Raw genomic sequence first — 63,028 nt, forward strand, 5'->3', positions numbered from 1 at the left:
CACTGCTCTGCGGCATTGACAACGCTCGTCGCATGGTCATTCGTGTTCTAGCTAGCGCAATGTCTCATATTTTCAGCTTATCGACCACGAACAATGCCTATCTCCTAATCATCTATCTCACCGACCAACGAGAAACGTTTAATTCCAATGGATTTTTGAATCAGTGAACCACGAGTAACGCTCGTCTTACAAGTTTTCTTTCTCATGAATAACTAACAGCACTCTTATTATAACCATCCAAACGTCTGGCCAACTAGGAACGCTTGTCCCATGATCCTGACCAACGAAGAGAATCCGTCTTAAAACATTCACAACATTTGTTGACAACAAGCAACACATGGTCAAAACATAGCATGTCCAACGCAATCTTTCACTTGTGGCCAACGAGAACAGATTCTCGTCTCACTTCTCATCATCACAGCTCGTCTCATGCTTCTATGTGTCTTTGTCGCACCAACACAGCATGTCCAACGTAATCTTTCACTTGTGGCCAACAAGAACAAATTCTCGTCTCACTTCTCATCATCACAGCTCGTCTCATGCTTCTATGTGTCTTTGTCACACCAACACAGCATGTCCAACGTAATCTTTCACTTGTGGCCAACGAGAACAAATTCTCGTCTCACTTCTCATCATCACAGCTCGTCTCATGCTTCTATGTGTCTTTGTCACACCAACACAGCATGTCCAACGTAATCTTTCACTTGTGGCCAACGAGAACAAATTCTCGTCTCACTTCACAGCTCGTCTCATGCTTTTATGTGTCTTTGTCGCACCAACACATAGCATGTCCAACGTAATCTGTTACTTGTGGCCAACGAGAAAAAAAAATCTCTCACGACTCATCACAACAAATTTCTAAATTTCTCCTCAGTCACACCAGAAATATTTAATTTCTTAGACCACCAGTATTAAACTCACCACTTAGTTCGTATTCCTCCTTCTGCGCCATTGTCGTAGCTGACGTGGAAAGACGCCATTTTCTCAGGCTTTCCAAAACATTCCAAACGCAGCGCGTACTTAGTTCTTCAAAGTTCGCGAATAGACTGATCGTTCTCCAGAACTAAATTCTCACCGAAGCTTCGCAGACCGACGTCTTTGGAAATCACATTCTCGTTTGTAGAGATTCTTTTTCTCTCATTTCGTTACGCTCATTGGTGTTAAGCCGAACCGGCAACGTTCGACTTTGGCTACGCTCACCATCTTCACCACACCATTGGTGGTGTAGTGTGTGTGTGAACGATATTTCTCTCTCGCATTATTAGAACTTTTCACAGATAAACAGACAAGCGCTTAATTAATTCATTTATTTAATCGATCGTAGTAACTATTTACGATACGAAACACAGTCAATCATGAAATATTATTATATTTTCTACCAGGCTTATCTCCGACAAATAGTTTAACAAACAATAATCAAAACAGTAACACAAATCTTGATAGTAATTGGAGAAATGTTAGCAAGGAAAATATTTTAAAATACTACAGAATTCCTGATCAAAAGTTTGTTTAAATTGCAGAAAATTTGGTCATCACTTTACGACATGCTTTTTCAAACGTCAAGTATTTTGCTACGTTTGTGGTTTACCAGATTTTCACTATGAAGAATGTCCTTTCTGCGAAGCGAAAAACTCGAGGAGGGAAAATTAATGGGGGAAATTTTCCCAGATTCTATTGAAACCCCAGTTTTAAATGATAGACAAACTATTGATATTTTTTTACAAATCATTGACAGTGAAATACATTGTGACGATGTCCAAAACTGTTGTAATATTTCTACAAATTCAAATTCGAACACAAAATTCAAAGGTTATTTTCATGATGTAAACTCCGTGTTGCTCAATGTAGAAGGAGATGAAAGATTTTTTATCAAATTCAAAATTCTTGGCTTGGAATTGATGGGTTTGCTAGATAGTGGCAGTCAGGTGTCAATTGTTGGCACAGAATTTGGAAATGTTACACAGTTTTTCAATGTTCAACCACTTGACAAACCAATTAAACTTTCTTCCGCTAGCGGTGATTCATTGAGCATTCAAGGATATGTGGACATACCATTCACGTGGAACAATGTGACCAAAATCCTTCCTTGCTTACTAGTCCCACAACTACAGGAGAAATATTTATTTGGAGTTGACTTTTTCAAACTTTTTGACGTCAAGTTAACAGTAGACAACAATTGTGATAATTTACAAGTATTGACAGTAGACAGTGCAAATGATATTTTTCAATCGCAAAACAATAATTATTCTTTTGATATTAACATTAATCATGAACTTAGTTCTTCACAATCAGCTGAGATAGAGGATGTAAAATCTACGTTGTGCATGTTCTGTACCAGAAACCTTAGACATTTGTAATGTAATGGAACATGAAATTATTTTAGATGATACCAAACCAATTCACTTAAATCCACATCCTTGGGCTCCAAGTATTCAGCGTAAAATTAATACAGAAATTGATAGACTTTTAAAATTAGATATTATAGAACCTTCGAATTCTGATTGGTCACTTCATGTGGTCCCTGTCACGAAAGCGAATGGAGATATGAGATTTTGCTTAGATGCACGAAAATTAAATGCTAAAACTATCAAGGATGCTTATCCCCTTGCAAACACGATGAGAATTTTAAGCAATTTAGGCAAAAATCTTTATTTTACAGTTATTGATCTTAAGGATTCCTTCCTACAAGTCAAACTTAAAGTAAATTCAAAAATATACAGCAATTCCCCACGAAAACAGCATGATTCGAAAAAAAGTTTTCCGATCGGGCTCAAAATTTTTCTGGGGGATCCTTGGCCGAAATAATTCGACCCGTATTTTTTGTTTGGCCATTAGGGTGACCTACGCCGTGTTAAGGTGGTTCGAAAAATTGCAATTTTCGTCGATTTTCGCAAAAAACCACTTTTTTCAAAAAATCATATCTCCGCGCCATTTCATCCGATTTTAGCTGTCCTAGACGCAAAAGAAAGGTGATTAGTTTGGCTATTTTGGAAAAATAGTAAGAAGTTTCAAAACTCTAGCATAACATTTGAAAAGGTTGAATGAAAACATAAAATGCTGTTTTGAAGGTCTCGGGATATGTCTGAAAATATTTTTATCGGATTCCTCAGAAAATTTCACACAACATATCAAAAAATGGTGCAGTTATGTTATCGATATTCTGAGATACGATTTTTGAAAATAAAAACTGGGGTTTCGACGCCACGCGCAAAATGGAAAAATGACGAAAACGGAAAAACTAAAACTGCGATACCTTAAAATTTCAGCGAAGACCTACACATGTTAAAATACCAAAATTTTCGTTATTAAAAGACGCAACTTTTGGTACCATAACATCTATAGGTCATCGCTGTAATTTTAAAATTATCGCAGTTTTAGTGAAAAAAGTCGATTTTTTCCCGTTTTCGTCATTTTCCCAATTTTGCGCGTGGCTCGTCGAAAAATCCAGTTTTTATTTTCAAAAAATCGTATCTCAGAGTATCGATAACATAACTTCACCATTTTTTGATATGCTATGTGAAATTTTCCGAGGAATCCGATAAAAATATTTTCAGACATAGGCTCTTTGGTCCCGAGACCTTCAAAACAGCATTTTAACAGCTTGAAGATGGAAAATACGAGCTGTTAATTTTCGCATACCTTGATGATATTATTGTTGCGACAACAACTTTCGAGGATCATATTAAATATTTGCGAATAGTATTGTGGATTTAGCTCGTAGATGGATTTTCTGGCATCTTCTCACGGTCGGTCGGAAAAATATTATTTTTCTTGAAAAAACTTTCATTTTTTTCACATGATCACCCCCAATTCTGGCTCGATGCCGCCATCATGCGACCGCGTGCTCCGTTTGTTTGTCAACAAAGCTGCAGCTGGATGGTGAGACGAAGTGAGGGGGGAAGAGATTTTGACATTTTTATGCCCGCATCTGGCCCGCCGCCTATTTCGTCGGTCACTGAGTCGCCGGTCGTTTCCAGTGACCGAGTCCAGCTAGGAACTGATCGCACAATACCGATAGTAACTCGTTATTTTGTGGTTTCTATTATTTTGAAAAGACATTACAGAAATGTAATCTTTTACATTAAAATAACGTAATTAATTTTTTTTAACAACCTTTTTTTTGTAAATTTGGCCCGCAAGCTCATTCGAGCTTCAAATTTGGCCCGGCCTTCAAAAACTTTGAGGACCTCTGATGTATACATATCGACTCAGAATCAAAAACTGAACAAATGTCTGTGTGTGTGTATGTGTGTGTGTGTTTGTGTGTGTATGTGTGTGTGTGAATGTGTGTGTATGTGTGTGTGTATGTGTGTGTGTATGTATGTATGTGACCAAAATTCTCACTGAGTTTTCTCAGCACTGGCTGAACCGATTTTGATCGAACCAGTTGCATTCGACTTGGTTTAGGGTCTCATACATCGCTATTGAATTGTTTGAAGTTTCGATAAGTAGTTCAAAAGTTATGTATAAAAACGTGTTTTTGCAAATATCCGGATCTCAATTATATGCACGTAAACGATGTCCAGATCCATCATCCGACCTATCGTTGGTTAGGTAATTGAGAGGCCTTTCCAATGAGTCCAAAACATTGAAGATCTGGCAACCCTGTCTCGAGTTATGACCACTTAAGTGATATTTATGTACTTTTTTGAAGCCGGATCTCACTTAAATGTACGTAAACTATGTCCGGATCCATCATCCGATCCATCGTTGGTTAGGCAATTGAAAGGCCTTTCCAACGAGTCCAAAACATTGAAGATATGGCTACCCTGTCTCGAGTTATGACCACTTAAGTGATATTTATGTCCTTTTTAAAGCCGGATCTCACCTAAATGTATGTAAACTATGTCCGGATCCATCATCCGTCCCATCGTTGGTTAGGCAATTGAGAGGCCTTTCCAACGAGTCCAAAACATTGAAGATCTGGCAACCCTGTCTCGAGTTATGACCTCTTAAGTGATATTTATGTACTTTTTTAAAGCCGGATCTCACCTAAATGTATGTAAACTATGTCCGGATCCATCATCCGACCCATCGTTGGTTATTCAATTGAAAGGCCTTTCCAATGAGTCCAAAACATTGAAGATCTGGCAACCCTGTCTCGAGTTATGACCACCTAAGTGATATTTATGTACTTTTTTGAAGCCGGATCTCACCTAAATGTATGTAAACTATGTCCGGATCCATCATCCGACCCATCGTTGGTTAGGCAATTGAGAGGCATTTCCAACGAGTTCAAAACATTGAAGATCTGGCAACCCTGTCTCGAGTTATGACCTCTTAAGTGATATTTATGTACTTTTTTAAAGCCGGATCTCACCTAAATGTATGTAAACTATGTCCGGATCCATCATCCGACCCATCGTTGATTAGGTAATTATAAGGCCTTTCCAATGAGTCCAAAACATAGAAGATCTGGCAACCCTGTCTCGAGTTATGACCACATAAGTTATATCTGTTTTTTCTGGAACATAAAAAGCATATTACCCATTTTTGGTAAAAAGTGAGGAAGGCATCAACCACATAGGTGGATTAGGTTAGTTTTTCTTATTTCTTTTTCTCCTTGAGCTCCTTCTTGGCCTCGTCGTATAATCTGCCGCCGCCGCCACCTTCGGAGTCTTCCTTCGAGCGGGACAACGATTCCACCTGGTTCGGGCTGAAAACCTCGTCCGTAGATTCTTTCGAGTCGTCGTCATCGCACTTCTTGGCTTCGGCCTTGACCCGGACCAGGTACGCGTCCGGTTCGTTCTCGTTGTCCGAGTTGGCAAAGTCCTGCTTGAATGCGTTCTTGTCGGTGTTCTTGACGTTCAGCTTCTTGGACGAGATAAAGTCAAACAGCTTCTCGATGCTACTGAACGTGCCGGTCTTGAGCTCGATCTACAAGTCGAAGCTGCGCGTCTATCCACAGCTGCGGGCAAAGTTGACTGAGGCGATCTCCTCGAACCGGATGTGTGCCGGCTGGCTGTGCGCGTAGATGAAGCTGAAGTTCGAGGGGGTAGATGTAACTGGCGGCGGCCTTGTACGAGCATCCGACAGCCGGAGTTCTTGAGTGGCAAATGAACGCCGGTCAACTTGCGGATGTTGAACCTGTTCATGATCTTGTCGAGCACCTCGTAAACCGGCACCGACAGCTCCATCGTCAGCTTGTCCTCGTATTTATCCTTCAGCTCCTTATCGGTGAACTAGCTCGATATTCGTTCCCTCGTCTATCTAGAACAGCGTCGCCAAGAAGTGGTATCGCGTCTGGCCCTGCTTGATCGGCGGATCCAACGAAATGACAATAACGTGTGCCGGTTGTCCTTTTGGGGCAGCAGGAACAGCTGCAGTATTGACGAGGTCGGGATCTTAAAGTCGTACGTCTTTCCGTGCAGTTGGAAGATGCCCTGGAACATCTAGATGTCGTACCGCGAGGCGTCAGGCAATGAATCTTGCGGAAGATTGCGATGGCGTCCCCAGACGCAAAAATAACCGAGGTCTGCTTCATGACCTGCTCCTGGAACGCCTCGACCGGGTCGGTATCGGCGGACTCGGAGATTGGCATGTGGAACCGCATCTCCATCAGGTTAACCGGGGCGTCATCGTTGCGGTGGAACTCTCCGTGACCTCGTTCTTGCCGGTGTTGCACTAAAGACCATGAATCTAGAAGTTAACAATAGTTAAACACCAAAATCAAGCCTGTCATGACCATTCACGTTATTACCTGTGCAGCGTTTCGTTTGTCAGGAAAACGCAGCCCACAACTGCCCACACAGCGCTGGTAGTTTCCAATCACGAGATCAACCGAAAGCGATCCAAGGTGACCACAAAACTTCCGGAACCGCTCGTTTTGCCCTTTTCCGCCGTGTTGTACTTCAGCAACTGTGGGCATGTAGCAGATAGGACCTTTTGAAAATTTAATCTAGAAATATCTGCAGACACGTATCCGGTCCAACGTAGATTCGCCAGCCGGCATTCCGGGGCGACAGGCACTCTTGTTCACCCGTGAGGGGGAAGATTTGGTGAGGTTCCGTCGATTGGCTGTACCCAGACTCACAAAACTTAAAACTTTCACATCTGAGCCGAACGATGGTATGCTCGGTTGAGCCAGGCCACGATTTCAATTAAATTCCGTGTAGATTCTCCTGGCCGACGCGCGAATGAGCAGCTGCCGCGAACAGGACCTTGAGGAGCAGTAGAAGTTGCTGTTACAGCTTGTAGTTTGCAAGGCAGGAACCTGGTTCTCTTGAAGGCACCGGCGCACCGGTTTGGATGAAAAGCACCGATATTAAAATGTGTTTTCGGGACGCGGATTTGAAACTCGAATGTAAATATAAACAATCAGTTTTGACAGCATGACAGGCAACAGTCAGGTAGCCATTTTTGGATGCATTTTTATATTGGCATCGAAAAAAAACTGCATTTTCTTTAGTCAAAGTACATTAAACTAGTGACGATTACTTAACAACATGCGAACAACAAAAATAAACAATATAAGAACAGAAATAAATAAATAAATAAACAACATTTTTAAAAATTCAAGTGTAGCCGGTATTAGGTTTAGTACGGTAAGCATTTTTAAGCACAGTGTCGCCATCTATTGTTTCATCCAAGTTTCACAGATTCGCCACTAGAGGGCAATCACCCTCTAACATTGCGAACCTGGTGGCTAAAATGAGAAACATGCCTGTCTTCACTCCATTGTTCAGAAGTGTCTTTTCGATCTGGAATTATTGTTTTGAAAATTTGTTAGGTACCTAAATTAGTTAAATTCGTCTGCATTTGACTACAAACAATTGCACTTATGTTGCGTACTGGGAATAATCGTACAAATTTGGAAAATATATCAAGAACTACTAATAAATCAGTGTTCCCTTTTTTACTTCTAATAAATCCACTAATAAAATCTATAGCTATCATTTGAAAAGGCCTATAAACATTCTTCTGTTGGCCCATTAAAGGCAATGTTGCAACTGTTGGGTATTTACATTGTTTACAATTTGAACATTTGGATAATATATTTTTAATATCAATCTTCATTTTCGGCCAATAATATCTAAACCTAATTCTATCAAAAGTTTTATCAAACCCTAAATGCATGAGTTGTTCGTGTTCTTGTGTTACTAATAGATTAATTTTATCTGGAGGAACTAAAATTTTACACTCAAATCGTCCATCATGGATTTGTGAACGCATAGAAATTAATTTGTAAATTGAATCATTTTCTATTTTGAAATTTGGGTATTTATCAGGTTCTTGCTCAATTTTAGCTTTTAAATTATTGTACGATCAGTACCTACCCAATCAAACCGTTCTCCGCTTGACTGGTTCATTCCGCTTCGAATTCCGCTTCGAAAATTGTTTCGAAATTTTCTAAACGGAATCTCCGGTTGACTCCGTTTCAATTCCGTTTGATCATTTTGGCACAAGGGCGACACCTGCTGGTGTAAGACGGAACCTCGGTGACATTTCGCCGCGATTCGCCGAAGCGGTTTTTCTTTGAGTGTATTTGTGAGGCGGCTTTCTAAGAAACGTCAAACATGTTTGATCTTGAACTTTCCGCAAAAGTCGTTGTGGGAGCTAATTTCAAAGTTTTCGCGACGTGATGGAAAATGGCGTATCCTCCTCCTCCCAAGGTGAGTTGAACATTTCCTTCACTTAATTCGAAACGGAGTGGACTTGGTGCAATAATCAACATTACCCATTGTATTCCCTCCTCCTTTCAGATCCAGTTCCCCGGCCAAACTTAGCAGCAGCAGCAGTTCCGGCCAACGAGGGCGCAAGATGGCAACAGCCAATCAGAGGCGGCTTCCTGGATGCCGGAAAGTTGATTGAGATGTACCTCGAAAAAACCTGGTTCAGAACAAGGAGTTCTTGGAGAAGCAGGAAGCGTCCTGCATCGAAGTTGCAATTGCCGAGCTCAAGAACGACGATAAGGTACAGGAACGTCCGTGCCAGCTGCCATCAACGAGACGAGCTGCCGATTTCACTCTACAAGGGACAAGATACTTGCGAGCCGGTTCAAAATATGTCTTCGTGATCAGCGACAAGGGCACGCTCCCGATCGTGGACACTCCGCCCACGCGAGGCTTGCCAGGAAGTGTACCCACCGCACATTAAGGTCGAGGTCCTGAAGACTTCCCGCTTTGATCTGGCCAACCTACTGGAGCTGCTCGGCGATGGTGATGGCAAGAGATCACAAGTGTCAACCGGTGCGCCAAGAATGACGTCGTTGTGAACCGCCTCGAGAGGAACAAAAATCTGTGCAATATGTTAACTCTGCTAAACAAAAAAAATAAAGCGGGCTCGGGGTTGGGATGCGTTTTAATGAACGATTAGTTAAAGGGACAATAAAAAATGTAAAATCATAAAAAAGTTTAATCTATTTCTATGGTCGAATCCCAATTTAAAGTGGATTCAACAAAAACAAAAAAGAAAACCAGCAATAAAAAACAAGAAAAAGAAGAAGAAGCAACTGTCAAAGGCAACACGGCCATTCCGTTTGGATTCCGTTTGAATTCCGCTTGAACCGATTTGCGGCGAAAACTCAAACGGAACCGGTTGTTGCGTTTGAAACGGAATGCGTTTTAGAATCTAAAACGAACACTGTTTAGAATTCGAATCGAACTTTTTTCGCTCAAGCGGAATTCTAAACGGAATTCAAACGGAACGCGCTGAGTGGGTAGCTGGACTCGGTCACTGGAAACGACCGGCGGCTCAGTGACCGACGAAATAGGCGGCGGGCCAGACGCGGGCATAAAAATGTCAAAATCTCTTCCCCCCTCACTTCGTCTCACCATCCAGCTGCAGCTTTGTTGACAAACAAACGGAGTACGCGGTCGCATGATGGCGGCATCGAGCCAGAATTAGGGGTGATCATGTGATTAAAAATGAAAGTTTTTTCAAGAAAAATAATATTTTTCCGACCGAATAAAAAAATTTCGAGCATGTTCAAACAATTATTCCTGATGTCGGAGAAGTGATAAAAAAGCAAAATGTTAATCCATATTTTTTCTATAAATTGAATTTTTTCACTCCAAATGGGAACCAAACGGTCATTGGAAACGGTCGTGGATAGACCTAGATCCACGACCGTTTCCAATGACCGAGAAGATGCCAGAAAATCCAGCTACGAGCTAAATATTGTTGTTTCTGGTATTTGAAAAAAAAAGTTCTTAGCTGAATGTACTTGTGTTTTCAAAAAAAAATAATTTTGTTTTTATATTTCGAAAATTGTTGTGACATTACATGTTGAACAATTCTTCTATAAGTTAAGTGTGGCTAATGAACAATCGTTGAGATCCAGAATTTGAACATTTCAATGAAAAACAACTTTTAGAAAATGTTTTAAGCTTTCGTATAGTTAACCTGCAATATTTTTTTTCAAAAAAAAGCGAATCAACATTTATTTATTTAATCGAAAATTCACTAAAATTCAAATTATTTTTAATAAACCCAAACATGCTCAAATGATTTTAAATGCAAAGGAATGCATATTTCATTAATTTCAGCTAAATGCACTTAAATTTCATTTTTTTAAGTTTTTTGAAAATACATTTATGCTCCCGGTTTTTGAGTCAATTTTTAATAATGGTGGAGGGTGGGTTGATCGACGAAAGCTTTGTAAAATATTTGCTGCAAACTTGTCTGTCTGCTTGTCTGCCTGAATCAGTTGATAGTCAATCAGATTCGTTATCTAACTGTAATGAGCTCGAATCCCTAAGGAAGTGCAATGTATGTTTGAGGGTGACTTGTAAATTAATAAAGAAAACTTTTATTTTTGCAACTATTACAGAATTCTACCTAAGTCAAACTTAAACGTTTTTTTTTTATATTTCTAAAAATGTTTGATGAAAGTTTTGACGATATTTACTAGCTTCACTCATATTGAAACGTGTGAAATTGTTTTAATTATAAAATATTTTGAACAAATTATTTGTATCCTTAAGTGGGGATCAAAATATTGATAAACCATTAGTTTCTTTTTATTAACAAAAAAATAAAAAAGATTAGCATATAAAAACTTAAAATAAACCATAATTTTGAAAAAGTATAAAATCACTTTACAAGTGGTCAACGGGCCATTTTACATGATCATTGAAAATGGGTCCGCGGGCCACAAAATATCACATCGCGGGCCACGTTTGGCCCGCGGGCCATACTTTGGGCACCCCTGGTATACATGAAGGTGGGTCTAGGAGCTTTTAATAAAAAGTTCATTTTCAGAGCAGGATTATAGCCTTACCTCAGTGAGGAAGGCAAAATGAGCGCAGGAACAGTGTCGAATGTGTTTTGCTCCTGATTTTGAAGAATTAATCGTTGGTCGTTGAGATAGATCGTTGGTCGTTGAGATAGATCGTTGGTCGTTGGAATGTCACAGGTCGACATCTAGTCATAATAAAAAATAAATTTGCCTAGGGTGGCTGAGGGGTGCAGTGTACAGCTGAAGGTCGAGTGAAAGACTAGAAAATACGCTCAGTCAGGGGGGGTTTTTATGGGCAACTTGGGTTCTGGTACCGAAACAGATCTCATGAGATGTCTGAACCGTTAATCAACTTCAACAAACTGAACACATTTCGGCCAAACGATTTTCAGAGAGCGGCCAGGGTTTACTTTAACGAAAGGGGTAGTCCCATTTGGGGATTAGAGAGCGACGTTTTAAAATCTCGTGAGGATTGATGGTTAAGGAACTAGTACTTGGGCCTTGGCCAGAAAGGTTGCTGTCCTTTAAATCCTCTTAGCAAGGCCGTCTTCGGGAGAAATGTTCACAGCAAGTTTTCCAAGTTTTTGCTGTAAGGAATCGTGTAAAAACTAACTGGTCCCTATTCGAGCATTTCTGACCCCACCCTCACCCCACTTTGATTATCAAATTGTTTTTAATGCAATAATAAATGCGAATAGTTCTCCTCCACGATCTGGCCGTACGACAGGCCCGTATACTTGATCTCTTCGGCTCGTAGAAACTGGGATCGTCCTCGGTCATCACGTTCGTCTGTCCCAACTATCACTCAGCCAGACGCCTTCTTGTCGTCCGGTCACACCAGGGTGTGCTTCTTGACCACGGCCTTGAAGTGCTGTTTGTTGGCGCGTAGATGAATCAGAAACACCAGCGTGTTGTTGTCTTCGAAGAAGAATCGTGGCTTCCGTCAACTGCGGGCGCTTGATGATGTTGTACGCGTTCATGCTGCTACGGGTCGGCATCGTCTTGTGCGGGAACTTGGAGTTGTGAGACAGACTCAGTGTACGCGGTCGACAGAACTTGACCGTGGTGCGGATCTTGCGCAGCAAAGTTTCAAACGCTCCTGGACTTGGTACGCTTGGCCTTCAGCAGAGCGGCGGCACCCTTCTGCACCTTGGCCTTAATGGCTTTGTCATCCTTGGTGGCAGCCTTCTTCTTGCCGGCAGCTGCTCCAGTGGCACCGGGGCTGGCTTCTTGGCCTTGGTGGCGGGCGGCCTCAGAAGCCTTTTTGGTAGCAACGGTACCACTTCCGGCAACAGCAGCAGCCGTTCCCTTCTTAGCAGTGACAAAGGTATTGTCCGATTCGGTCTTGGGGCAGCGGTCGGGCCTTCGTGCCTCCCTCAGTGGCTTTCTTTGCAGACGGAACAGCAGCACGCAGAAAAATGTTTTGTAGAATCAGCCTGTACGAGGTTTGAATCAACAAAATTTTTGTTGAATATAATCAACGCCGATTTTGCGTTGAAACAAACCTTGATTTTCTCAATTCCACAAAAGTCTTTTGTTGTTTCGAAAAAGCTGCCTAGACGTTTAGCGTTGATTCAGCAAAAATAATGATTTTCAAATGAACAAAACGTTTTGTTGATTCAAATATGCCTTATTTTTCTGCGTGAGGCTTCTTCTGGGCGGCGGCCGGTTTTTCCTTTGTAGCTGGCTCCTTCTCCGAAGCGGCCTTCTTCTAACCCGGGCCGGAAGCAACTGCGGCAGCGGCAAGCTTTTCCTCTATCTTTTGGGACGGTTGGCCCGCGGACTTCCGACTCGTGATTAAAAAAAAAAGACAGACAGAAACGTGGTTTGACCGGTTTGACACTTTGTTTTGACAGAAGTTGTCAAAAAGTTGGGAAGAGCGGGAGAGAAACGGGAGAGAAATGAGCATGGCGACGGCTGTCACGTGAGTGCTAAACTGATTTAAAAATGTATGGGGGAAATCCTTTAAAATTCAATATTTTGAAATTTAAGCAAAACTTAGTACCAAAAAGTAGACGTAGTGATAGGTAATTTTATTTTCTATAACCAGGAGAAATTTGATACTCCTCAGTTACATAGTTTCTGAGAATTTTACCAAAAACTGATTTTCCCCATATAAAATTTAATTCTTTACCACTACTCGTACAGCGCCATCTCCGAGAAATTTTGCCGCGGCGGGTACCCCATTGCGACGGCGATTGTGGCATGTCAAAGATCAGTTCGAACCAGCACGAACAAATTCTTACACTTTTCGCGATTTTCTAACATGATCATTTTTCTCTTAGAAACTGCCCAACAAATTCACCAGCATTACTACACATTTTGAAATTTTGATAACTAAAGTTGCACGACGATAAACAGTGTCAATAAATAATCAAAAACCACGGTTTAAGATTATTTATTGCCATTGGGTCTGGGGTGTTGTAACCTGACCACGATCTTCATCTGATGAGGTTTGCCAATCGTCGACCGCTTATCCCCACACAGAACCACAAGGGCAAATACTTGTAATCCGTAGGTATTTGTACTACATTACACTCATACAACAGAACAACACCACAATTATCGTACGCATCCGTACATTGGCCAACACACTACTTCGTGCACGCAACGTCCGCGAGAGTGGACAATCTCGTCGCGGGTCAACCAGGGGATTTGCACCCATATTGGTCCCAAGCAACATTTGTTCTGCGTAACACCAAAAAAACGCCATTTCCCGATGGAGCATTAACATGACACGTGTTCAACATGTCGCACGCGTCAAGGAGCACTTTCCCTAACCCACGCAACTCCAAAGAACACCCACATTTACCGCGAAATCTCAATCAATTCCGCAACGTGGGATGGATCATCAACGAACCGGTTGACTGGTATCAGGAACCCTGAGGGCCGATCCAAATTACACCTTTTCTCTCGTCTACGATCACCCGCATTCCAGCTCCGACCGAAGACATTCACCCGCTCGCGCTGCCGCGCTACTTCACTCGGGACGCCTGATACAAAGTCCTGTGGAAGCCCCCGAACGACCCGTCGCAGTCCTGCCGCATGTCAACGCTCAGCAAAGCCGTCCCGAACCTGCGTACGGCCATCGTGAGGGTCTTCCAACGGAAACTCTCAGGCGAGTACCCCGTTCTTGAACATATGTCCCGCGCTGATGATCTGTTGGTTTCCAGTACCTCCCTGAGGACTACATCAGCGGCCGAAGCTCCTAATCGGTTGGACACGCAGCGCGCTCTGAGCTTCTACTATCAAAACGTAAGGGGACTTCGTACAAAAATCGACGATCTGTTCCTGGCTGTGATCGATTGCGATTATGATGTCATCGTTCTTACGGAGACCTGGCTAGACGATGAAATCTTCTCGCCCCAGTTGTTCGGGACTGGCTTTGTAGTCTACCGCAACGATCGAGACACTGTTCGCACTGGAAAGAAAACTGGCGGTGGAATCTGCATCGCTGTCTCGAAAAAGTTTGATTCAACGGAATTTCCTGTTCCGACGGATGCCAGCAGCCTCGAACAGCTTTGGGTTGTCATCAATGGCGTTGCAGATCAGAAGCTGTACGTTGGCTCCGTCTATATCAGCCCGGATCTTGCCAGAAATTCAGCAGTTATTGAGTCGCACTTTAACTCGGCCTCCGCTGTGGCCGAAGCGATGCGTCCGAACGATTTGCACCTGCTTCTCGGCGATTACAACCAACCTAAAATAACTTGGGCAAAATTCAACTCGAGACACGCGCACCCCAGTTCTTCGTCTGCATCTTATCCGCTTTCCAGTTCTACACTACTCGACGGCATGGCACTGCTTGGAATGAAACAGTTGAATGATGTTAGCAATAACTTAAATCGCACACTTGATTTGGTGCTCATAGATGACGATTCTGTAAACTACTGCTCTGTCGCTGAGGCCCCGGAAGCGCTGCTTAGAATCGACCCGCCACATCCCCACTGGAGGTAACTGTTTCGCTGAGGGTGCCAGTGCCGTTCATCGACGAACCTGATACCCGATCATACAACTTCTATAAGGCGGATTTTCCCGCCCTCAATCGCGCACTTCTTGGAGTAAACTGGAATGCCCTCAATGAAACGCAGAATGTGGATGAAGCTGTGGCATTCTTCAACTCTACACTGAAAACCGCCTTCAGAGATCACGTTCCAACTCGTGCACCTCCTCGGAAACCTCCCTGGTCCAATGATCGCATGAAAAAACTGAAACGACGGCGTGCCGCTGCTTTGAGGAAGTATTCAGCTAGACGGAATCCTGTAACCCATCGCGCCTTCCGTCTCGCCAGCAAACGTTACACGCACTACAAAAGACACCGTTATGGAATCCATGTTCGCCGTACTCAAGAGAATCTGAAACGTAATCCAAAACTTTTCTGGTCTTTTGTGAACGAGAAACGCAAAGAAACCGGGCTCCCAGCTAAAATGTTCCTCGGCGAAGCTAACTCCACTTCCACGGAGGAGACGTGCAACTTGTTCGCTCAGCACTTTTGAGTGTATTTCGTCCCTCGCCTGCAACTCCGGATCAAGTGCGCAGCGCACTCCGCGCTGTCCCCGCAGACGCACTTCACCTGAGCGCTGTACCAATCACGGAGGAGGACGTACGAATGGCGATCGCAAAGCTGAAGTCCTCATCGTCTGCCGGACCTGACGGAATCCCATCAATTGTGCTGAAATCCTGTGCTGTCGCCGTCACTAAACCGTTGCAGCGAATTTTCAACCTGTTCATACAATCCGAAACCTTCCCGATTTGCTGGAAATCATCGTACATGTTCCCAATCTTCAAGAAAGGGGATATGCGGGACGTTTCCAATTACCGGGGAATAACATCTCTTTGTGCCGGTTCCAAACTGATGGAAATCATCGTAAACACGCTCCTGATAAACGCAACGAAGGGTTACATCTCAACAGCACAGCACGGGTTCTTTTCGGGACGCTCGACAAGTACAAACTTAGTCGACTTCATCTCATTTTGCAAACGAAACATGGAAGGCGGAGGACAAGTGGATGTTGTTTACACCGACCTTAAGGCTGCGTTCGACAGGATCGACCACCGCATCTTACTCGCCAAGCTCGACCACCTCGGCGTTTCATGCAAAGTCGTCAACTGGGTTGCATCGTACCTGACTGGCAGAACACTCTCGGTCAAAATCGGTGCTTCCGAATCAGTGCCGTTCTGTATGACGTCTGGCGTTCCTCAAGGGAGTAATATAGGACCAAGCTTCTTCTCTGTCTACTACAACGACGTTACCTTTGTGCTCCCACCCGGAAGCAGAATTCTCTACGCCGACGACCTAAAGATTTACCAGCCAATTCACAACGTAGACGACTGCCGGGTGCTCCAACAGCTGATTGAGTCTTTTACTCAGTGGTGTGATTCAAATTTGTTGTCAGTAAGTTTCTCTAAATGTTCTATTACACTACTCGACAAAACAAAACTTGTGTCAAGGGATTGACGATATCTCATCCGTTCCTGAGAGAAAAGGCATCCCCGAATCCGATGCATTCGACAGAATTTGATTTTATGTCCACGCGGACTGATGCAAATCTGGTAAATTTTTAACATAAAAATCGAACAATTTAAAAAAACCATGCGTCTCCTCCCAATTATATGAGCCATCTACAAGAATATGGAAGCGCCTGGTGCATAGCCATTTCCTTTAAGCACAACGGAAACAACCAATACAAATGTATAAAAAGTTGTCAAGTTCTCGGGGGTCCACAGCTAGCATTTTTGTACGATTATAAAAATAAATATTAAAAGTTTAAAATTAATTTATTTAAAAACATATTTTTGATTTATTTGTTTACTAAAATTTTATGTATCTTAAAGGTCTTAAAGGTCATCCAAGGACTCCCTGGAGTTAAGATCTACGAGTCTACCGCCGTAACAAGCAAAAGGTCGTGAGATTTTGACCCCGGATCATGTGCGTATAGCATCAATGGATATGGTAGACTACTATATGAATGTGTTGGGATGTTCATGGTCATCCAAGGACTCCCTGGAGTTAAGATCTACGAGTCTACCGCCGTAACAAGCAAGAGGTTGTCGGATTTTGACCCCGGATCATGTGCGTATAGCATCAGTGGATATGGTAGACTACTGTATGAATGTGTTGGGATGTTCATGGTCATCCAAGGACTCCCTGGAGTTAAGATCTACGAGTCTACCGCCGTAACAAGCAAGAGGTCGTCGGATTTTGACCCCGGATCATGTGCGTATATCATCAGTGGATATGGTAGACTACTATATGAATGTGTTGGGATGTTCATGGTCATCCAAGGACTCCCTGGAGTTAAGATCTACGAGTCTACCGCCGTAACAAGCAAGAGGTCGTCGGATTTTGACCCCGGATCTTGTGCGTATAGCATCAGTGGATATGGTAGACTACTATATGAATGTGTTGGGATGTCCATGGTCATCCAAGGACTCCCTGGAGTTAAGATCTACGAGTCTACCGCCGTAACAAGCAATAGGTCGTCTTATTTTGACCCCGGATCTTGTGCGTATAGCATCAGTGGATATGGTAGACTACTGTATGAATGTGTTGGGATGTCCATGGTCATCCGAGGACTCCCTGGTGTTAAGATCTACGAGTCTACCGCCGTAGCAAGCAAGTGGTCGTCTTATTTTGACCCCGGATCTTGTGTGTATAGCATCAGTGCATATGGTAGACTACTGTATGAATGTGTTGGGATGTTCATGGTCATCCAAGGACTCCCTGGAGTTAAGATCTACGAGTCTACCGCCGTAACAAGCAAGAGGTCGTCGGATTTTGACCCCGGATCATGTGCGTATAGCATCAGTGGATATGGTAGACTACTGTATGAATGTGTTGGGATGTCCATGGTCATCCGAGGACTCCCTGGTGTTAAGATCTACGAGTCTACCGCCGTAGCAAGCAAGAGGTCGTCTTATTTTGACCCCGGATCTTGTGTGTATAGCATCAGTGCATATGGTAGACTACTGTATGAATGTGTTGGGATGTTCATGGTCATCCAAGGACTCCCTGGAGTTAAGATCTACGAGTCTACCGCCGTAACAAGCAAGAGGTCGTCAGATTTTGACCCCGGATCATGTGCGTATAGCATCAGTGGATATGGTAGACTACTATATGAATGTGTTGGGATGTTCATGGTCATCCAAGGACTCCCTGGAGTTAAGATCTACGAGTCTACCGCCGTAACAAGCAAAAGGTCGTGAGATTTTGACCCCGGATCATGTGCGTATAGCATCAATGGATATGGTAGACTACTATATGAATGTGTTGGGATGTTCATGGTCATCCAAGGACTCCCTGGAGTTAAGATCTACGAGTCTACCGCCGTAACAAGCAAAAGGTCGTGAGATTTTGACCCCGGATCATGTGCGTATAGCATCAATGGATATGGTAGACTACTATATGAATGTGTTTGGATGTTCATGGTCATCCAAGGACTCCCTGGAGTTAAGATCTACGAGTCTACCGCCGTAACAAGCAAGAGGTCGTCAGATTTTGACCCCGGATCATGTGCGTATAGCATCAGTGGATATGGTAGACTACTATATGAATGTGTTGGGATGTTCATGGTCATCCAAGGACTCCCTGGAGTTAAGATCTACGAGTCTACCGCCGTAACAAGCAAAAGGTCGTGAGATTTTGACCCCGGATCATGTGCGTATAGCATCAATGGATATGGTAGACTACTATATGAATGTGTTGGGATGTTCATGGTCATCCAAGGACTCCCTGGAGTTAAGATCTACGAGTCTACCGCCGTAACAAGCAAAAGGTCGTGAGATTTTGACCCCGGATCATGTGCGTATAGCATCAATGGATATGGTAGACTACTATATGAATGTGTTGGGATGTTCATGGTCATCCAAGGACTCCCTGGAGTTAAGATCTACGAGTCTACCGCCGTAACAAGCAAGAGGTCGTCGGATTTTGACCCCGGATCATGTGCGTATAGCATCAGTGGATATGGTAGACTACTGTATGAATGTGTTGGGTTGTTCATGGTCATCCAAGGACTCCTGGAGTTAAGATCTACGAGTCTACCGCCGTAACAAGCAAGAGGTCGTCGGATTTTGACCCCGGAGTAAACAAATAAATCAAAAAATATGTTTTTTAAATAAATTAATTTTAAACTTTTAATATTTATTTTTTATAATCGTTCAAAAAATGCTAGCTGTGGACCCCCCGAGAACTTGACAACTTTTTTATACATTTGTATTGGTTGTTTCCGTTGTGCTTAAAGGAAATGGTTATGCACCAGGCGCTTCCATATTCTTGTAGATGGCTCATATAATTGGGAGGAGACGCATGGTTTTTTTTAAATTGTTCGATTTTTATGTTAAAAATTTACCAGATTTGCATCAGTCCGCGTGGACATAAAATCAAATTCTGTCGAATGCATCGGATTCGGGGATGCCTTTTCTCCAGGAACGGATGAGATATCGTCAATCCCTTGACACAAGTTTTGTTTTGTCGAGTAGTGTTATCTCTTTCACACGCAAAAAACACCCCATCTGCTGGCCTTACACCATCGGAGACCAACCGCTGGAGAGGGCGACCGTCGTTAAGGATCTTGGCATACTCCTCGATGAAATGCTCAGCCTCTCCGCCCACTACAACGCCGTTATCTCCAAAGCAAACCGCAATCTCGGGTTCATTTTTCGGATTGCAAACGAGTTTCGTGATCCTGCCTGCCTACGAGCTCTTTACTACGCACTCGTTCGTTCTCACCTTGAGACTGCTGTGGTGGCTTGGAGCCCGCACACTGATGAATGGGTGACTAGAATCGAGTCGGTACAGAGGAAGTTCACAAGATTCGCATTGCGCTTCCACTCATGGCCTGATCAAGTTGTAGCGCCATCCTACGAACAACGCTGCACTATGGGGTATTTCCATATAAGCGAGCGGCCAAAAATATTTTTTTGCTTTTTTGTGACTTTTTTGTGTTGTTTGTACTTAGGAATCTATGACATTTCCCCGAAACCCATATTACCGAAGGGACATTTCCCCGAATGCCACTTCCCCGAAAAGACACTTCCCCTAATAGTCATTTCCCCGAATTCCATTTACCCGAATTTTCCATTTCCCCTAATCGTCCACATCCCCGAATGCCATTTTCCCGAATGGGCCACAATCCCGAATGCCACTTACCCGATTAGTCGTATCCCTGAATAGTCATTTCTGAATGCCATTTTCGAACGCGGTCAGGCGGAAATGCCCGGTGCCCCGGGCGCGCTCCTGGGCACCGGGCATTTCCGCTTGACCGCGTTCGGGGAAATAGCATTTTTAAGAAAAAAAATTGATGGCAATTTTTAACACATCAAACTACTTATAATATTTCTTGAAAGGTTCGTATTGGCCTTGAATGATCAACTTTCTTTTTGGCTTCATTCAGAACAGACGTAGCATTTTAGGGGGAAGGGGTGTTGAAAGGTTTGATAATATTCATTCAAATACAATGAATATTGTTACAGACTTTTTTTTATATATTCTCAAAACAAATACTTTTTTCTTATAGACATGATAATAACAATGCAATAGAAGTTTTGTTTTCTTTTATGATTCAAAAAACATACCGTGCGATTTTCGTAGTACAGAACCCCGTTCACACTGATCATTTTATTCACATTGCTGGTTTGGGATTTGGCGAAGAGTATAATCATCATAAACTCTAAATAAAATTTGTACCAGCCTTTTGTACCTATTTGTTCGATTTTTGAGTTCTTGAACAAAATTCGAAAAAAGACAAATTTCTCAAAAACAACATCTAGGTAATTATGCGGTTGAACAAAAAAAAATCTAGTACAGTCCAGACTCGATTATCCGAAGGCCTCGGAAAAAAATTCACTTAGGATAATCGAAACTTCGGATTAAAACTTTTAAATCCAAGATGGCGGCCAATATGGCGGTGTTGAAATATTGAAAAAATGCATTTTATTATTTAATAGGCAATCAACTATTCAAATTTGACTAAAATGGGGTTGCAGAACTCAAATTTGATGTTTAAAACAAGAAAAAGAAAAAACAAAAATGTTGTTCGTAATTCGATTATCCGAAGTCCCATACAAACCTTCGGATAATCGAACTTCGGATATTCGAAACTTCGGATAATCGAATCTGGACTGTAATTGGGTCCTAAAATGAAAATTAAATTTGTGATATTATTGTTCACAACGATAAAGCTTTTTTTCCAAGTACAATGACCCTTTGAACGACCGCAAAGGATTTAAAATGGATTTTTAATTCAATTTAAAAAAAAATCACTTCACGGCCCTTCTTGGTAGAAAAGCTCCTACTTGACAGCTCGTTCCAAGGGGACCATAGTTGATCCATCGAAAAAATGTTGTCTTGTCAATAACTTTTTTTTTCATAAAAATAAAAAAAAAGTTATCAGAAATGGTTTTTAGTCGTGTTTACCGTTGTTCATAAAAAAATTACAAAGGGCTTTACTACCCAATTTACAACATTTAATCAACAGCATACCCGAAAAAGCTGTTTGTTCGGTAAAATCGAGAAAGAAAATAACTGTTAGTCATGGAAAAAGGCTTGAGCGAAAATGATGATTAGGATTAGGATGATATGAAAAATCGGCAAAATTTAAATTTAAATAAACAGCAACTGGCGTAAGTGTCACTTCGGGGAAACGGCATTCGGGGAAATGGCCGATTAGGGGAAATGGCATTCGGGGATATAGCCGATTAGGGGAAATGATATTCGGGGAAATTGCATTCGGGGATGTGGCTGATTAGGGGAAGTAGTATTCGGGAATGTGGTCAATTAGGGGATATGATTTTCGGGGAAATGGCATTCGGGGGAATGTCATTCGGGGAAATGAGCTAGACCCATTTGAGGCCACATGCATTAAAGTGGTGAATTTTGATATTCTTGCTCTGTCTATTTGATGCACGGAATGGCGGTTTATGCTATGTTAAAGTTTCTGATTTACGTTCAATCTCCTCCTCTTTTCTTGAGTTTAAATCCACCTCTCTTTGAAACCCCCCTTCCCCTCCAATTAAAATTTGATTTTTGCGGTGTTTTAGAATTTTAGACGGTTTATTTTATGGAACATTGTATGGATTCTCGTCCACGTTTTTGGTTGATCCACTTGCAAAATTCACGTTTTCCACGATAAATTCTTCTAAATCAAAATCACTATGTAACCGATTGTCTTTAGATTACTTAAAATATGAACTTCTTCTATGGGCTTTTGTATACCTCGTTTTGAAGCTACAGAACAGCATGCGTAGTTTTTCCTCTGTGGGTTTTTCCTGAGTTGATCATGTGATGGTTCTGCAATGTTGTAATTCTTACAAATATACTGAAAGCAGTTCTCACGTTTTCAGAATAGTGCTTCGTTATATCGTACAGGGACACTACGGTATTATTATCCATACTTTCAAAAGAACACAACAACGAACTGAAATGAATATTCGACGAATCGTTTCTGTAAAATACTTAGAATAGGAATTTCTAATTTTATTAAACGTACCTAAGTACCGTAAACTGGGGTGACTTTGATAGCCCGGGGTGACATTGATAGAAATTTGATTTGGCCACTATTTTTGATGCATCCATGTAACAGTCACATTTTTGCATATATGTTCGATAATAAGCTTTCCTTAATGCTTACATACTCAAAATTCTCAAAAATGTTTAAATATTAATTTGACGGGCATTTGAAAACCTATCAAAGTCACCCGGGCTATCAAAGTCACCCCAGTTTACGGTACCAACAAAGTCATGAATATCAAATCAATTTCAAAACATACATAGCAGGTACGTCATTTCTGCCTCCGCAGGTAAATAATGTGATTTTAACCAAGCGTATACGCGAAATCATTAATTTTCTTGCATGAATCAAAATGTTCAAAATGGCATAACTCAAAAGTGCACATAAGTGCACTTTGAAATTTGGAGACAAGTTAGGACATGGTTCAAATTTTAAGCTGCAAAATTTTCAGATCGCACAAATGCACACAAAAAGTACTCCATTAACAAAGTTGAAAAACTAAATTTTGAATAAAAATCCATCTTTTTGATTTTTATTATTTTTTTAGCCTATAAAAGTGTGTTTTGTAAAATGTTATTGAAAAGTTGAATCAATTACCTTTCTGAATATTTATAATGATGCAGGAAAAAATACATAAACAGCTACACAGTACAACTATGAAAAATAATCATTTTTTTGTCAAAAACATGTTTTTTCTTACCATTTTCGCCTTTGAAGGTCTGCAATTCAGTGAATATTGAACCTACAACTTTCAAACTCCGGATTTTTCTTAGTTAGAATGTTTATTTTCGAAAAAAATACCAAAAAAATAATTAGAGTATGTCGGTTTTTCGATTTATGGCCGCCTGAAACCCCATAGTGCGCTGCGAGGCTCTAGGGATAGAAACACTTCTAAGAGAAGGCAGTTCTTACGGGCGGCTTTCGGGAAACTGTTATTAGGTGCCATCGACGCTCCTAATATCCTCGCCAGGATCAACTTCAACGTCATCCCGCGGCCGCTCAGAACGTGGAACGCACTCCGCCTAGACTTTCATCGTACTCAATATGGACAGCAGGAACCTATCCGGGCGATGTGTGACGTTTTCAATGATTTTGACGATTTATTTGATTACTCGATGTCTGTAGATTCCTTTATTTCTAACTTACGCCGTACTATTTTTGTTTAGATCTAAGTTTATATTGTATCTCGTGAAATGTATTGACCATGTTTAAAAGACGGTGGGTTTTATGCCTATTCGAGAGTGGCGAATTTAGCGATCCAACTCGAACGGGCTTTTACCACCCAGTCCGTTAAGACAGATAAATGTCGGATGGACAATAAAATAAAAATAACAAAATAACAAAATAAGAAAATACACTCACGGTCCTCTCTCACAACACAACGATCAGTATGTACGCACATACGCACGCCACACACATGACCCATGACCCAATATAGACTGATGACCGGCTCTGCAGCAGTATCAGTCGGTGGTTTACCGCAAAGCAGGACAAGTCGCGTACTTACAGTTATTCACAACGCGCAGTGAGATAGTGCAAAGCTTAATAAAAGGAGTTTTACATCGTAACTAGTGCCTGACCAGCGTAAGAGACGGTACTGAAAAATAAGTGAAAATCCTAAATCTAAATCCTTTTCGCTCGACAGGAAGCAGCTTGTAGGCTGATTAAAGTGAACAAGTCGCAGAAGACAGCTTGAAACTGCGTCCGGTGCAGGTGTGTGAAACGTTGTGAAGTTAGTGATAACTACTAACGGAAGAATTTCTTTTGAGTTAGAGAGAGAGTGGTCACCGAGGCTAGGCTGCGGCCAGTGCCCTACAAAAGTGGCATCGATGCTGTGAGCGTCGGAATGATGTGAGATCGGTAAGGATCGTGTGGTTAGCGTTGGGGTTGATTTTTGGGACAATTGTTTGACGATTCGATTTCTAAGGCCCTTTTGGACTATGTCCAGGCCCTATTTTCTTTTCCACATTACTTCAAGATATTCAACAAAATGGCGGCTGGAGGAGTACAATTTCTGCAGCAGTGGATCAAGCAGCGCTGGACGAGCGATGCAGCAGGAGAATCGGCTGGAAGCCGGTGCGGTCCGTTCATTTCGGTGGGATGCTGGAATGACGACGGGTCACGAAGACCGGGCCATTTGAAGGAGTCTACGGATGCAGTTTGGCCAACAGCAGGGGGGATAACACACTATAACACTGACACATTTACATTAGTTTAATAATTAACTTCAGAATTAAAAATGCATTTTGACTGCTAATCATTGCAGCAAAATTAAGTCGCCCAAGAAGGAGCGCCATTAACACTTAAACTACCATCCTCAATATTATCCCGCGAACTACCAAGCTAGCGAAAAAAGGCGAAGTCCAACTTCAAACAGCTGTATCTCGGCTCCCTGTTGACGGATTTTCAAAAATCAAGAAGCAAAAGATGCGGACAGATCTCTAGATTATTTTGCTTTTTGAAAAGTCAAAAACAGAGGCACTTACCCTAAGTTATTCCCAAAACCATGAAAGTACTGGCTTCGCACAGCGTAGAGCATGACTCGGACCGGGTAGTCCCAGGGTCGGCAAACTACTAGGTGATTCAAGGGAGGATCGGTTACAACAGAAAAACACGGAAGGATTTCCACTTTTCATCAACACTTTATTTGGGGTTTTGTTCGTGTGGGTGTGGTGTGTAAAGTGTGGGTTTTCAGGGCTAACATACCGTGATCCGCTCAGCTGATGGTTCGCCTCCGGCGATTGCGGGCCGGCAGAGGAGTTCGTCCAACCTCCACTCTGCGGCGGGAACTGCCCCAAGGGGGGGGGGGGTTGTTGCTGACGGATGCGGCGGCCCTTTGTTCTTGGCTGCGAGTCTGGTCTTCGGCGCCAGATGCAGCGTGGTTCGCCGGCCTACTTGGGCGGCGTCGGTTCTTCCGGCTTCCGTGCCGGGATGATGGACAACCAGCGGGCGTTGCTGGTTCCGGTGGGCAGGCGTCTTCCCTCATTGGCTGATCGGCAGCCTCAGTGGTCCTATTACGGATTAGACGTGGGAAGCTACCAGCACGGGGTTTACGCAACCCAGGCCGACCAATCCGAGATGGACGAGCTGCTCGCGGAAACCTCCTGGTTCCGCCGATGGGAAGGGCGATTGACGACCCTTCGCGGGAGCACGACTTGTCCACTCGGACGCCTGTTTGGAAGAGAGCGATTTTCCCAAATCGACTTCCCTCAATTGTTTTCCCAAGTCCATTTTCCCTACCATTTCCTTTGTGACGTATTCAAATGCGCCCGCAGGAAACTGGTGGACATCAGCCTCGCTTACACTGATACGCTTCGCCCCATCAAAACTGTTGTAGTGTGGTGTAAGTGGTTTTTTTTTTTTTTTTAATTTATATTTATTCAAATTTCTTTTCCATGTACATTCATTCAGTTAAAATATTATTGAGTGTCCAAACACAAACGATGACTTTTCACCTCAATTTTAAATACTAGCAACTTTCATTTATTCATGAAATATTGTAGCTTTCGCTATTCAGTGATTTCAAATGTAGGAGGTCCTACATGTACAAAAGGGAAAAGGGATACCTTAAAACTAACTTATAAACTATATAAAGAGCGGATCAATGCAGCTGAAGACTGCAATGATTTTTGTCGAAATGCATCAATTATCTTATTGGACATAACATCCAAAGTGTCAACTTCGGCTAATTGATGAAGTTCACTGGTGCTGAACCAGGGAGGAAGTTTCAGAATCATTTTCAGAATTTTGTTCTGAATCCTCTGAAGTTTTTCTTCCTGGTTAAGCAACAGCTTGTCCAGATCGGCACAGCATAAAGCATGGCAGGTCTGAAAATTTGTTTATAAATTAACAGTTTATTCTTGAGACAAAGTCTAGAATTCCTGTTTATAAGTGGATACAAACATTTAATATATTTGTTACATTTAACCTGGATACTTTCAATGTGATCCTTGTAAGTAAGGTTTTTGTCAAAACCAAGTCCAAGATATTTCACTTGATCCTGCCACTTTAAATTTACCTCATTCATCTTTATAATGTGATGACTTTTGGTTTAAGAAAATCAGCCCTTGGTTTGTGAGGGAAAATAATAAGTTGAGTTTTGCAGCATTTGGAGTAATTTTCCATTCTTTCAAATAAGAATTGAAAATATCCAAGCTTTTTTGTAATCTTCTTGTGATGACACGAAGGCTTCTGCCTTTGGCGGAGATGCTTGTGTCATCAGCAAAAAGTGATTTCTGACATCCTGGGGGCAAATCAGGCAAGTCAGAAGTAAAAATATTGTATAAAATTGGACCCAAAATGCTTCCTTGAGGGACGCCAGCACGTACAGGTAGTTGATCAGATTTGCTATTCTGATAACATACCTGCAGAGTACGATCCGTCAAATAATTTTGAATAATTTTCACGATATAAATCGGAAAATTAAACCTTTTCAATTTCGCAATCAAACCTTTATGCCAAACACTGTCAAATGCTTTTTCTATGTCTAGAAGAGCAGCGCCAGTAGAATAGCCCTCAGATTTGTTGCTTCGAATTAAATTTGAAACTCTCAACAACTGATGAGTAGTTGAATGCCCAAGGCGAAATTCAAACTGCTCATCAGCGAAAATTGAATTTTCATTAATGTGCGTCATCATTCTATTAAGAATTATTCTTTCGAATAATTTACTAATAGATGAAAGCAAACTAATGGGCCGATAGCTTGAGGCTTCAGCAGGATTTTATCCGGTTTCAAAATCGGAATTACTTTGGCATTTTTCCAACTACTGGGAAAATATGCCAAATCAAAACATTTGTTGAAAATTTTGACCAAGCAACTTAAAGTTGCTTCTGGTAATTTTTTAATTAAAATGTAAAAAATGCCATCCTCACCAGGGGCTTTCATATTTTTAAATTTTTTGATAATAGATTTTATTTCATTCAGATCCGTATTAAAAACTTCATCTGATGAAAATTCTTGTTCAACAATATTCTGAAATTCTATTGAAATTTGATTTTCAATAGGACTCAAAACATTCAAGTTGAAATTATGAGCACTCTCAAACTGCTGAGCAAGTTTTTGAGCTTTTTCCCCATTAGTTAATAGAATATTATCACCATCTTTTAAAGAAGGGATGGGTTTTTGAGGTTTCTTAAGAACCTTTGAAAGTTTCCAAAAAGGTTTGGAATAAGGTTTAATTTGTTCGACATCTCTTGCGAACTTTTCATTTCGCAGGAGAGTGAATCTGTGGTCAATAACCTTTTGCAAATCTTTTTGAATTCGCTTCAGTGCAGGATCACGAGAACGTTGATACTGTCTTCGGCGAACATTTTTCAGACGAATCAGAAGCTGAAGATCGTCAGCAATAATGGGAGAATCAAATTTGACTTGGACTTTAGGAATAGCAATATTCCTAGCATCCAAAATTGCATTAGTTAAAGATTCCAAGGCTGAATCAATATCAGCTTTGGTTTCTAAAACAAAATCATGATTTAAATTATTCTCAATATGATGCTGATACCTGTCCCAATTAGCTTTGTGGTAATTAAACACAGAACTATTGGGTCTGGTAACTGCTTCATGAGAAAATGAAAAAGTTACTAAAGATGATCAGAATCAAAATCAGCATGAGTCACTAAAGGACCACAATACTGACTTTGATTTGTCAACACCAAATCAATTGTTGATGGATTTCTAACAGAAGAAAAGCAAGTTGGCCCATTCGGGTATAAAACCGAATAAAGACCAGAAGTGCAATCTCTGAACAGAATTTTACCATTGGAATTTACTTTTGAATTATTCCAAGATTGGTGTTTGGCATTAAAATCACCGATGATCAAAAATCGAGATCTATGCCGAGTAAGTTTATTCAAATCCCCTTTGAAATAATTTTTATTTTCCCCAGTGCATTGGAAAGGCAAATATGCAGCTGCAATCATAATTTTCCCAAAAGAAGTTTCAAGTTCAATGCCCAAACTTTCAATAACTTTTAACTTAAAGTCACGTAACGTGCTATAAGTCATACTACGGTGGATAACTATTGCAACTCCACCGCCATTTCGATTCATTCGGTTATTAGTTATAACTTTATAATCTGGATCACTTTTCAAATAAGTGCCAGTTTTTAAAAAATGTTTCGGTTATAACAGCAACATGCACGTTATGAACTCGTAAAAAGTTAAATTCATTTTCTTTCGCTTTTAAAGAGCGAGCATTAAAATTCATAATATTGATGGAATTACTTAGATCCATGATTAAACTTCAGGGTAAGAACAACATCATTCGCAAATTTTAATCCAATCTGGATTGCTTCCATCATGGATGTAGCATTACTCATTGTTTGAATCAAACCAAACAGTGAGTTTCGCAAAAAAAGTCATTTTTTCAAACGTAACATCGCCGAGATCAGAAGATCCCAAAGCGTTGCCAGCAGAAAAATTTTCAAATGAGATTTGAGGTACCTGCCCAATTTCAGAAAGATTGGTAGAGGATTTAAAATTCGTGGATGAACCCGAAACGACGTTAGCATAAGAAATGCCATTGTTGTTACCTAACTTTTCCACGGTAGGGGTATTTCTAGAATTGTTCGAGTGAGACAGCACGAACGTTTGATTTAAAGATGCAGATACAACCTGACTTTGAGAAAATTTCGGTTTGGATTTCGGCTGATGCTTAGCACGAGAATCCAAAACCTTTTTTTTTGATGGGGCAATCCCAGAAATTTGATTTGTGATTTCCACCACAATTTGCACATTTAAATTGGGTGACTTCTTTCACGGGACAATTGTCCTTGTCGTGAGAAGAATCCCCGCAAACCATGCATTTTGGAACCATGGCGCAATGATCAGTACTGTGACCGAATGCCTGGCAACGCCGGCACTGGGTCAGATTCTGGCCATTACCGCCATGTTTCTTAAAATGCTCCCACTTTACCCGTACATGGAACAAAAACTGAACTTTGTCCAAAAGTTTCAAATTGTTGATTTCATTTCTGTTGAAATGAATCAGATAAAATTGTGAAGTCAAACCAAAGCGAGAAATATTCCCGTTTGATTTTTTCTTCATCGGTATTACTTGGGATGGGGCAAAGCCAAGCAACACCTTAAGTTCGTTTTTGATCTCATCCACCGACAAGTCGTTGGAGAGACCTTTCAAGACCGCCTTGAATGGCCGAGCATTCTTGGTCTCATACGTGTAGAAATTGTGTTTGTGGTTTTTCAAATAACCAACAAAAGTTTGGTGATCTTGTAAAGATTCCGTCAACAAGCGACATTCTCCTCTTCGACCAAGCTGGAACGAAACTTTCAAATTGCAAGTTTCCTTGCAATTCTTCAGTTGCGTTCGAAAGCTGGCCAAATCGGAGACGGAAGTCACTACAATTGGCGGAGCCTTTACTCGTTTCTCGACGGCAGAAGGCTCAGTACGAGGAGAAGGTTCTTGTCATCAGTTTCGGATAAAACACCGAAACTGTTTGTCAATGGAATTGGAGGATTGACCTCACATTCAGAATCAGAATCAGACCTCAGAAGAGGCTGTTTTTCTGTTTCCGTTAGCCGGTTTAGCGTTCAAACGCTTCACCGACGTAACGACCAAATCTTCAGAAGATTTGCGTTTACCTTTGTTTTGACGCATTTTGCAAGCAAAGTTCTCTTAAAAAGATGGCTTCGTTTGTAAAATACAACAAAATTTCAGGTGGGGTTAGTCTTGAAAAGACTGTTTAGAATTTTGGAAAATAACTCGGGTAGTCTTTAAAAAGACTGTGAATTTTGTTTTGAAATAACTCTGAGCTTAGGTAGTAAAAAATACCGCAGCTCTAGTGTCCGTTCACCACGAAGGTTCGCAAGACACCCAGTGTAAGTGGTATAAAATGCTGAGGCGAAGCTTCAATTAACCAGAATTGTAACCAACGGTTACACTATCCACTACCCCGGCGAAAAAAATGTGAATGCACGAAGTTCAAGAACATTTTTTATCGAACTGCTTTTCCAAAATCATCTTCGGCACTCATCAGGTTCGTGGTCCAGAGTTCAATTTGTTGGGTGGTGACGCGCGGTCAATTATGTGGCATTGTGTGTGAAAAGAAAAGAATTTTATTTCGTGTCTCATCCTGGTTGGCTTGCCCACAAGCAGAAGAAAATCAGTTCAATTTGTTGGGTGGTGACGCGTGGTCAATTATGTGGCATTGTGTGTGTGAAAAGAAAAGAATTTTATTTCGTGTTTCATCCTGGTTGGCTTGCCCACAAGCAGAAGAAAATCAGTTCAATTTGTTGGGTGGTGACGCGCGGTCAATTATGTGGCATTGTGTGTGAAAAGAAAAGAATTTTATTTCGTGTCCCATCCTGGTTGGCTTGCCCACAAGCAGAAGAAAATCAGTTCAATTTGTTGGGTGGTGACGCGCGGTCAATTATGTGGCATTGTGTGTGAAAAGAAAAGAATTTTATTTCGTGTCTCATCCTGGTTGGCTTGCCCACAAGCAGAAGAAAATCAGTTCAATTTTTGGGTGGTGACGCGTGGTCAATTATGTGGCATTGTGTGTGAAAAGAAAAGAATTTTATTTCGTGTTTCATCCTGGTTGGCTTGCCCACAAGCAGAAGAAAATCAGTTCAATTTGTTGGGTGGTGACGCGTGGTCAATTATGTGGCATTGTGTGTGTGAAAAGAAAAGAATTTTATTTCGTGTCTCATCCTGGTTGGCTTGCCCACAAGCAGAAGAAAATCAGTTCAATTTGTTGGGTGGTGACGCGCGGTCAATTATGTGGCATTGTGTGTGAAAAGAAAAGAATTTTATTTCGTGTCTCATCCTGGTTGGCTTGCCCACAAGCAGAAGAAAATCAGTTCAATTTGTTGGGTGGTGACGCGCGGTCAATTATGTGGCATGTGTGTGAAAAGAAAAGAATTTTATTTCGTGTCTCATCCTGGTTGGCTTGCCCACAAGCAGAAGAAAATCAGTTCAATTTGTTGGGTGGTGACGCGCGGTCAATTATGTGGCATTGTGTGTGAAAAGAAAAGAATTTTATTTCGTGTCTCATCCTGGTTGGCTTGCCCACAAGCAGAAGAAAATCAGTTCAATTTGTTGGGTGGTGACGCGTGGTCAATTATGTGGCATTGTGTGTGTGAAAAGAAAAGAATTTTATTTCGTGTTTCATCCTGGTTAAGCCCACAAGCAGAAGAAAATCAGTTCAATTTGTTGGGTGGTGACGCGCGGTCAATTATGTGGCATTGTGTGTGAAAAGAAAAGAATTTTATTTCGTGTTTCATCCTGATTGGCTTGCTCAAGTCCTTCCTACATCATCGTTGATCGGGAGGCACGACGTCGTGTGAATTGTTGCATTAAAATAAGTTTAAGTCCTTCCTATATCATCAATGTCGTCTGGGTAATCGTGATGAAAATTACATTTATTCAGTATTTAAATACCTGTGCGCGAGTGTTTTGGTGTGCTAATAAGAAAGACCTTCCCATAGCATCGTTGCTCGGAAGGCTCGCCGACGGGTGTTATGAAAGTCCTCCCCATAGCATCGTAGCTCGGGAGGCATCGAAAAGCCAATACCTTATCCTACTAACCCAAAAAAATAATCACGTGATGCTTGAAGGAGATGCTGTGGATTCAACGGTCTCAAGCGGTATCAACAAGTATATAGCGAAAAACTATGTGCTTGATGAGTCTGCAACTTCAACTATCGGACTAACATTCCTCCCTTTTGTTGAACTGCAGGCTTCTTGGGAGGGCGCCGGTATTGACTAATAAAGTCGGGGTCTTCAGGGGTTAAACAGTGAACGGATGGTTGGCTCCCACTGATCATTTTTGATTCATTGTTTAACTTCAGCTGATCTGTCAATAACGGAGTAGCAGCTCATTGGCAGTCAACCATGCTCATGCTCATGCTCATGCTCAAAAAGTCGCCTGCAGGAGTCCACTAATGGTCTTTGGGATACCGTGCTAGCCATCTTGTCGCGCAAGATAAGCTACAGGTAAGACAAAACAGTGTACACTTTAAAATGTTTGATCACTAATGGATCGTAAAACCATTTTTAGGCCTTTACTCGGGAGATCCTCACCACAACACCACCAGCCGCGCTCGGATCGAGGCAAACGACGTTTTAACCCCTTGATCGTCCGCGAACTGGCCCGTTGGGCTATGGATTCCCGATTTACCTGGTGAGTAGTTTAGGTTCGTTACAGCACCAAGGTTTAAGGTGTGTAGTTTAGGTTCGTTACAGCACCAATGATTATGCCATCTTGCAACTCTCATCCCTTTTCACGAAGGTGGGATTCTCCATCCACACTTCTTTAGGGGAGAGTGGCTAAGATCACACAAAAACACACACTAATCCTATTAACAAATTAAAACCAACAGACGGCTAATTTTATCAGATCACGGTGTTCTAATTACTTTATTCTTTCAACTAATAATTCTCTTTTATTTTTCTTTCCAGGTGCTCTCAACGTTTCGGAATGACTGCTGGGATATCGTGGTAATCCAGACCGGCTGACTTGGTCCAGGGAAGATGGGACAACGCCACAATGAACCCCTAGCACCCAAGTCGGTGCCGATCTTGGCCACCGATTTCCTCAGCATCTCCTACTAAGTTTAAGTTCTAGAATTGAGAAAATTTAAAAAGAAATTAGTTAAAATAAAACTTTTGGGTCGGGGCTTTCCCCTATTTGGTAGCTTGTCCTCTATTAAAAAAGCAACAAGACTTTTCAGGAACCTATCACCTACCAGGGATGACGTCACTTGTCATATGGCTGGGTCATGGGTGAATCACAGGTGAAATGGTTGATTCAGGATCGCCTCACAGGACTTACTTATTGCCTAAGTTCTTGGCTTCATCCAACACGTAAGATTTGACTAGATTCAGGTGCAAATGTCTCTAGAGATGACGTCACATCAACAGTCTGGGTCATCGACAAAATGTGGGTTCAATCAGGTACAAAAATCACAAATAATTTTCAACTGCCGGCGGTCTCTAATCACCCGCGCGGAGCAGACTGACGACCTGCTCGGGGTCGTTATTTAATTATCCCTAACACTTCGGCTGGAGCTACTCAATTTTGTCGAACTCGACGATCGACACCGCTGCTGCTGTGCAGAAAATACGGCTTTTTCACTCCTCCTTTCTGTCTATTGTGTGTGCTGGAAGATCTGTGTGTTGTGTTGTCAATCAATTTCATCGTCAAGTCCGAACACAAAAGGGACGAGACGGAATAAATAACAATAAATGCTGCTGCGTTGGCTGTCGAGTATCACACATAGGAACATTACAATTATGTACAAGCAGCATAGATTTGTTAAAAGTCGCTGCTGACCAAAATCCACGAGTAGAATCGTGCCGAAAACGATTTTGGAAAGCGCGCAAGATCCTCTTTCCAACAGGACCGTTAAGGAACCGCGGATTTGTGTGCTTTTCACATAGTTTTGTACCGGGGTAGGTGGACAGTGACCAACCGAGCTTACTCGGATTCCTGCCACCTCCCGTTGGAAAATCCTTTGATTTTTCTGCTTGACTTCACCAACCTTGATCACTTTTCGGATTTGAGCTGGGAGCCAGATGAAAGTTATGGCTTCGCACAGCGTAGAGCATGACTCGGACCGGGTAGTCCCAGGGTCGGCAAACTACTAGGTGATTCAAGGGAGGATCGGTTACAACAGAAAAACACGGAAGGATTTCCACTTTTCATCAACACTTTATTTGGGGTTTTGTTCGTGTGGGTGTGGGTGTTTAAAGTGTGGGTTTTTCAGGGGCTAACATACCGTGATCCGCTCAGCTGATGGTTCGCCTCCGGCGATTGCGGGCCGGCAGAGGAGTTCGTCCAACCTCCACTCTGCGGCGGGAACTGCCCCAAGGGGGGGGGGGGTTTGTTGCTGACGGATGCGGCGGCCCTTTGTTCTTGGCTGCGAGTCTGGTCTTCGGCGCCAGATGCAGCGTGGTTCGCTGGCCTACTTGGGCGGCGTCGGTTCTTCCGGCTTCCGTGCCGGGATGATGGACAACCAGCGGGCGTTGCTGGTTCCGGTGGGCAGGCGTCTTCCCTCATTGGCTGATCGGCAGCCCCAGAGTCCACTGAAGCGGGCGTGCCGAGAGGGGACCCTCCTTTGCGGTTAAGGCCAGCGGCCTGAGGGTGGTCGTCCTTGACGATGATGGCGCGGGGAGGCTCCAGACGACGGGGGTGGTCCTATTACGGATTAGACGTGGGAAGCTACCAGCACGGGATTTACGCAACCCAGGCCGACCAATCCGAGATGGACGAGCTGCTCGCGGAAACCTCCTGGTTCCGCCGATGGGAAGGGCGATTGACGACCCTTCGCGGGAGCACGACTTGTCCACTCGGACGCCTGTTTGGAAGAGAGCGATTTTCCCCAAATCGACTTCCCTCAATTGTTTTCCCAAGTCCATTTTTCCCACCATTTCCTTTGTGACGTATTCAAATGTGCCCGCAGGAAACTGGTGGACATCAGCCTCGCTTACACTGATACGCTTCGCCCCATCAAAACTGTTGTAGTGTGGTGTTAGTGGTATGAAATGCTGAGGCGAAGCTTCAATTAACCAGAATTGTAACCAACGGTTACAACCAACCAGGCAACTTTTTTTAGCACTCTATTTTCTAGTTGGTTTGCATGTTGGATCGAATGTTGAATGACAATCTGTTTAAAATTTTATCATAATGCAAGATACAGGTAGCGCGGCCCTGATAAGGCTGCCTACCGAAAAAGAGGATCGCGAATGGCAAGAAGATTGGAAATCCGGAGCAAACGGCAGAAGCCTATTAAAAAGCAGATCACCGATTGGCGACTCGGTTCTTGGAACTGCAGATCCCTGAACTTTTGGGTTTCCAGTTCGCATTGGCGAATGAGTTGCAACCTCGCAACTTCGATGTTGTGGCACTGCAGGAGGTGTGCTTGGAGGAGGAGCAGGTGCTCGACTGGCCAGGTCGGCAGACCGATTCCGTTTTTTCTGAGCGGCGGCAAGGACAAGAAGCTGGGTACCGGCTTTGTGCGGGGCAAGATGCAGGATCGCGTGTTCGGCTTCACGGCGATCAGCGAGCGGATGTGCAAGTTGAGGATAAGAGGCCGTTTCTTCAACTACAGCATAATCAACGTGCACTGCCCCCACGAGGAAAAGTCCGATGATGAAAAGGAAGCATTCTACGCGACGCTGGAGGAGGTGTATGACGGCTGTCCGCGGCAGGATGTGAAAGTCATCATTGGGGATTTGAACGCTCGGTTTGGGAGGGAGGAAATGTATCGGCCGACAATAGGCCCAGAAAGCCTGCACTCGGTCACGAACGACAACGGCCAACGCTGCATTGACTTTGCAGCCTCCCGAGGAATGGTGGTCAGGAGCACCTACTTCCCTCGCAAGGACATCCACAAAGCCACCTGGACATCACCTGACCAACGGACGAAAACGCAAATCGACCACGTCCTGATCGACGGCCGATTCTTCTCGGACGTAACGCACGTGCGCACCTTTCGCGGTGCGAATATTGACTCGGACCACTACTTAGTTGGAGTTGACATGCGCTCAAAGCTGTCGACGGTGTTTAACCAACGCCGGAGCCGGCGGCCCCTCCGTTCAACACCGCGTGTCTTCAGAACGGAGAAGTGGCCCACAGGTACGCGCAGCAGCTGGAAGCGAATCTGCCAGGTGAGGAGGAACTTGGCGCAGCCTCGCTCGAAGATGGTTGGAGTCGCATACGCTCAGCCATCGGCAGTGCAGCGGAAGCCACACTGGGTAGTGCGATCCGAGTCAGCCGAAACGATTGGTACGACGACGAGTGCCAACGGATTACCGCCGAGAAGAAGGCAGCTTACGACAGGAAGCTGCACAAGGCGACGAGAGGGAACGTGGAACGATGCAGGCAGGCTCGGAATCGGCAGGTCGCGGTCTTCAAGCTCAAAAAGCGCCAGCAGGAAGACCGGGATTGCACAGAAATGGAGCAGCTATTCCGAGCTAACGAGTCGCGGAAGTTTTACGAGAAGGTGAACCGGTCCGCAAAGGCTTCGTGCCGCGAGCCGATGTATGCAGGGACAACGAGGGGAACTTGATCGTGAACAAAAGCGAGGTGTTGGACAGGTGGAAGCAGTACTTCAACGAGCACCTTAACGGCGATGAAGCGGACGGAGACGGCGTTGGAGTCAACCTTGAGCGCCCGCAGCTGATGAACAGTTCCCGGCGCCTGATCTAGAAACGGTGAAGAGGGAGATCAGGAAGCTGAAGAACAACAGAGCTGCCGGCAAGGATCGGTTACCCGGTGAGCTCTTCAAATATGGAGGAGAGAAACTGGCGAGGGCGCTTCACTGTGTGATCACCAAGATCTGGGAGGAGGAGAAGCTACCGGAGGAGTGGATGGATGGTGTCGTGTGCCTTATCTACAAAAAGGGCGATAAGCTGGACTGCGGCAACTACCGCGGCATCACGCTTATCAACGCGGCCTACAAAATCCTCTCCCAGATCCTCTGCCGTCAGCTGTCATACCATGCAAGGAGGTTCGTGGGCCCTACCAAGCGGGCTTTACTGGCGCGCGCGCCACCACGGACCAAATATTTTGTCTCCGACAGATCCTCGAGAAATGTCGTGAGTACAACGTGCCCACACATCACTTCTTTATCGACTTCAAGGCGGCCTATGATACAGTCGACCGCGAGCAGCTATGGCAGATTATGCACGAGAACGGGTTTCCGCCTAAACTGACTCGACTGATCAAGGCTACCTTGGATGGTGTGATGTGTCACGTGCGTGTTTCGGGGGATTTAGCGGAACCCTTTGGATCACGCCGAGGGCTGCGGCAAGGTGATGGCCTATCCTGTGCGCTATTTAACATCGTCCTTGAGGGCATTATTCGAAGGGCGGGCATTGACACGAGTGGCACGATCATGAACAGGTCCTACCAGCTGCTTGCTTTTGCCGATGACATCGACATTGTGGCAAGAAACCTGGAGACGGTGAAGGATGTCTACCCGACTGAAGGTACAAGCAAGGCGTGTAGGACTTGGCATGAATACGACGAAGACGAAGTACATGAGAGGAAGGGGTTCGAAGGACGTTGGCCCCCCATGTCTCACCCCTCTAGCTGTGGATGATGATGAGTTGGAGGAGGTGAGCGAGTTCGTGTACTTGGGATCGCTGGTAACCGCCGACAACGACACCAGCAAAGAGATCCGGACTCGTATTTTTGCCGGGAATCGTGCGTACTTCGGATTACGGAAGACTCTCACATCAGATCGAGTGCAACGCCGCACGAAGCTGACGATGTACAAAACACTGATTAGACCGGTAGTCCTCTATGGCCACGAGACTTGGACGATGCGGCAGGAGGACGAACGAGCCCTTGGAGTTTTCGAACGGAAGGTGCTACGAACGATCTACGGTGGAGTGCAGGTGTCTGACGGAGTGTGGCGAAGACGCATGAACCACGAACTGCACGCGTTTCTTGAAGAACCGACCATCGCCACCCAGGCGAAGATCGGGAGGCTCAGGTGGGCCGGCCATGTCGCCCGAATGGACGAGAGCCAGCCTGTCAGACTGCTTTTGACCGCGCTGAACCAGCTGGCGGAACAGGCAGAAGAGCAGGGAAACCGCGCGCACGGTGGGGAGATCAAGTGAATGGTGATATCCGGAAGATCTGTAACCTGGGAAATTGGAGAGTAGCAGCTCAAGATCGAGAAAGATGGAAGCGTCTTCTTGCTACAGCACGCGTACCTGGTGCGATATGCTGATTGGTATGTATGTATGCAAGATACAGTACAATTATAATATCCAATATCATATTGGACCGATCTGGCCACATTGGGACCGGTTCCAGGTTCTCGGTGGAACCTGGAATATCCCCATTCCAGAGTATTTTCAAGAATTTTATTAGAGTGGCAATATGGGTATCAAATTTCAGCATTTTCTAAATCAAGCTCATTGATGACGATAAAAACCAATTTGGACATATCTGGCCATTTTGGGACAGGTTCCAGGTTCTCCGGTGGAACCCGGAATATCCCAACTACGGAGTATTTTCAAGAAATTTATTAGAGTGGCAATATGGGTATCAAATTTCAGCATTTTCAAAATCAGGCTCATTGATGACGCTGAAAACCATTTTGGACATATCTGGCCACTTTGGGACCGGTTCCAGGTTCTCCGGTGAAACCCGGAATATCCCAACTACGGAGTATTTTCAAGAAATTTATTAGAGTGGCAATATGGGTATCAAATTTCAGCATTTTCAAAATCAGGCTCATTGATGACGCTGAAATCCATTTTGGACATATCTGGCCACTTTGGGACCGGTTCCAGGTTCTCCGGTGGAACCCGGAATATCCCCAATTCTAGAGTATTTTCATGAATTTTATTGGAGTGGCAATATGGGTATCAAAATTCAGCATTTTCAAAATCAAGCTCATTGATGACGATAAAAACCAATTTGGACATATCTGGCCATTTTGGGACCGGTTCCAGGTTCTCCGGTGGAACCCGGAATATCCCAACTACGGAGTATTTTCAAGAAATTTATTAGAGTGGCAATATGGGTATCAAATTTCAGCATTTTCAAAATCAGGCTCATTGATGACGCTGAAAACCATTTTGGACATATCTGGCCACTTTGGGACCGGTTCCAGGTTCTCCGGTGAAACCCGGAATATCCCAACTACGGAGTATTTTCAAGAAATTTATTAGAGCGGCAATATGGGTATCAAAATTCAGCATTTTCAAAATCATTCTCATTGATGCTGAAAACCATTTTGGACATATCTGGCCACTTTGGGACCGGTTCCAGGTTCTCCGGTAGAACCCGGAATATCCCCAATTCTAGAGTATTTTCATGAATTTTATTGGAGTGGCAATATGGGTATCAAAATTCAGCATTTTTCAGGCTCATTGATGACGCTGAAAACCATTTTGGACATATCAGGCCACTTTGGTTCCAGGTTCTCCGGTGGAACTCGGAATATCCCCAATTCTAGAGTATTTTCAAGAATTTTATTGATTGGCAATATTGGTATCAAAATTCAGCAATTTTAAATCAAGCTCATTGATTAAAATCAAGGTCATTTATAACGCTAGAAACTATTCTGGACATATCTGGCCATTTTGGGACCGGTTCCAGGTTCTCCGGTGGAACCGGTGAAACCCGGAATATCCCAACTACGGAGATTTATTAGAGTGGCAATATGGGTATCAAATTCCAGCATTTTCAAAATCAGGCTCATGACGCTGAAAACCATTTTGGACATATCTGGCCATTTTGGGACCGGTTCCAGGTTCTCCGAACCCGGAATATCCCCAATTCTAGAGTATTTTTATGAATTTTATTGGAGTGGCAATATGGGTATCAAAATTCAGCATTTTCAAAATCAAGCTCATTGATGACGCTTAAAACCAATTTGGACATATATGGCCACTTTGGGACCAGTTTTCTCCGAAACCCGGAATATCCCAACTACGGAGTATTTTCAAGAAATTTAATAGAGTGGCAATATTTCAGCATTGTCAAAATCAAGCTCATTGATGACGCTGAAAACATTTTGGACATATCTGGTCACTTTGGGACCGGTTCCATTCTCGGTGGAATATCCCCAATTCTACAGTATTTTCAAGAATTTTATTGGATTGGCAATATTGGTATCAAAATTCAGCAATTTTAAATCAAGCTCATTGATTAAAATCAAGGTCATTTATAACGCTAGAAACTATTCTGGACATATCTGGCCATTTTGGGACCGGTTCCAGGTTCTCCGGTGGAACCGGAATATCAAACTACGGAGTATTTTCAAGAAATTTAGTGGCAATATGGGTATCAAATTTCAGCATTTTCAAAATCAGGCTCATTGATGACGCTGAAAACCATTTTGGACATATCTGGTTCTGTTCTCCGGTGAAACCCGGAATATCCTCAACTCCTGAGCAATTTTATTGATTGGCAATATGGGTATCAACATTCAACAATTTTAAATCAAGCTCATTGATTAAAATCAAGGTCATTGATAACGCTAGAAACTATTTTGGACATATCTGGCCATTTTGGGACCGGTTCTATGTTCTGGGGAACCTGAACAACCCCAATTACGGAGCTTTTCCTAGATTTTTATTGAATGGCAATATGGGTATCAAAATTCTGCATTTTCAAAATAAAGTTTTTGTTGACACTCGAATTATTTTTGGAATTATTTGAAAATGCTAAATTTTGTTACCCGTATTTCCACTCCAATAAAATTCTTGAAAATGCACTGTAATTGGGGATATTCCGTTCCACGGAGAACCTAGAACCGGTACCAAGATGGCCAGATATGTTCAAAATTGGTTTTAGCGTCATCAATGAGCTTGATTTTGAAAATGCTGAAATTTGATACCCATATTGCCAATCCAATAAAATTCTTGAAAAAACTCTGGAATTGGGGATGTTCCGGGTTCCACCGGAGAATCTGGAACCGGTCCTAAGTGGCCAGATATGTCCAAAATGAATTTTAGCGTCATCAATGAGCTTGATTATGAAAATGCTGAATTTTGATACCCATATTGCCAATCTATTGAATTTCTTGAAAATACTCCGTAGTTGGGATATTCCTGGTTTCACTGGAGAACCTGGAACCGGTCCCAAAGTGGCCAGATATGTCTAAAATGGTTTTCAGCGTCATCAATAAGCTTGATTTTGAAAATGCTGAAATTAATACCCATATTTCCACTCTAAAAAAAATCTTGAAAATACTCTGGAATTGGGGATATTCCGGGTTCCACCGGAGAACCTGGAACCGGTCCAAAAGTGGCCAGATATGTCCAAAATGGTTTTCAGCGTCATCAATGAGCTTGATTTTGAAAATGCTGAATTTTGATACCCATATTGCCAATCTAATAAATTTCTTGAAAATACTCCGTAGTTGGGATATGCTGGGTTCCACCGGAGAACCTGGAACCGGTCCCAAAGTGGCCAGATATGTCCAAAATGGTTTTTAGCGTCATCAATGAGCTTGATTTTAAAAATGCTGAATTTTGATACCCATATTGCCAATCCAATAAAATTCTTGAAAATACTCTGGAATTGGGGATGTTCCGGGTTCCACCGTAGAATCTGGAACCGGTCCCAAAGTGGCCAGATATGTCCAAAATGAATTTAAGTGTCATCAATGAGCTTGATTATGAAAATGCTGAATTTTGATACCCATATTGCCACTCTAATAAATTTCTTGAAAATACTCCGTAGTTGGGATATTCCTGGTTTCACTGGAGAACCTGGAACCGGTCCCAAAATGGCCAGATATGTCCAAAATGGTTTTCAGCGTCATCAATAAGCTTGATTTTGAAAATGCTGAAATTTATACCCATATTTCCACTCTAAAAAAATCTTGAAAATACTCTGGAATTGGGGATATTCCGGGTTCCACCGGAGAACCTGGAATTGGTCCAAAAGTGGCCAGATATGTCCAAAATGGTTTTAAGCGTCATCAATGAGCTTGATTTTGAAAATGCTGAATTTTGATACCCATATTGCCACTCTAATAAATTTCTTGAAAATACTCCGTAGTTGGGATATTCCGGGTTCCACCGGAGAACCTGGAACCGGTCCAAAAGTGGCCAGATATGTCCAAAATGGTTTTTAGCGTCATCAATGAGCTTGATTTTGAAAATGCTGAATTTTGATACCCATATTGCCAATCTAATAAATTTCTTGAAAATACTCCGTAGTTGGGATATTCCGGGTTCCACCGGAGAACCTGGAACCGGTCCAAAAGTGACCAGATATGTCCAAAATGGTTTTTAGCGTCATCAATGAGCTTGATTTTGAAAATGCTGAATTTTGATACCCATATTGCCAATCTAATAAATTTCTTGAAAATACTCCGTAGTTGGGATATTCCGGGTTCCACCGGAGAACCTGGAACCGGTCCAAAAGTGGCCAGATATGTCCAAAATGGTTTTTAGCGTCATCAATGAGCTTGATTTTGAAAATGCAATGAGCTTGATTTTGAAAATACAGAGCAGGTAAGGAGTTTATATTGGGCTTGTAGAGCTCGATGCGTCTCTGGCGTCAACCCGCTGAACCACTTCCGCCAGTGGAAGTGAACAACTGTCCCACTCCGATGCTTCAAACAGCGGTCGTCGATCTGGGCGACGGCAGCAATCGACCTGTGACGTGTCGCATCCCTTTGGACAGCGGATCACAGATAAACTTTATTTCTACCTCGATGACTGATCGTTTTAAACTAAAAAGAGTTCCCGCAAACGTCCCGATCTGCGGCATCGGAGGTCAGACGACGAATACCAGGGAGTCGACAACCGTTCAGCTCAGTCCCGATACAGCGGATTCACGGTGGACGTGGAGTGCCTGGTCGTCCCGAAGGTAACTTGAAAGATTCCGTCGTCACCGGTCAATACCTCCGATTGGCCGATTCCAAATGGATTTCAGCTGGCTGACCCTAAGTTCCACATCCCAGATCGCATTGACATGCTCGTCGGTGCCTCCCTGTACTTCCGCTTACTGAAACGAGGTTTCGTTCCCATGTGGGACAATTACCGGAACTGCGAGAGACTCACCTGGGTTGGGTATCGTCGGAGGAGCTGGAGAATCTGTCACTGGTCAGCAGTTTGCGCCCACTGCGGTGCTGCAGGCCACACATCTACAGCAAGCGACCACTCTAGAAAAAGCTTCTGCTGGGCCTTCCCCAGCCCGGGGGGAGGATGTTGAAGCCTCAACCCGTCGATAAGATCAGCAACACTGGACAACGCGGTTTGACAGGTTTGCCCTGTGATGTTTGCGCGCAACGGCACCCGTTGCTGCGATCGAGAAGGTGAAGAAAGCGCGCGAAAAGAGGAACGACAACCAGTCTTTTTTCACCAGTTAGAACGGAAACATCTCGCACTTTAATTCTAATAAATTAAGTTTAGTTAGTGTAAAGAAGCTTGTTTCCTTCGCCCACGGGCGCGTCCACCAGTCTACAGTTCACCGAAAGTGTCCACCGTTGCTTTCAGCTCCGGCACACCAAGATTTGGTTGATGCCATCTTCGCCGTTTTCGTGGGGCCGAGTCTGGCCCGAACACTCATTGCTAACTGATAGAAAAGTTTTAACTTTAAATTCGACTTTATAATTTCATTAATTTGTCGTTCTCGTGTAACCGTGTACGCCTAAGTCCAAAAGTAAACAAAAGTTTAGGTGATTCCGGTGGTTAGTCGGTGGTGGTCCACGACGATCAAAACCGAACGCGACCGCAGCCAGGAGTTGGACGCGGAAACCTTTGAAGGAGGAAGGTTGGGGAATTAGGGGAAAAATGGTTTTCAAAAAGGTAAGGCCAGCTTCCTGCAGGACCTACAGTTGTTTCACGATCAAAATGGGTAAGAAAGAAGCTTGGGTGTTTGGTGGAGTTTGTGATTGATTTTGCTTGTTTTTGTAGGACGCCGTTTATGCGGTTGTCGATGATCGGAGGTCGAGATGTGGATTTGCACCGGTTGTATTCGGTGGTGGTGGTCTGGGGTGGGTAGACGAGATTGAAGTTGAAGCAGATTTAATTTTTTTTTGAACAAGTACGATGAAGTTAATTAAACGGTGAGGAAAAGGATCCGAAAAGGGAAACGACGAGAAGCGGCATAATCGGTGGTGGTCAGCGCGGATGTTGCACTCGGTGCCGGCGGTTTACGACCATCAGCAGCATTATGTGCCGGAAGTGATGTCCTGAGGGTCCGCAGTCCATTTTTCGCTGCGGGACATGTTTGACGAGTATTACCTAACATCCGTTAGAACAGTTTGCACCAGTTCTGGAGGACCGTCTGTACGCAAGCCGCAGGTCCTGGAGCTGTCGTACTCGGAGTACTTCCAGAAGTTGGAGCGGGATCCGACGAACCTGATCAAGAACAACTAACTGGAATACCGAAGAAGTCACCGGTGAATATTGAGAATGTGTTCAGTGTCTAGCCAATTTCATTTCGATTCAAACTGTTTCAGTAACTCCCGCCCGCAAACGCTCCTCTCGTGACGGCGCAGCTTCGGGCGGATGACTGGGGTCTTCGGACGTGAGCGGTAGCGTAAGACCGTAAGAATCGGTACAGCTTGGACGCGGAAGTTTTTCAACCATAAGCAGAAGCGTTAAATGCAAAAAAACGAAACCATACCTACTGTTTTAATATTAAAATACTGAGATAATGCATGGTAGTATCAAAACTTTCCAACTTTCAAATTAAAAAGTTCGAACTTTCAACGAATATTCACCAACGCGAACCTTTAATCCAACGAACGATCTTTTTAAATTTACAGCATTTTTTTGTGTGTAAGCGAAAAATTTGTCTTAACTTTTCCTTAAAAAGTTTGCCAAACATGTGTAATGATCAAACAAACTACACTCAACCCCGGTGGTTGGTCACTTTTTGTGTGTCCCGTTGGTTGGTCAAAGTCCAAGGATCTGACACGCATGCGGTTTCTGAAGTCCTCAGAGGCGCTGTCAATATTGTTTACGCGTGGTTTTTGAAAAGGTCGTTTGAAATAAATACATAAATTTTGTTCCCAAATAATGGTTTTTTATCTTTTGCGTATATTTGCGAGATAATTTCAATTATTAATTATTATTTTTTTCAATTTTCTACATTATACAAAAAAACTAAACTAAAAATCTTAATATCTTCAGTTACCTTGAAATAAAATTAAATTAGTTTGAACCTTCCTGATCGTTGGTTTAAAATGAATGGAATACTTATTAAATTTCAGTCAAACAAACTTTAAACTAGCTGTCACTGAACACCACAGTGCTGATATGCCAACATTAGGTGCTTGACGGAATTAAATGCAGTTCCCTAGTTGTCCCCTGAGATTAAATATATAAAAACTTGTATTAAACCATAGAATAGAGAAAGATAGAATTGCCACTCATTGACTGATGCCAGCGGCGAAACGGGGAACTATAACACCCTGCGCATAATACTGTCAAGAATGTGGAGAACTGGTTGGCACATATATATTATTTATTAAAAATGTAAAATGATTTTAAAAAACATGGAAAACAAATCAAAACAATTATGAAAATTCAAGATAAGTGCATCCCTTAACTAGGATATTAAGTTTTAAATAAGATTGAATGATTTTTATTTCGCATCAGCATCTTTTTTTTCTAAATGTCAAGATTATGCCAAGTAAGTTGACACCCGTTTTCACTTCTCCAAGACATCTGTTTTGTCATGTTGACATTTCGCTGTCGCTGTCAAACCAAGTGAAGAATCGGAAGAGGAAATGACTATTTTGCCGTTCGGAGTGAAGAAAAGTGGTCGTGGTGTTCCAGCAAAGACTCCGCACTCCAACTTAAACCGCAATTTGCGCCTAATCCTAACGTTCTACCGCCTTCACTAGTCTCGTCTTTTCATCCGGCTTCCAAGCACCATTTCACATTTTTGATTGCCAACTGAACGTCAACAAGCCTTTTTCCATCTGTCACTGTCAAACAAAACGCACCCTCCAGAATGCACAGGGCAGTTCCATCAAAGTGCACAGTGCGCATTTCGACTGAAGTTCCCCGTTTCGAGCAGTGGTGGCGCTGTCGGCAGAGTCGCTTGACGTTTACAAGGGGGAATCGGCAAGTGGCAATTCTACCTATCTCTATTCTATGATTAAACTTAAAAAAGTTTTTATTTTTGTTATTTATTTTCGATGCGCATACGACATTTTCAAAAGCAACGCGCCAAAAACTTGGTTTGATTTTGACTTCACTTTCTTTATATGTGGATGACAGTCGTGATGTAGCCGTGTCAAAGTCAAACTAAAAGTGACGAACTATCACTTTTACACGGCGCTCACGCACGCTATCAAAACAAACGTTTGGTAGTGTGTGAACTCCGTGTAAAAGGTGTCAAACTAAAACGTGAACCCGTTCGTTTGACAACAGTTGGTGTCAAACCATCGGGGTTTGAATGTATTTGTTTCATTGCGGAGCGTTTTTTTTGTGTCTTATCGTTTGTTTGTGATAATCTATATGTCCTTGAGCAATTTTCTACAAAAACCGGAAATGGATTTTATTTGTATTTTTTTATTTGGCTCAAACTTTGTGGAGGCCTTCCCTATGACCAAAGAAGCTATTTTGTGTCATTGGTTCACCCATACAAGTCTCCATACAATTTTGGCTGGTGTCCATACAAAAATGGTATGTAAATATTCAAACAGCTGTAACTTTGGAGCGAATTTTCTGATCAATTTGGTGTTTTCGGCAAAGTTGTAAGTATTGCTGAGGACTATTGAGAAAAAATAGGTACACGGAAAAAATTGCAGATTTTTTAATCAATTTTTTCACTAAAACGCAATTTCCCAAAATACGTATTTTTTCTATTTTTGAGATTTTTTGATATGTTTTAGGGGACAAAAATCCGCAACTTTTGAGCCATAGAAAAACATGGTCAAAAAATCTGCCGCCGAGTTATGATTTTTTGAAAAAATAGTGATTTTTGGAAAAAATCAAAATTTCATGCAAAAACAAATTTGACGATATTTTTTCAATGCAAAATTGGATTTGCAATCGAAAAGTACTTAACAGATTTTTTGATAAAGGGCTCCGTTTTCATGATATAGTGACCGAAAGTTTGATTTGAGCGAAATATTTGCAGTTTTTCGATTTTTAAAGGTTGTGACCATGAGTGACCATTTCTAAAAAATATTGTTTTGAAAAGTTCAGAAAATTTACTATAAAATTGTCTAAGAGACATTGAAGATTTGACCTCGGGTTGCTGAGATAGAACCGCTTTAAGAAAAAGAAACACGAAAATTGAAGTTTTCTAAATCTCCCCGAGCAGACGGAAATAACGTGGGAATAACATTTTTTGATATTTGAAAATACTAAGCCAATAACGTTATAAGTTATTTATAACAAGATTTGTTATTCGTCGTTATGATTTTTTTTGTTATTGGATTGTTATTGTAATAACAGACTAATAACATTTCCAGTTATTTTTCGAACAAATCTTTGTTATTATTTTTTTGTTATTTTAACAACTAATCCGATCATCCCAATAACAGTTGGAGTTATTCTTCCATAACAAAAAACCCGCACAGACGGTAATAACTAAATTCATGCCATTTCAATAACAAATACTGTTAAAATAACAGAAAGTGTTATGGAATATTCTTGCAAAATCCATTTTTGCATAAGAGTTCAATAACAGTTTATGTTATCATAACAAAATTTGTTATCGGTCTGATATTGATTGAAAGCCAGAACAACTTGGGAATAACATTTTTTGTTATGGATGAATACCTCAAACTGTTATTCTTTATGTAAACTAATGTCAAAAACATAAACAATGACTTTTAAACCCCGCCGTTTGACATGCATGATTTTTAAAACCCGCCAAACATATCGCAGCAGACTGGGGGTTGCTGGGGGAAATCGGAAAATCCCTGTCAAAATTTTTGTGTTTTCTTTAGGAACGGTGGTGTTTTTCGGGGTTCGGACCAGATTAAACCGGAGAAATGTGGAAAAGTTATATTATGAATCCTGATCTCCAAAATGTCCATTGAATGGCATAAATTCAAATAATGGATTTTGTGGTTCCGGATCGGATGATGGAAAGAAAATTAATCCAATTAATCAGCGGAACCATATGAGCGGAGCGAAATGAAAAAAAATGTTCGTCAAAATGTTCGAAGCAGAAGACTAATTTTGTGTACTCTGTTATTGATGTGTAATTTTCAAATTTGCAATTTAAATAAATATGTTTTTTGTTTTGGAGGGAGGATGTTCACGAATACGTTTAAATTCGAAATTGTATCAAATTGGATAAGCCATATTTTTTATTTGTCGAAAGTTCGGAAAGTTTTTAAATTTGAAATTAATAAAGGTTTGAAATAAAAAAATTTAAGAAAAAGAGAACATTGTTTATTTTTATTTTTAACTAAAATGTTATTAGTCTGTTATTACAATAACAATCCAATAACAAAAAAATCATAACGGCGAATAACAAATCTTGTTATAAATAACATAAAATGTTATTGGCCTAGTATTTTCAAATATCAAAAAATGTTATTCCCAAGTTATTTCCGTCTGCTCGGGAATTTTATTCCAAACCCGAACAGACGGTAATAACTAAATTCATGCCATTTCAATAACAAATACTGTTAAAATAACAGAAAGTGTTATGGAATATTCTTGCAAAATCCATTTTTGCATAAGAGTTCAATAACAGTTTATGTTATCATAACAAAATTTGTTATCGGTCTGATATTGATTGAAAGCCAGAACAACTTGGGAATAACATCTTTTGTTATGGAAGAATACCTCAAACTGTTATTGGGATGATCGGATTAGTTGTTAAAATAATTAAAAATAATAACAAAGATTTGTTCGAAGAATAACTTAAAATGTTATTACTCTGTTACTACAATAACAATCCAATAAAAAAATCATAACGGCGAATAACAAATTTTGTTATAAATAACATAAAATGTTATTGGCCTAGTATTTTCAAATATCAAAAAATGATATTCCCAAGTTATTTTCGTCTGCTCGGGAAGTTTTTTTTTGCTTTCAACCAATATCAGACCAATAACATATTTTATTATAATAACATAAACTGTTATTCAACTCTTATGCAAAAATTGATTTTGCAAGAATATCCCACTTTTTGTTATTTTAACAGTATTTGTTATTGGAATGGCATGAATTTTGTTATTACCGTCTGATTGTCACCAAAACAACCCATTATTTTTATGTCGATATCTCAGCAACTAATGGTCCGATTTTCAATGTTAAATCATGAAACATTCGTAATTTTTCGATTTCGAAAAAATATTTTGAATTTTTTAAATCAAGACTAACATTTTAAAAGGGCCAAATATTGAATATTACGCTCATTTAAAATGCTAGTCTTGATTTAAAAATTTTCAAAATATTTTTTTCGAAAAGATCGGAAAATTTCAATCGGAATGTTTCATGTTTTTACATTGAAAATCGGACCATTAGTTGCTGAGATATCGACATTAGAAAATGGTGGGTTGTTTTGGTGAGACTTAGAAAACTTCAATTTTCCTGTTTCTTTTTCTTAAAGCGGTTCTATCTCCGCAATCCAAGGTCCAATCTTCAATGTCTCTTGGACAATTTTATAGCAAATTTTCAGAACTTTTCAGATTATTTTTTTTTTTAGAAATGGTCACTCACTCACTCATGGTCACTATTTTTAAAAATCGAAAACTGCAAATATTTCGCTAAAACCAAACTTTCGGTGGCTTTATCTTGAAAACGGAGTCCTTTATCAAAAAATCTGTTAAGTAGTTTTCAATTGCAAATTCAATTTTGCATTAAAAAATAACGTCAAATTAGTTTTTGCATGAAACTTCGATTTTTCCACAAATCAAATATGGCTCAAAAGTAGCAGATGTTGTCCCCTAAAACTTATCAAAAAGTCTCTAAAATCAAAAAAATACGTATTTTGAGAAATTGAGTTTCAGTGAAAAAAAAGTTGATTAAAAAATCTGCAATTTTTTCCGTGTACCTATTTTTCTCAATAGTCCTTAACAATACCTACAACTTTGCCGAAGACATCAAATTGATCAGAAAATTCACTCAACAGTTACAGCTGTTTGAATATTTACATACCATTTTGTATGGACAGCAGCCAAAATTGTATGGAGACTTGTATGGGAGAACCAATGACGCAAAATAGCTTCTTTGGTCATAGGAAGCCTCCACAAAGTTTGAGCCAAAAAAAATGCAAAAGTAAAAATGATCGAATTTCGTAGAGAGTTGCTGCCTTTTAGGTAGAAAATACAATTTATTTTATTATTCTAGAAAATGAAGTCTGTTAACAACGATCATCAAAGAATCAAACGTAACATACAAAAGAAACGAAAAAATAAGTCAGAAAACAGAAATCCATTGCTTGAACAACCTCACGATCTCCAAAAGAGTTGTCAGATAAAAACTATGTATGTCAGTTTTAAAGCTCTGAATTGGCAGGTTAGTTTCAATTGAGATTACTTGGAATCTACATGTTTGTACTGTACATTACTTTTATTGAACTCGGTCGTTGAAAACGACATCATCTAGGCTCGAACTTGTGTGTAAACAATGTTGCTCTAAAAAATGCGTTGCATACCATCTTGAATCAAAGAAATTAGAGTGTGCAGTATAAGCTTGGCGGCGCTACCGTCGCGGCTGAGAATACCTGACTTAACATGGAATATGGAATGGCTCAAAAATTTCGACAGAAAATAAATGTTTACCTCGTTAACATATAAAATTCACTTCAGCATACGGTCCATGTTCGCATAAATGTCCCATATACATTTTCAGCAAGTTGAGCAAACGGGCTTGGAAGTTTGAAAAGGGTTTCCCATGAATTTCAATTACACAAAGATTTCATTGAAAAATCATTCAACAGGGATCTAACCCATGCTCTTGTTAATGCTCTTGTTGATTTACATTGAATATTTTCCTAATTTAATGGGACTCGATATGTGAACATTTTCTTCATGGTTCATCAAAGTGTTCGCATACCAGCTCGATCGCAGCAAGCTACCAAGGTAACCACCTACAGTGAGTCATGTCCGTACCCCCGTACGGAAAATGTTATAAAGTACATAAATTCGCCATTTGCAAAACTTTTTCTGTGTCACAAAATATTTTACTGAAAAAGTCAAAAAGAGGTCAAATAATTGTCCTTTGTAAAGTAAATCTGATCGATTTAAGTGAATTTATTTATGATGTTGTTTCTGTGTCAAATACTAGTACCTCTAGCCAGTTTGTGACAACTTTGAACTTCTGATAACTGTGTTTAGTTATTTTATATTAAGAATTGGTTTAAATTTAGTTTTTAAGTAAAACTTATCAAAACATAAGTTTATAAACAACTATTTTTATAAAATTGCTATTTTATGTTGTAAGAGTCTCTATTTAACAAGTTTTAACAATATTTGTTCGAAATATACATTGTTTCATCATTGACATTCGACCAAAAATACTGTTTCGGAACAATACCGTTAGATTGTCGGACCATCCTCGAATGGTTTGTGGTCGGAGAGGAAAAAAACCCACCTCTTGCAATTTAAAGCATCAATTTCGTCCACTACAGCCCGATTACGAGTCCCTAGTCTGAAATTTGAAATTTTCAAATTCCCCAAGCAAAACATTCTGTCCCAGGACGGTACAAAAATTCTCAGTACGGAAAGTGAAAATTTCAAATTTCAGACTAGGGACTCGTAATCGGGCTGTAGTGGACGAAATTGGATGCTTTAAATTGCAAGAGGTGGTTTTTTTTGTCCTCTATCTGACCACCACAAAATTTCCCTCCGAGGGGTTAAACCGGTTCCGGGACAATCCGGATTGTTTAACGGTATTGTTCCGAAACAGTATTTTTGGTCGAAAAATGTCAATAAAAAGATGAAAACAATGTATATTTCGAACAAATATTGTTAAAACTTGTTAAATAGAGACTCTTACAACATAAAATAGCAATTTTATAAAAATAGTTGTTTATAAACTAATATTTTGATAAGTTTTACATAAAAAAACTAATTTTAATCCAATTTTTAATATAAACTAACTTAACAAAGTTATCAAAAGTTCAAAGTTGTCACAAACTGGCTAGAGGTACTAGTATTTGACACAGAAACAACATTTCATAAATGAATTCACTTAAATCGATCAGATTTTGTACTTTTATTAGGGTACGGACAATTATTTGACCTCTTTATTTTACTTTTTCAGTAAACTATTTTTGTATTTTTAAAAAAGTTTTTGCAAATCCAATGACAGTGTCTTAAAGAGGACATTCTGCCGCGTCGATTGATGTATAAAACATGGCACTTTAGTCGAATTTTATGTACTTTTATATCACAAACATTTTCCGTACATAACAAATATTTGACCTAATGTTTGAAAATTTTAAAAGGAACAAATTAATCTGTTGTGAGATTTCATTCCTTTGTGGACCACCAATCAGTGAGGAACTCGATATTAGCACCTGAAAAGTGCTAAAAGTGCCAAAATGCCTCACGGCAAGAAAAGAGGCGGTCCTCACCAGCAGGATCGGCAGATATGAAGAAACTAAAGAATGCCGAAATGCTACCGAATGCTTTAACTAAAACTACTTAATTACTATACATTAAAATAAAAACTACCCGAGCAGACGGCAATAACTTAGGAAGGTCAGTTTTTGATATTGTGAGAAGATCAAAATCCGTTTTGTTTTGTTTTGTTTTGTTTGGAGGGAAAAGCCCGTTTGAGTGGATCGCCAACCGATGGGTCCTTCTCAAATAGGCACAAAACCTCTTTTTTTATTGCCAACAGATTTACAGTCCAAATGACAAAAAAGCTTTTACATAATTACTTAAACTAACCTATTAAGCTAACGAAAATTACATACAATATAAATAAATAAATAAATAAATAAGCTACAAGTGTAAACCTAAACTAGAGGGTTAAGGGGTCGGGGATTTTCTTCTCGGAGAAACGTCAAGAATTGAAGTTTTGAACAGGACGAGACAAATTAAAATCGAAAGACGAGGGGATTGGGATGATCGGATTAGTTGTTAAAATAACAAATTTCCATAACAAAGATTTGTTCGAAAAATAACTCAAATTGTTATTGCTCTGTTATTGCAATAACATACCCGATCAGAAAATTACATCTTACGTTAAACTTGTCATGTTGCCAAAAACATGAAGATGACATGTTTCCAGAACGCTTGACTTAAGAGATGTAGAAACATAAAATGTAACATGAGTTACTCTACGAAACATCAAAAATATCAAACCAAGTTGTCATTTTGAACTTAAAAATATCATGTCATGGTACCGAAAAATATCATCCAGGAACATGAAATAATCATGGCCAATTCTGCTTTTTCCTGAAAAAATTGTGCGAAAAAATATCATCCAGAAACATAAAAAATCAAGACAGGTTCAGGTTTTTGCCTGAAAAAAACTGTTCGTAAAAATGTCATCCAGAATCATTAATGTATCATGAAAAGTTGTGATTTGTGAAGAAATCTTACAAATCCATATTTCGCAACTTCCCATGATACATTTTTATTTTCAGATGGTATCTTTCGACAGAAAACTTAAAAGGGCTTATTTTTAAGCAAAAGTCCATCGCACTATCTGAACTGAGTACACCCTTACCAAAAACATGATTTTCTGAGTTCAATATTTCACTTTTCATACGATTTTTTGAGTTCAACCCATATAACCATTTTTAAGCTTGTAGTACCTGAACTCAAAAAAATCGTATGAAAAGTGAGATATTGAACTCAGAAAACCATTATTTTTAGTAAGGGTGTTAACCCAGTACACTGTTTACAAAAATAGTCAGAAAGAGAGAGAGAGAGAGAGAGAGAGAGAGAGAGAGAGCGTGCGCGCACAGTGAAAACGACTGTGAAAAAACATTGCGTATAAATTGAATTAATTATCAACATTGATATTTAAATCGAATCGATTTATATATTGAGTTTTTCCCATTAATATTCATTTTATATTAATTTCACAAAACTCAGTTACAATGTGCATTTTTTAAGGGACACCAGTCTTATCTATTTTTTGAAAGTTTTGTTAATAACTTTCAATCAATCAGTTATTAAAATGATGCACACAGAAAAAAAGTTGAATTTTGGAATGTTGAAAATTTGGTATGTTGAAAATTACCTCTTTTTTTGACTTATATTACATAAAAAATGTTGAAAAATGTGAACCTGATGAATATTTATAAAAAACTGATGAAAATTCATCATTTTCTGTGGTAAAACTAATCATTTATTTTGCCACAAAATCTGTCACCATTCCCTGATGAATATTACCATCATTTTTTTCTGTGTACTGAAAGTCAACAATATTTTTAAATGTAAAAAATATTTGAAGAGATTTATTAAATATTTAAATAAAATTTTCACTTTATTTGATATTGCAAGTAATATAGATCATCAGTTTTTCAATGTAATATAAACAACTTTTTGTTGGCAAAAGTTACATTGACTTTAACATAATCTACTTCTAAAAAAAAACTATTTATAAACATAAAAACGATTCATGTCCAAATTCTTTAAAACACTGAAATAATAAAAGCAAATCAAATATTGAAGAAAGGTGATGTTCTTTCTTCAGTTTAGTTATTTGCTCAAAACCAAAATCTTTCTTTGAATTAAACAGTTTCTTAAAGTACTCCTCATATCAGTTAAGGACAATTACTATACCAATATAATACTGCAACAACGTGAAATTTAAAAAAAAATCTCTTTACGAGAGCGTCTTTTAAAAATATTGAAACAATAATTCGCACAAAATATTCTGGTGACTTCCCAGAAAAAGATTATCGAGGCCATCTGTGATCAATATATCTTGGTGTTTCAATTCAATTAAGGCTGGTACAAATATTTTTAAAAGTTTTTGTCACCCCCCCCCCCCCCCCTTCAAAATTGGCCCAAAAAATCAGGGGGCGAAAAAAATATTTTTACAATAAACTTCAAAATTTCAATGAAAATTCAAGTGCAACCAGCTGAAATCAAATTAAAATATATTCTTCTGCGTTTAAAATCATTTTTAGCATGTTTGGGTATATTAAAACATCTTAAGATTTTTTGAAAATTTTCGATGCAAAATCTTTTTTCGATACAATTTTGGTTTTTGTCAGATCTTAGATTTTTTGAAAACTAATGATTGCAAAACAACTGAACTAGAGGAAAATTCATTTTAAAACACTTTTTTTCATTTAAATGTGAAGACTATGGCTTGTTATTTAAATTTTTATCTTTTTTTATTTTTTTGCCCCCCCCCCCTTGACCTCGGCCAGGGCCGAGGGACAAAAACTTTTTTAAATATTTGCATCGGCCTAATATAAATTTTATGACTACATTGATTTGGTTTGAAAAAAAAAAAAAATATTCGCAAAAGTAACAAAATGAAGTTTGAACAGTGATAGGTTCACTTTAAAATAATATTTTTCGTACATACCTGGTTAATCCTCTTCAAAAACATCCAACCAAGCACGATTGCATCGCAGCTAATTTGTCGTATTAAACAAAATACCAGATGCTGAATGTCCTGAAACATGCCCAGGTTGTGGTCCTGTTAAAGAAAACAAAACACAAAGTATCAATTTTCAAACAGAATTTTCAGTTTTTTATCAAATAATCTAATATGATATAATAAAAAAAAATGAAAAGGAAAGCAAAGAATACTTATCTTAGTCAAAAAATCGTTGAAATACTTCTTCCTACTAAGTATTTCGAACCAGCTTGTACCATCGATTCAGATGGACTCCACTTTCCACCTTCACCGGGAAACTGCTCGCGAGTCGCCCAATAGATTACCTCCTCCGAAATAACCAGAGAAAGGTTCTTCCTTCTGTCACAGACACCCCTAAAGGATAGAAGCAATGTCACATTGTCACGTCCTTGCCCCTGCCACACACTCACAATAATCAATCAAAAACGTAAATAAACCCCAAAGCACAGTCACATGAACAATCATGTGTTTTTTTCTCGCTCACCCCCTCCGGAAACACCAAGAAAGTTTCATCCAGTTGTAATCACCCGTTCACCAAGAATACGTCAAACGTAAACAAACACACACGCACACAATCGCGCATTCGCGAAAACAATGATCCCCCACAAATCAGGATTCCAATCACGCGACACCAAAACCAAAACAAACTTAACCAGCTGTGTTTCCCTTCACCGAGAACTCCCGTGTCCTGTCAAATTCACCGAAATAGTTCCGGCGTTGATCTGTGTCAAGACAGCACCTGCAGAAGGAGGAGGAGGAAGGAGGCCAAGTGACATTGAGGGCAAGAGGATTCCTCTTCTGGGGACAGCTGCTTGCTTCCTTGCATCCACCAACACTGAGCGGAAATTTTTCTGCGCCCCACAGCCACCAAAACAGAAGCAATCACTTAACCACAATATATCGCGGCTCCCGAACGCCACGGACCGAACGAACACACACTCCTTCGGCCACAGAACGTACTCACAACCCGCGGCGATTCGCGGACTACAATTTATCCGCGGAAAAATACTGCGCGAAAACGTAAACAAACCAGCCCACCACGAACGCAAAAGCTGTCTGTTTGTCGATTGCCGATTCCTGTCACGAGAGTGAGCGCGTGGGCTAATTTTTGCGCTTTTCGATGAAATTTTATGTGCGGTAAAATAATTTTAATGTGATTAGTTTAACTAGTGTACTTAAAGTAAATTAAAGTGAAAAAAACTCAATAAAAAATTCCATTAAACTGGCAGTTTGCGGAGGAGTTAAAATTTTGCTAAGTCCAACGAAAACATGATGAAAAATAATTGTATCATCTCATAATTGACAGGTCGGTTTTTTTGTAAGTCCCAAAATAAATTGGCTTTCGAAATTTTCCTAAGTCCAGCGAAAACTTGATCAAACATCAAAATATCATCTCATGATAAACGGGTCGAAATTTTTTCAAAGTCCCAAATAAATTAATTTTCGAAATTCTGCTAAGTCCAAAAATATCAAATAGAAATGAAAATAAAACATTTGATGATACACTGTTTAGGAACATAAAAAGTATCATGAATTTTGGCGGCCATTTTTTTAGTTTTTGGAACTAATATCAAACATGCCATGATATCAAAAACAACCCGGCCCGGGCAGAAAGTCGCATCATGGGACGAACAAAAAAATAACTTGAGTTGTTTTTGATATCATGGCATGTTTGATATTTGTTCCAAAAACTCTTAAAATGCGCGCCGAAATCTATGTTCCTTTCTATGTTTGTAGACCTTTTATCATCAGTTGTTAAATTTTCATTTTCTCATGATATTACCGGACTTAGAAAAAAATCGAAAACCGAATTATTTTGGGACTTAGAAAAAAAATTGACCTCTTTATCATGAGATGATGTTATTTTGTTTTATCATGCTTTCACTGGACTTAGCAAAATTTCGAAAGCCAAATTATTTTGGGACTTAGAAAAATTTCGAAATCTTTATCATGAGATGATATTATTTTGTTTTATCTTGTTTTTGCTGGACTTAGCAGAATTTCGAAAGCCAATTTATTTTGGGACTTAGAAAAATTTCGACCTCTTCATCATGAGATGATATTTTCTAGTTTTACCTTGTTTTTGTTGGACTTAGTAAAACTTTTCACTCCTTGACAAAATTTCACTTTTCCTACACTTAGAATATTTTTTAAAACCCTGGATTATGAGATGATTTATAAAGTTAATTTTTTCAAGCGGGACTCAGCTAAAATGACAGTTTTGTTAGTGGATATTTTTATTGATTTTTTTTTTCACTTTAATTTACTTTAAATGCACTAGTTAAACTAGTCACATTAAAAGTATTTTACCGCATATAAAATTTCATCGCAAAGCGCAAAAATGAGCCCACGCGCTCGCTCACTCTCTCTTTTTTCTCTTCTTTCGTTCACTGCTCGCACGCAACGCGCGCGACATGTCGTGACAGGAATCGGCAATCGGCAGACAGACAGCTTTTGCGTTCGTGGCGGGTTGGTTTGTGTACGTTTTCGCGCAGTAGTTTTCCGCGGATAAATTGTAATCCACGAATCGCCGCGGGTTGTGAGTACGTTCTATGGCCGAGGGAGTGTGTTCGTTCGTTCCGTGGCATTTGGGAGCCGTGATATGTTGTGGTTAAGTGATTGTTTGTGTTTTTGTGGCGGGGCTGCTGTGGATTAACGAGGAAAGGATTTTGGCGGATTCGCCAGGACAAGGGACAAGGGTTTGTTTACGTTTTTGGTGCATTAGTTTTTCACTGATTAACAACAGCCCGCGAATCGCCGCGGGTTGTAAGTACGTATTTTGGCCGTGGGAATGTGCGTTCGTTGGTGTCGTTTTATGTGAGAGTTGCGAAATGTTGTAATTTATGTGAAAGTTGATGTTTCTGTGGCTCTGTGGAAGTTATGTTAGCGAAATCCTCCTGCTTACATGCGGCAGGTCATCGTTCCTCCTCCTCCTCCTGCCGGTGCTGTTAAGACGTGGATCAACGCCGGAATGATTTTGGCGAATTTGACAGTTTTCGGTGGAGGAAAACAGCAGTGTCGATTTGTTTTGGTTTTTGTCGTCGCGTCATCAGAATCGCGATTTGTGGAAACCGTATTTGATCCGTGTGTTTTCGCGAGTGTGCGTGTGATTGTTTACGTTTCTGCGTTCATGGTGGTGATTGGGGACTGGACGTGAAACTGTGACATTGTTTCTATCGTTTTGGAGTGTCAGCGATAGAAGGATGAACCTTCCTCTTGTGATTCCGGAGGAGGTGGCTCGAAAGCAGTTTCACGGAGGAAGATGAGTCCACCTGAAACCCGACAAATATTTTTCGACGATTTTAAAACTCAGATGAGTATTGCTTATTTTCTTTTTCTTTGTTTACTATTGAATTTTTAATTATTCCATAAATTTTGTTTGAGAATTGATGCTTTGTGTTTTATTTTCTCTTACAGATCTACTAAAGGGCATTTTCTGGACATTCGGCTTCTAGTATTTTGTTTAGTTTGACCAATCAGCTGCAAAAATGGATTGTGCTGCAATCATATGCTCTCTGGATGCATTTGAAGAGGATTAACAAGGTATGTACGAGAATTATTATTTCAAAGTGAACCTATCACTTCAGTTTAGAAATTCTTTCAAACATTTCAATGTTTGTTTAGCAAAGTTTAGTTTTTCATTCTGTTATTTATGCTGATTTTGAATACACATTATTGACTTTTGACAGATTGATATAAAATTCTAAAATAAATTATTTATTGATAAGGATTGCATATATTTTTAGTTTCTTTCCTCTAAAGACCATTTTTTTGTTTATTTTTGTTGTTTGGGAATTTTATAAATTTAAATGTTTGTATAAGACCGAGCCACGTAGCTCAGTTGTAACGCTTCCGCCTTGACAATATTTACAAATTTCTACACTTTCAAATAGGTTTGCTAGAATTTCAGGAAAATTTTCAGCGGCCAATGCAAATAAATAAGTGCATTATTGATTTGTTTAGTTCAATTGTACATATTTTCGAAGCTTTTTCTTTGACTTGGCTTTACAAAAAGTTTGATTTGTTTTAATATTGTTAGTAGTATGCAATTTTGGATGTAATTTCTTATTGCCCCCTGATATTTCGGGCCAACTTTGAAGGGGGAGTGACAAAAACTTTAAATGTAATTTGTACCAGCCTTACTTATTCACACTAAACTTTGAATTAATTCGAATTATACAGCAAATGATACAGTCATCCCACATATTCGGAACACCTACAAATTCGGAACACTTTTGTGATAATTTGTCAAAAGCATGCCAAATGCATCTTTTCTGTGTACCCTACTATTTTAGGACCTTTATTTGGACATTCTTTTGCTATTTCATTAATATAAGTAGTACTTTTAAAACAAAAACTGCATTTCGAGACTATTTTATTCAGAGCAGCAAATCGCTGCTTCCAAATTGCCTGTTCCATAATTGTGGGATGTTATTGTGCCTCCCACAATTGTGGAACACCTGAATTTAACTGATATTTTCACAAAAAAAAGTTAGCAGACCATTCATAAAACATTACTAAGCATGAGTTTTACTGGTTTCAGAATGTGAAGTCATTATTTTTATGAAAATATGTACCCCTGGAGCGATAAAAAAGATTGTTTACATCGTTAGAAAAAAGTGTTCCGAATTTGTAGATTTCAAGGGTCGAAGTTTTTCTTCAAAAACTTGATATAAAACGATAAAATTTGCAGTTGTTCGATACAGCATTCGAAAGATCGCAAAAACAGCTTTCAAATGAAGGTTCAGTTATCGATTTTCTATGATTTTTTGAATATTGGCCGATCTGTGAACTGTTCCTAATATGAGGGATGACTGTATACAAATATTTTAAAAATTTAGATTGTCATTATGTTAAGTCTTCCAGCAGATTGTTTGCTATAGTTTTTAATTTTAGGCTAATTCAATAAAAATAAATTTTACTAGAAAATCACATTATATCATTAAATTTATTTGTTTTATTAAAATACAATTGAAAAACAGTCTATATGAAACTTATATCTTCTTTGTGTATTACGCTTTCTAAAGCAACCAAATTATTACAGAAAAAAATATCTGGAAACATCACAACTTGTTATGATACGTTTATGTTTTTGTATGATATTTTTCGCCCCATATCTTCCAGGAAAAAATGAACTGGTCGGAATAATTTTATGTTTATGGATGATATTTTTCCGCACCATAGCATGATAATTTGAAGTTTCCAACACGAACTTAAGTTGATAATTTTTTGATATGCGTAGAGTAAATTATGTTCGCGTTTATGTTTGATTAACTCTTAACTGGAAGTTAACAGGTACTTGACATGTTTGTGTTTTTGCGAACATGACAAGTTTTCAGGAAGATAACTTTTGCCCGGGGCAGTGGCATCTTGGAAAATCTACCCATGTTCGTAAAAACACGAACAAGTCAAGTTCACCCCAGGGTATGGTTAAGATAACTGAACATGGCCACGAACATAAATTGTTCGAGGCGTATCTGCGAAAATCTTGTTGAGTTTATTTGACCAACAATACCAAGTTGAGTTTATGTAGCAAACAACTGAAATCTTCCAAAATTATCTATGTTCAATTTTTTTAAATTAAAATAACAGTTTATGAAAATATTCCTAAAATTGCATAAGTCCAAAAATCAACAGTAAAATTCCAAAAGCCTGGTAATGTTTCTTATCAAAATAATTTTTCAAAATGTTGAAAAATATTCAACTGGCTGTGAGCAAAAATTTCGCAATGTCCTGAAAATCTAAAAATCTACCAAAATCTTATCGTGATACGGATCCCGTAAATTTTCTAAGTGCCGGAACGATTCTTGTAGGGGGTATATCAATAATTATTAAAAACCAACTTTCGAATTTCAAAATTTCAATGAAGACGTTTTGTTAGGGACATTATTTTAGGAACAAACTGATGTTTTGTAAAAATCGGACGAAAATTTCCTGTAATTTCGACGATTTTTCCGAAATTTAACTGGCTAAAAGCCAAAATTTTGCTAAGTCCAAAAATCAAATAAATTCTACTTAAAATCTTGTCGATACGGATCCCGTAAATTTTCTAAGTGCCGGAACGATTTTTGTAGGGGGTATATCAATAATTATTAAAACCAACTTTCGAATTTCAAAATTTCAATGAAGACGTTTTGTTAGGGACATTATTTTAGGAACAAACTGATGTTTTTGTAAAATCAGACGAAAATTTCCTGTAATTTCGACGATTTTTCCGAAATTTTACTGGCTAAAAGCCAAAATTTTGCTAAGTCCAAAAATCAAATAAATTCTACCGAAAATCTTGTCGTGATACGGATCCCGTAAATTTTCTAAGTGCCGGAACGATTTTGAAGTTGTCGCAACCAACTCACTTTCCGCCCGGGCGAGTTGTTGGATATAACTTCGAACTATCTTGGCTTGTTTATTCGCATCTTGCTGTAAACTCCTCGAGTTATGACGACTTTGAAACCGACTGCGTATCATGGAAAGTATATTCCATGATCATACTGCATTATCTACAGTTGATATTGAGCTGTTAGTGGTAGTTTTTTTGGACTTAGCAAAAATTTCGAAAATTAAATTTTTTTCAAAAATTTTACCCGAACACCATGAAATGATTATTTTGACTTTGTTTCAAATTTATGCTGGACTTAGCAAAATTTGCAGTCACTGACCGAATTTTCAATTTCCGATACTTGGAATAATTTTCATGAGCTGATATTTTAAAGTTTGATTTTATTTATGCTGGACTTTGAAATTTTGCGTATATTTTTAATTCTTTACTTTTTACAGAAAAAGCATTTTTTGGGACTTAGAAAATTTTCGGGAGTTTGGAAACATGATAAATTATTTTGATGTTTATTTTGCTTTGAACCAAAATTCGGAAAATCGACGAAATTACAGGAAATTTTTGTCCGATTTTTACAAAAACATCAGTTTAATCTTTAAAATAATGTCCCTAACAAAACTTTCATTGAAATTTTGAAATTCGAAAGTTGGTTTTAATAATTATTGATATACCCCTACAAAAATCGTTCATAACTTAGAAAATTTACGGATCCGTATCACGACAAGATTTTCGGTAGAATTTATTTGATTTTTGGACTTAGCAAAATTTTGGGTTTTAGCCAGAAATTTCGGAAAATCGTCGAAATTACAGGAAATTTTCGTCTGATTTTACAAAAACATCAGTTTGTTCCTTTAAAATCAATGTCCCTAACAAAACGTCTTCATTGAAATTTTGAAATTCGAATGTTGGTTTTTAATAATTATTGATAGCAATTTCACAAAATCGTTCCGGCACTTAGAAAAATTTACGTATCACGACAAGATTTTGGTAGAATTTATTTGATTTCTTGACTTAACAAAATTTTGGCTGTTGGCCAGTAAAATTTCAGGAAAAATCGTCGAAATTACAGGAAATTTTCGTCTGATTTTTAC

The 63,028-nt window shown here is 40.2% G+C and overlaps 3 protein-coding genes and 1 long non-coding RNA gene across 4 annotated transcripts; 3 read left to right on the plus strand and 1 right to left on the minus strand.

Moving 5' to 3' along the window:
- Positions 1 to 8,407: 8,407 nt before the first annotated feature.
- On the plus strand, positions 8,408 to 9,410 carry LOC119766875. Its single transcript, XM_038253171.1, has 2 exons — positions 8,408 to 8,612; positions 8,703 to 9,410. The coding sequence occupies exons 1-2, from the start codon at positions 8,582 to 8,584 to the stop codon at positions 9,014 to 9,016; spliced, it is 345 nt and encodes a 114-aa protein (XP_038109099.1). The 5' UTR covers positions 8,408 to 8,581; the 3' UTR covers positions 9,017 to 9,410.
- Positions 9,411 to 11,815: 2,405 nt separating this feature from the next.
- On the minus strand, positions 11,816 to 13,366 carry LOC119770034 (60S ribosomal protein L23A-like). The gene is given in 4 exon segments (XM_038264135.1): positions 11,816 to 12,105; positions 12,107 to 12,252; positions 12,299 to 12,566; positions 13,320 to 13,366. Coding segments are annotated over 4 exon segments (555 nt in total). The 3' UTR covers positions 11,816 to 12,011.
- Positions 13,367 to 24,340: 10,974 nt separating this feature from the next.
- Positions 24,341 to 24,791, plus strand: LOC119766887. The gene is made up of 3 exons (XR_005277193.1): positions 24,341 to 24,399; positions 24,462 to 24,546; positions 24,635 to 24,791. It is a non-coding gene; the product is annotated as an uncharacterized LOC119766887 (long non-coding RNA).
- A 10,012-nt stretch (positions 24,792 to 34,803) lies between these two features.
- Positions 34,804 to 36,851, plus strand: LOC119770038. The gene is made up of 4 exons (XM_038264146.1): positions 34,804 to 34,952; positions 35,554 to 35,998; positions 36,223 to 36,683; positions 36,740 to 36,851. The coding sequence occupies exons 1-4, from the start codon at positions 34,804 to 34,806 to the stop codon at positions 36,849 to 36,851; spliced, it is 1,167 nt and encodes a 388-aa protein (XP_038120074.1).
- Positions 36,852 to 63,028: the final 26,177 nt, after the last annotated feature.

This window comes from Culex quinquefasciatus, chromosome 1 (genome assembly GCF_015732765.1).
Source record: "Culex quinquefasciatus strain JHB chromosome 1, VPISU_Cqui_1.0_pri_paternal, whole genome shotgun sequence".
NCBI classification, from domain to species: domain Eukaryota; kingdom Metazoa; phylum Arthropoda; class Insecta; order Diptera; family Culicidae; genus Culex; species Culex quinquefasciatus.

What these genes read in the sequence shown, in the direction of transcription:
- LOC119766875 (XM_038253171.1), top strand. Translation starts at nt 8,582, where the DNA reads ATGGAAAATGGCGTATCCTCCTCCTCCCAAG. An exon ending in CGTATCCTCCTCCTCCCAAG is followed by an intron (nt 8,613 to 8,702) that starts GTGAGTTGAACA and finishes TCCTCCTTTCAG; the next exon opens with ATCCAGTTCCCCGGCCAAAC.
- LOC119770038 (XM_038264146.1), top strand. Translation starts at nt 34,804, where the DNA reads ATGGCGCGGGGAGGCTCCAGACGACGGGGGTGGTCCTATTACGGATTA. An exon ending in TGGTTCCGCCGATGGGAAGG is followed by an intron (nt 34,953 to 35,553) that starts GCGATTGACGAC and finishes GTGGCACTGCAG; the next exon opens with GAGGTGTGCTTGGAGGAGGA. An exon ending in GCTTCGTGCCGCGAGCCGAT is followed by an intron (nt 36,684 to 36,739) that starts GTATGCAGGGAC and finishes GGTGTTGGACAG; the next exon opens with GTGGAAGCAGTACTTCAACG.